This window comes from Perognathus longimembris, chromosome 13, assembly GCF_023159225.1.
Source record: "Perognathus longimembris pacificus isolate PPM17 chromosome 13, ASM2315922v1, whole genome shotgun sequence".
Taxonomy (NCBI): domain Eukaryota; kingdom Metazoa; phylum Chordata; class Mammalia; order Rodentia; family Heteromyidae; genus Perognathus; species Perognathus longimembris.
In genome coordinates, this window is record NC_063173.1 from 43,892,443 (window position 1) to 43,964,531 (window position 72,089).

The following is a 72,089-nucleotide window of genomic DNA, read 5'->3' on the forward strand; positions in this document are numbered from 1 at the left end:
CCATTTTCTGTATATGTGGTGCTGGGGAATTGAATCTAGGACCTAATGTATATGAGGCAAGCAACCTTGCCACTAGGCCATATCCCCAGCCCCCCTGATCAATTTTTTAAACAGTTAGAACACCAGTGGCACTGTTGACTGCTTTCTGGGCAGCCTCTTTAGCTTGGTGGGCTTGTAGTACAGCTACAGCTTCATCAACCTTAGAATGCAGAGACTCTGGAGACTCAAGCATATGAAGTCATTCTGAATTATCTATCTCCAACAACATGCCACTGATTTTACCAGCAAGAGTAGGGTACATGGCTTGGATAAAAGGAAACAGCCTTTCATCCAACATTTGCTTTTGCTCTTGAGGAGGGGCAGATGCCAACATGGAAGCAGTCAAAGGTTCCTGACCTTGTACATGAACAGCAGGCTGTTGCATGGTAACTTGTGGTTGTGCATTAAGATGTTGCTGAGGATTGCGGACTCCTGCAGCATATTTATACTGGGGAACGGTGCGGACAGCAGGAGTGGCTGCAGGACGTGGACCCATTGTTTGTGTTGATGTGTTAGCAACATGCTGTGTGGACATGACTCGTGGAACCTGTGAAGAAGCTGGTCTCATAGTACTAAATGGTGGTCTAGGAGCGGCCGGGCAGATAGCACCGGGCATATTTTGGAATGGATGAGGTCTGGCACCCTGAGCAATCCAGCAAGGACTTGGTCTTAGTTGAGCAATTTGGCTAGGAGGATAGTATGCATCACGGTTCTGAGTCTGTGGGATAGTTGCCATGAAGTAACCTGAAGGAGGTGCTGGCTGGTAGGGGTTGATTACAGGGTTGGGCACAGCTCATACACTTTCCATTCTCTGCATATACTGGTTAGTGAGGTGAGCTTGGCGCTCTTCTTTGCGCTGAGCTAAAGCTACATAGAGTGGCTTTGTGGCCACAATTCTACCATTCATTTCTGTAACTGCTTTAGTGGCTTCTTCTGGGGAGGAGAAACATACAAGCCCAAACCCTTTGCTTTGACCACCTTCCATCATAACCTTTGCTCTAGTGATTATACCAAATGGAGAAAACTCTTTCTGGAGACATTCATCATCAATACCATCATCAAGATTTTTCACATAAAGGTTAACACCCTGGTATCTGGTGATCCTATCTTGCTTTATCTGCTCAAATTTGCACTTCAGTTCTGTCTGTCATTCCACTTTTTTCTGAGCTCGACATAAATTTGTTTTCCATTGAGCTCCTTTCCGTTCGTCTCATCCACGGCTTTCTGTGCATCTTCATGCCTTTCAAAGCTTACAAATCCAAATCCTTTGGATTTCCCACTTTCATCAGTCATTACTTTCACAATTAAGGCAGGTCCAAACTTGCCAAAGAGTTCCTTAAGGCACTCATCATCCATGTCTTCTCCAAAATTCTTGATGTAAACATTGGTGAATTCTTTTGCCCTAGCTCCAAGTTCTGCTTCTCGTTCCTTATGAGACTAAATCATCCAACAAATACTTTGCGATCATTTAGAAGCATCCCATTCATTTTTTTCAATAGCTCTTTCAGCAGCTTCTTGTGTCTCAAAATGTACAAATCCATAGCCCTTGGAACCATTTTCATCACAAACCACCTTACATGAAATGATGTTGCCAAAAGCAGAAAATGTATCATACAGTGCTTTATTATCAATGGATTTGTCCAAATTTTTAATGAATATGTTACCCACTCCACTTTTACAAAGTGATGGATCATGCTGAGACCACATGATGCATACTGGATTGCCCTTTATAACATCAAAATTCATGGTGTCCAAAGCATGCTCCGCATCCGCCAGCTGCTGGAAGTTCACATACGCTAGCCCAAGGAGTGGTGGGTGATCATGTCCCTGCAGACCCGGATGGAGAGGATGGGCCCGGCTGAGCTGAACTTATCATAGAGCATCACCTCGGTCACGTCGGGGTGTAGATCCCCCACATAGAGCGAGGCCATGAGGTAGCTGGGGTTGCTGGGGTTCATCTCAGCATGGCTGCCCGCAGGGCCACAGGCCGCACGACCTTTCTGTGAGAGGAGAGCGAGTGCTGGGGCCCAGGGCTGGAGCCTGGGGGAGGGGAGTGGGGGTGAGCTCAGATGGACAAAAATCAACCAGAATCGATGACTTCTCAATGGCCACAGAGCCGGGTCCCTTTTGCTGCTGCTGCGGGGTGGCCGGCTGCTGGCTGGGAGAGAGGCTGGCAGTGCCAGGTGGGCAGACAGGCGGGAAGGCCTTGGTCTCTGGGTTTCTTCTTGGAGCTGCTGCGGGGCTGCGGGTGGGCGGCTAGGTCTCGGCTGCTTCACCGGGTTATTTTATAAAAGAGGAGGAAGGAAAAAAAATAAAAGTCTCCGTTGGGGGAGACGCGAATTTAAAAAAAAAAAATTTGGGTTTTTTAAAGGATTTTTTTAGATTTTTTAATAATAAGTGTGTGTTCCAAGCCCGGAGCACACACTCTACACTCTAAGCACTAACAGCCGGGGAGAAGGGAAAATGGGTCTTTTTATATAGACAAAAGAATCTATTGATTTACTGTTTTAGATTTATAGTATATTAAAGTCTTTGGACAAGCAAATGTCAAGATGAAAAAAGAAAACAGATTTTGAAACTTCTCTCTTTTAGATTTTGTTATTTCAGTCTTTGTCTCTTATCCTTCTTCCCTATGTGTGTTACTCATGGACATACATTCTTCTCTTTACTGAAAGAAAAATTATCTGAGATCATGCATCATGTTCCTCCCTTTTATTCAGTGTACCATGGGCAAATACTTAGCAACCGCACTCCAATTCTTCTGTTTATTTCCCCCCTTCCCCATATCTGGGATGATAGGCAGATGCAACCACACCAAGACAGTGTCTTGCAGACTTTTCTGCCTGGTTTGGGTTGGAACTAAGATCCTCCCAATCTCAGCCTGCCACATGGCTAAACCGATAGGGGCATGCCACTATACCCAGATGTTAGATAAGATAAGGTGCAGCCTTGAGAATTTTTGGCCTGTCCTGGCCTTGCCTCAAACCATGGTCCTTCTGATTTCAGTTATTCAAGTAGTTAGGATTACAGGCAAGATCTACCAGTACCTGGCATCATTTCTTTCTGTTGGTACTTGGGTATGAACCCCCAAGCTCCCACTTGCTAGGAAAGCAGTCTATTGCTTGACCCACACTCTGTTCTTAACTATTCATATCACTTAATCAAAATGTAAATCTTCTGTCACATAAGATTTATTGTTCCTATGTGGGGAAGTATACACATCCCCCTATGCTACTCATCTTGTGCTTGATCTATGATCTACTTTAGGAAATGTGATGTGATTGTATTTGACTCAGCCATAACTAAGTTCATGCTTTAAAAGCAACTGAAGATTTAAGAGGCAGTCATCTTGCTCTTTCTCTCTACCATAAAAACAAAAACAACATTATCTCACATTTCCTGACTAGGGATTGCTTCTTCAGCCTAAGTTTTAGAACGAGGACAGTGTATAAAGCAGAGAAGAGGCATAGCAACCCTCAAACACAAGAGAAATTCACTATTGCTTTGGCAAGCCAACGAGAAGTTGAAATCGCTACTGCTTCATAATGCTTTCACAATGCAATACCATCACTATAAAATATCTAATAATCATTAGCTATCATTTTCAAAATGTCTTGAAACTCTTACACTTGAAATTTGACAAATCATCTGTTATTTTTATCTCTTCTGTTGTTCTATGACTTTTAATCTATTTCATGTAATACTTTTTTAACCATGCTTTCCCATCTCTGCAGGGAAACATTTTATTACCATAAGTTTATATATCTTATCAGGATCATTGCATCATCTCATCTGTTTTCTATTTCTCTTCCTTCAGAAGAGCTCTTATGTTCTATTGAGAAACCCATGATATCATCTAATACACCTGCCTAATTATAGATTCTTTGTGTTCAAATAAATAACAAGTCATTTACATTCTTAATATATTTCCAGTTTAGCAAGACTTACTGCCTTCAAACTAACTGGCATTTTTCCAGATACCTGAGTTTTTACCCCCATACTTCACTAGTCTTGTAGCTAACCTTCAAATTCTCTATTCATCTCATAAAAATTTTCCTTGTTGAAAGTATCCTTCATGTTATTTCACCTTAACTATCTTTTATTATCTTTCTTCTTTTCATTATCCAGGTAGTTGTAGGAAGGAGTTGATCAATGTCACCCCTTTCTGAATTCACTTCCATCCCTCTCCTACCTGCCTTTTCCCTCACTCTTCTTAATTTTATAAGCTGTGCATTGGATTTTAAACTGAAATCTCCTCTCTTCTTTTCATTCTTTTTCTTATCATTCTCAACACCTCTCCTCTCATTTTAGCTAGTTCCATAAGCTATGAATTGAACATTCCTCTCTCCATTCCTTTACTCCTTCCTCTTTTCTTCCCCTACACACATCCTAAGTGCCAGCTTCTTGGTATTCATTGTTTGGGCTGTGATTTCCTTATTCTAAGAAATTACACATTTGAATTATCCCATGCACATACCATATTTCAGTTAACACATCTATGCTATACTTGCACAGGACCCCCATATTATTTACTTGTATACTTACAAATTATAACTTCCATATATGCTAGACAACATGTGTCCTTTGTCTCTCTGGCTCTCACTTTCTCTCATTTCTAACAAAATTCTTTCCAGGTCCTCCAATTTCTTTGTCACTGGTGTCTTAAGGTTTTTTAAACTTTGATTGTAATGCCCTATTATCAAACCAAAGAAACAACAACCCAATTAATAAATGGGCTTATGAACTAAAGAGAGTCATCTTAGCAGAAAAACTTGAAAGTGATCAATAGACATTTGCAGAAATGTTCACCATCTCTGGCCATAAAGGAAATAGAAATCAAAACAACACCAAGATTCCATATTGTCCCCTAAGAATGGCCATGACCAAGGAACAAAAATCAGTTAAATACTTTCTAGTAAAAATATTAAATATTATTCTATACATTATGATCATGAGGATCTAAGAATTTAAAAAATGTTTTTATGCTGATGTATATTAGACAAATAGTTACAAATGTGTATTTTTAAAGTAAATGTCCCTGATCTCACTTGGCTGGATCAGTTTAGGTGTCAAGATGTCAAAGTACAACTTTTTTTTTCTGTGTTGTTGGGCTTGACCTGGGTGATGTCCCTGAACTCTTCAGCTCAAAGCTAGCACTATACCACTTAAGCCACAGTATCACTTTTGGTTTCCTGGTGGTTTATCGGACATAAGATTCTCACGGATTTTTGTACCTGGGCTGGCTTTGAACCATGATCATCAGCCTCCTGTGTAGCAAGGATTATAGGCAGAAGCCATTGATGCCTGGCTTATAACATGAAATAGGGTTAGTGTGTCCTTTGTTAGAGGTAAGTACTGTCACTTACATATAACAGCTAAACTTCTTGGAATAATATAAAAAGCCTCAGAAATTATTTTAGAAAATTCTTAGGATCCAATTAATTTATCATCAAGGCAATTTTTATGTGTTATTTGAAGTCGATGACAATGGATCAAAGGATCCATTGCCTTGAACTAGTCCACAAAAGTACATATAGTTATAACAATTAATATTCATGTTTGAAAGAGGAACAAGAAAATCCAATGAGTCTGATTTGAGAAAAGGGAAGAGGCAGAATGATAGAAGAAGCAGAATGATATAAAAGGTCTTTGATGAAGATGAATTCCTTTGAACAACTGATGCTAATGAAAACTAAAATCATGCATGCACATACTCATATGGATTTCTCTTAGTTTATGAGGAACTTCCAAATTGCTTTCCAGAGTAGCTTAGCAAACTTACATTTCCCACCAAGAGTATAACAGAATTCCTTTTTGGTCATATCCATGCCAGCATTACTAATTGTTAGTTTTCTTTCTTTTAAAAAAAAATTAATTTTGTTGTCTAGATGATGGAAAAAGTGGTTACAGTTACAGACATAAGGTAGTGAGTACATTTCTTGTTGAACATTGTTACCCCCTTTCCTAATTTTTCTCCCACTTTTCCTCTCCCTAATTCCCCCTCACAAATTGTACAGTTTGTTTCCAATGTATTGTCTTGTGGCTATCACTGTTGGGTATTCACCCTTTGTCCTTTGTCTAATCATTTGGTCATTTCCTTTCCCTTCTCTAATTCAGGCAAATGAAATGCAATACCCAGGGGACCAAAATCAAATACAATGACAACAGAGGATAAACCATAGTGAGGGAAAAAAGAAAGAAAATAATTTTGCATAGTACATTAATAACAACAATAACAAGGTTAATATGTATTCTAACCTGGGTGAGGCAGAATCTCAGTGTTTTTTTTTTTCATTTACATTTCCTTTATGGCCAGTAATGTTGAGCTTTCATCATGTGTTTATTGCTCAATTTTACTAGTTCTCCTGAGAAGTCTCTCTTGGGGTGAAAGGGAGAGAGGTAGATGAATGAAGGGGCAAGAGGGAAGACTGCAGTCAGGAATTCACTGTATTCACAACGAATTTAAGAAACATAAGGGAAAGGGTAGGTTGAAGGAGGGTGAAAATGGTGACAGGATGATTCAGATCAACATTCATTGTATGCATAAACTGCTTCATTAGGTGGCAAAAAAAATCAATACACATCCTAAAACATTATAGACAGTAAGGGAAGGGGTAAGTTGGAATTGGTGGGTGAGAATGTTGAAAATATGACATTTATCAAAAGGTGCTGTTTTCCAAAGCCACTTTGTTGAATAGCAACTCCTTTGCATACTTACGTAAAGATAATAAAAATATTCTTAAAATCTTCATGAAATATAAACAATATGTATTTTTAAAAAAGAATTTTATAGTTCCATTATTATTAATAACCATAGGTTCAACTATTTTTTTTGTGTGGCCAGTCCTGGGGCTTGGACTCAGGGCTTGAGCACTGTCCCTGGCTTCTTTATTTGCTCAAGGCTAGCACTCTGCCACTTGAGCCACAGCGCCACATCTGGCCATTTTCTGTATATGTGCTGGGGAACTGAACCCAGGGCCTCATGTATATGAGGCAAGCACTCTTGCCACTAGGCCATATCCCCAGCCCCCCATAGGTTCAACTTTTAACTCACTGAACTTATAGGTAACCAATAGCATTTAGTTATTTGTTCACTACTATTACATTCCTGTGGCAATATTCTACATCCCATGAACTCACATATAATGGCGAAAACACACATTTCTAATTATTATTTTGAGTAATTGCCCTAGAGCTTATTTTGAGGGACTGGATCTGAGTTTCCATCTTGGGTGATGGAAGTTATTTAGATACTGATAGCTACTAATATAGAAGAGAGTTTCCCAACATATATTTTACCAAACATTAATCTCCAGAGATGGATTCTACAATAAAAATAAGTCAGGGAATAACTATGTATAGTACAGATTCCTCCTGGAGAAACACAGAATATATTACTACATAAAATCTCTGACAGACTCTGTAGCTAAGAAAGCTACTTAATATTTTCTAATCTACCATGTCTAATATGCCTGATTTTTACAGTAGTGGGTAACATAATTTAAATATAAACAAAAATAAAAATAAAAAATGATGTGAACGGGTAGCCGCTTATTGGTTCCTGTAGCCAAATTTGGGGAGAAAATGAGCTATGGAAGAATTGTGTGTGTTAATAATCTGACATTAATAACACTGAATTTGTTACCCTCATGTAAGAAACTATAGTTTCCATAAAACCATATAGTTTCCATATTGTTCTAAACTTACAAACTTAGTTTTTAAAAAGAGTAAGTTCCGAAAGAATAGGTTTATCTTAGCATGGTGCTACATAACTGTAATCAAATCATTAATCAAATCATTAATCAAATCAGGATATACAGTGAATTTTAGACCATTTTGGGCTACATAGTGAAGATAGTTTCAAAAAAACTACTGAAAAAGGTTGTACTGGTAGCTTTAGAATGACCCTGTTTGTGGTCATTTGGGTAAATGCCTAGAAATGGGATTGCTGGGTCATAGGGGAGCTCTATGCTCAGTCTTTTGAGCAACCTCCATACTGTTTTCCAGAGTGATTGAACAAGTTTACACTCCCACCAACAGTGTAGTAGCATTCCCTTTTTGGCCATATTCCCACCAGCAACTGTTGTTATTAGATTTCTTGATAATGACACAATGAAATTCTATGCTTCTATTAGATAGAATGTCATTGCCCCATTCCAAAGGAAATAGAAAGACTGAGAAAACATCATATTAAGTGAAGCAAGCTAGGCCCAAAGAAACATTAAATTCTGTTTTCCCTCAATTGGTAATAATTAGTGTATGTCCATGATAGTCCTAGAAAAGGATTATAATATCTCCATAGCTATGTACATATAACCATATAAGATAATGCTAATTGAAATGTACTCCATGATATGGAAAAAATGGGTTTTTCTTTGTTGTTATTTTCAATGTACTGTGTGAAGTTATTTCTTTTTTATTTCATTTTTTTCTCCCTGCGGTTTATCCCCTGTTGCCAGTATATTTGATTTTGGTACCCTATATCTTTTATACATATTTATTTGACTTGGGAAAGAACTAAATGGTGAGACAAAGACAAAGAGTAACCCAGTGCAACAATGATATACACAAGAAAATATTTTGGAAATGAACTTTACAACTTGGGTTGGGGGTGGGGAAAGTGGGAGAAAAACAAGGCACAGGATGTGGGAACCTGTATATGCAGAGTCATAAGGTCGGCCTTAGAGAATTGGAATGCCATTCTCTGTCCCTCAGAATGCTGAGGGTGGCCCTGACAAGACCTATTGTGCTTAGCATTACAATGGCCACAATTTCTGCTCTCTTGATTATCTCTATCTTCACTGGACCTTGGAACTTGGTGTGGCCTAATCATATTGGCTGTTTACTGTTCATTTTTATGTCGTTTTCGGGAAGTCACTAATCCTAGGATTATTCCTCCCACTGTGGTGTCCTTATCTCTTAAAGTTGACTACCTTGTTTTCCACAGTACTCTCATGTTTGAAAATGAATAAAAGCCCTGTTTTGGGGACCCTCTGGATCTGTTTCTGGAGTGAGGCATCAGGTCCCCTGGTACCCCAGAACCAATTCCACTGTAAGGTCTCCATCATTGCTTTGCTCCTGGCCTTGCACCGGGCTGCAGTGGGACAAGGCACTTGTGACGGTTTGCAACAACAGGGTAACAATGTTTGACAAAAAATACACTCATTACCTTATGTATATAACTATAACCCCTCTGTACATCACCTTGACAATAAAAATTAAATTTAAAAAAATAACTGTGGAGATGAGTTTCAGTATGTACTATTTTGGAACTATCTGTTTAAGCAGAAAATTTCTGGACTGTAATTTTAGTCTGAATTGCTTGCCAGGATAGTCATAGTGTCTGTGGATGTATATTTAGCCTGCTAAGATTTCTGTTTTATTAGTTGGTTTAAAGTAGTCTACAATACGAAAAAAATTACAAATTTTCAGTAGTTTGTCTACAGTAAGATACTGAATTAACTCTTGTTTTATTCTACATCATATTTAAGCTAGGACTCAAACTCATAAAATAGCTTCTATTTGGAGTACAATTTGACAGATAGGGAAAGAAGTATGTATAACCACTATATCAGCTCACTATATGCCAAACACACTATTTCTACTCAAATGTCATGATTCTAAATAGTCTGATGGCAAAACTTTATATTTTTGGACTAATTCTTTCACCAGAGAAAGTAGACATATTTCTAACCAGTAGCACAATTTCTCACTTCACCTTTCTGCTGACTAGTGTCCACCTTCCTTCCTCTTCCACTAATTGGGTTGACAAAGGTGCTTCTAGATAGTATGTTTTGACTACCCATGAAGAAAGAAGAGTACCCTGCAGTGTTTCTTTTTCAGAGCTCTCTCAAAAATGTACACTAAAATTTCTGTGTCCAGGAAAACCATATTAAAAAATGGAACGAAAACAACACAGTAGAAAGAATAATCCTTATGAAAGGAGCTACAGTATATATAAATAGTGTCTTGTCAGAAGTGTAGTTTATTACACCTGGAATTCTACCTGATCAAGAAGTAGACCCTACATATGACAGCTCCTCAAATTTTAGTTTCTACTATGAATATTCATCTGACTGATAAAGCTACAGTAAAATGAGTTTGGCAACTGCTGGAAATCTTGGTGATTTGCAATTTGCAATAGTATATTGAACACTGAGAATTGCACTGCAGTATAGAGGCCTGCTTAGTTTATATAATCCCAAATTTCACCAATTATTCACTCAAATGCTTCCTTTTTTATTGTGCAATGCCGTCAGAGTGAAATTAGTTCTGGGATCTTTTGTAGCTCAGTACAGCCATAATATTCACTGGTGAAATACCTCCTGAGACATCTTACAAATCTTTAAATTTGGAAGTAAAACTGTGCCCACTACGCTTTCTCGTCTATCACATTCCCATAGAAAGACATATATTTCCTTTGTCACTGTCCAGTGCCCTTTCAGATTCATCCAGAGTTCAATTTTTCAGAAAATGGCTTGTTTTTTCCCCTGCCAAAAAACCCTTACTTTATATTATTTTATGAGTTATTACATTTGGCACAAGAAAAAAGGAAAAGTTGAATTGTTTTATCATTGTATTTTCTGTTGTGCCAAAACGTATGTAACACAAAATTTGACATTTTAACCATGTTCAAGTGCACAATGTAGTTGCATTAACTACATTCACTGCCACCACCATTTATTTCCTAAGTGTCTTCTACACTCCAAACAGAAACTCGGTACTCATTAAGTAATAACTTCCCATTCTTGCCATCATCTAATCCTTGGTTTAATATAATATATATGTACATATATATACATATACATATGTGTGTGTGTGAGAGCTCACCTCTTCTAGGTATTTCATATAAATTAGAATCAAACTATATTTGTTCTTCTGTGACTGGCTTATTGTACTTAGTATGATTTTTAAAGGCAATCTTTGTATGTAATAGAGCTCAATATCTATTTGGATCTCTATTTTTTTATTCTTTTGGTTGTAATGCGTAAGAGTGAAATTTCTGGGTCTTATGATCACTCCATGTATAGCCTCGTGAAGCACTGCCAAATTGTTTTTCCCTGTGGGTGCATCATTTACCATTCCTACTAGCAAAGTAAAAAGTGTCCAATTTTTCCACATCCCAGTGTTTCTCATTTTTTTAACAGCTACTGATTTAACCATGAATGTAACATTTAAATTCACACTTGGGAAATACAAAGAATTATACACATCATTATTCTCATATCTTTGAAGGAGCTAATGTTATTTTCATTAGCAATAATGATACTGACAGTACACATGAGGATCTTCTCTAATCATAAGCATGAAAAAAGGTAGCTTAGATTGTTGAAAGAGACTGACTGTGACAAAGTAATTCCTTGATGGCTTTTCCTGGATCAGATCCCACGAATGCATCAAGAAACTGATCTTAATTTGTTATTTTGAGATAGATTTCCTGCCAAGGAAAGAGATAGTCATCCACCGTAAATCATTAAATGAGTTTCCTAGTATGAATGAGTCCCTTGTGAGTGGGGCAGGGCAATGTGGCTATGTTTTGTATGACTTATTTCCCCAATATATCTAAGAGCCATAGATCTGAGATGAAAAAAGGAAATATATTCATATTTATTGAGCCCCTGCTACAGAAAGTTTCTTATCTTATATTCAGTGGCAGTATAAAGAACCAGATACACATCAAGTGTAGGGTTCCACCTGATTTGTGTTTAACTCTTGATGTCAATCCAGAATGAAGAAAATATGGAGAGTTTTCAACGTTTTCTGCCAACAAGCTCTACCCATATTACTTTTTTTTTTTCAGGATCCACAGAATTAGCAGAAATGAAAGGCAATACCCACTGCTAAAGTTGATGACATATAAGGTGATATGCTTCAATCCCCAGCTTGCTTTGGATTTCCATATAAATTGGTTGGCAACCTGATCCTATTTGCCTAACACAGTTTATAGGCACAGTATCTGTTCCCCCCATATGGATAATAGACTTCATTTATTGTCATAACTGTTTGACTTTGGGCAACAAATAACATACTCATCCTTGTTATGAACACTTACAAACTCAGAGTAGCTAGTAGTTGTTATTGTTAGAAATTCACCATGAGGGAAACTATACTTTGGATTATTTAATTGCCTAGAAGTCAGCCAAGACCCCATCCTTTTGGGGTATTTTACGTCCATATGATAGAATTCTATTTGAGATTTTACATCTGCTGCTTATGTCGAAATTGCAAAGAGTATTTCCTATTATTTTATGCTCAATTCCACATACTTCACTATAAGTGAATAATTTGATCTGGGGAAATACAGGGGATCAAAGTCTCACCGTTTCTATGATGATATTTTAGGCTATTAGTGAAACTTTCATATGTAGGGATTTTGTCTTTCTTAAATCAAGACAAAGGTGTTCCTTGGCCATTAGAAAATATTTTAGAAAAGCTTCAACTCACATAATCTTTTCTGTCAAACAAACAATAAACAAACTCTTTAGAGATCCCCTTGGTTTGCACTAAAATATGAACAAATTCTTGAATAGAACTATACATTTAAGTATGATCCAAAATCATATGGTTACCAACAGTGTTTTAGGAATTAGTACTCTGAACTTTGATTTTTTTAAAAAAGCATGTTTGAAAAACTTATGAACCATTCCATAATTTATAACAAAGACCAAAAGTATAGGATAACTTTAATTTGCCATTTAGAACTCAAATCTGGACCTCCAGATTTATCTTCCAAGATTGAACCATATAAATACCAGAACATTCACTCCTACCCTATCTTCTTGAGTTGTTCAAACTCTCTTGCCACTGAAACCAGACTAATCCCATTCAAAAGTCTGGCTCACCTATCAATAATCTCAAATAATTTTCCTTCTTTTTTTAATGTGCATATAATAGTTTCTTAGAATCTCCCTTTATATTAATGTTGGAAGCTTTATGCACTTACAGGATTTTCTCTAAAAGACTGAATTTCCTGGAAGGAACATTTCATAATTAAAAAATATTTTGTAACCCACTAATACTGCAATGGGTCTTTGCATAAATGTGATATCAAATGAAAGTTCTTTAAATTAAAAATATCACTAGAAGAGAAAGGAAGAAACAGAGAATGGAAGGGAAATGATAAAGTATAAGCACAAGCGTGAAAGGATTTTAGAACATATGACTGTACCTTGATCCTTTGACAATAATAAAGCCATACTATTAAAGTTTGTGTTAAGTAGACTCAACTTGGAAAAGTGGAAGACTGACCAATATTAATGACTTTTTTAAGATTAATATTTTCAGGTAGCTTGTCAACTTCTTAAATCCCCCCCAAATCATAATTGCTTAGAATAAAGCAATAAGTACAATTTGAATCAATAAGTTTAATATTAGCTCAACCATTTACAAGGCTTTCTGTGTTGTCCAGCTATTTAATTTCCTTGAATCACAATAATCTATCTACAAAATGAGGATTATAACAAGAGCGTATCAGAAGATTTTTACTAAGTATTAAATGAAATTGTGACTGTAACATTGTATTCACTTAACAAATTACCATAGTATTTCTGAGACACATTTCATAATTAATTTACAATATTTTTTTTATTTTTTATTGTATTGTATTTCTTATCTGAGACCAGGACTTGAACATCATAGCTGAGGTTTGTGTCTATTGGCTGGCACTCTTCTACCTGAACTAGGGCTCCAACCCAAAAATTTGATTTCTTATAACCAGGAATTTGCAGTCATTGGTATTAATTGCAACTTACTTAATGGCTCATAATTATGACATACATTGCTTAGATTCATTTGAAATCTTTTACAAATTCCTGGGGAATTCTCATGTACTTTTCTTTCCCTTTAACTATGTACATATGTCTGCGAACTGACCTTGAATGAGTGAAGTGATTTCTCATTGGTCAATGTATACAGTCATTGGCAGGATCTGCCCCCTCATCTCAAGTAACAATTGATTTTATGGTACACTGGGTTACCAACTGCCCACAAGAAAGTAAGCTCAAGATGAGATTTCTGCCTAAAATTGATCTCATTTGGCCTTTTCTCTTTCTCTGTCCAGATTTCCCAAAAACTTTTCCAGAATGAATCATCGACAAAAGATTCCATGACTTGCAGTTTGTAAGAATATGGCATCTTACACATGAGAGTTGAATGGACATAAAAACTTCCCATGCACCTGGATTGGGAGGATTAATATAATCAAAATGGCAATATTGCCAAAAGCTATCTACAAATTCAATGCAATACCCATTAATATCCCAACACCATTCCAACAATCCAGAAGCAATCCAGAAATTCATATGGAACAATAAAAGAACTAGAATAGCAAAAACACTCCTAAGCAGAAAGAACAGTGCTGGAGGAATTACAATACCCAACTTCAAGCTGTACTATAAAGCTATAGTAATAAAAACAGCTTGGTATTGGCACTGGAACAGGCCTGAAGACCAATGGAACAGAATTGAAGACCCAGAAATGAACCCACAGAACTACGCCTACTTAATCTGTGATAAAGGAGCTAAAACAATAGTATGGAAGAAAGATAGCCTCTTTAACAAGTGGTGCTGGCAAAACTGGTTCAACACATGCAACAAACTAAAACTAGATCCTTATATATCACCCTGCACCAAAATCAATTCCAAATGGATTAAAGACCTCAAAATCAAAACAGACACCCTGAAAACACTAAAAGAAGGAGTACGAGAAACACTTGGGCTCCTTGGCACAGGACGGAACTTCCTTAACAAAGACCCAGAAATGCTACAAATCAAAGAAAGGTTGGACAAATGGGACTCCATCAAACTGCAGAGCTTCAGTATGGCAAAGGACGTGGCTTGCAAGATAAACAGAAAGCCCACAGACTGGGAGAAGATCTTTACCGGACATTCAACAGACAAAGGCCTCATATCTAAAATATATGCAGAACTAAAAAAATTAACTTCTTCCAAAACAAAACCACAACCAAGAGCCCCTCAGTAAGTGGGCTAAAGACTTACAAAGAGACTTCTCTGATGAGGAAATGAGAATGGCCAAGACACATATGAAAAAATGCTCTACATCACTGGCCATAAAAGAAATGCAACTCAAAACAACATTGAGATTCCATCTCACCCCAGTAAGAATGTCATATATCAAGAAAACTAACAATAACAATTGTTGGAGGGGATGTGGCCAAAAGGGAACCCTACTTCATTGTTGGTCGGAATGTAAACTGGTTCAGCCACTCTGGCAAGCAATATGGAGATTCCTCAGAAGGCTAAATATAGAACTCCCCTATGACCCAGCAGCCCCACTTTGGGGTATCTATCCAAAAGACCACAACCAAAATTACAGTAATGCCACTAGCACAACAATGTTCATTGCAGCACAATTTGTCATAGCGAGAATCTGGAACACACCCAGATGCCCCTCAGTAGACGAATGGATCAGGAAAATGTGGTACATATACACAATGGAATTTTATGCCTCTATCAGAAAGAATGGCATTGTCCCATTTGTAAGGAAATGGAAGGACTTGGAAAAAATTATACTAAGTGAAGTGAGCCAGACCCAAAGAAACATGGACTCTATGGTCTCCCTTATTGGGAATAATTAGTACAGGTTTAGGCAAGTCATAGCAGAGCATCACAAGGCTCAATAGCTATACCCTTATGAACACATAAGATGATGCTAAGTGAAATGAACTCCATGTTATGGAAACAATTGTTATATCAGAGTTGTAACTACTTTCAATGTCCCATGTGTATATGTAGCTTGTATTATTGATGATGTTCTTGTATCACCTTCCTGTGGTTGTACCTACACTATCTCTGTAATCTTATCTGAGTATATTGGAAACTGTGTATACTGGTATTGGATGCAGGATATTGAAAGGGAATACCAAATTTGAGAGACACAGGGTAAAAAAAGACAAACAACTACAAAAGCAATACTTGCAAAACTGTTTGGTGTAAGTGAAGTGAACACATCCGGGGGGGGGGGGACGGGGGGGAAGGGGAAGGGAGAGGAGGGAGGGGGGCATGAGGGACAAGGTAACAAACAGTACAAGAAATGTATCCAATGCCTAACATATGAAACTGTAACCTCTCTGTACATCAGTTTGATAATAAAATTTTGAAAAAAAATATTGCTAGTAAGTGACACTATGGCTCAGTGGTAGAGCGCCAGCCTTATGTACAAAGAGGCTCAGGGACAGCACTCAGGCCCTGAGTTCATGCCCCACAACTGAAAAAAAGAAAGAAAAGAGTTTCTATAAGGCATTCATCATCACTGAGGGGAAGAGTCAGAAGCAATTTTACCATACCTCTTAACCCCTAGATTGATAAAGTTCTATTTTACTGAACTCTTATCATGATTGCTGCCCATCACTTGTTTGAAACATTGTGTAGTATACATGTTTTTTTTTTTTTTTTTTTTTTTTTTTTTTGCAGTCAGAAGTATGGTTTTAATAGGTTCTATCATGTGGGTCATGCTGGCATCAGCCAGGATTGTAATCTCACTTGGGAGCTCAGGGTCTTCTTCCAAAATGAAAGGTTGTTCACAGATCTTTGCAATTATTGGAAGAAATTTTTCATTTCATGTTTGGCTAGGAGCCAGGAACAGCCCTTTGCTCCTAGATGTTGATCACAGTTACTGGCTACAGGAAACCCCACCCTCTTCTGTTTATACAATCATTTTCCTTTTTACTGTTTGTAGGAACCTCTTTCACTTTGAATCCATCTGACCTCACAGAGGGATTCATCTGGTAAGTCAGATCCACCTAGGATTATCTCCCTTTTTATTTAACTCAAATTCAACTGATTAGGGACATGAAATGCTACTGAAATGCATAGTATTTCTAATAATGCACCATTCTGAAGGACGTGATCACCTATTACATACACAAATCTTACCCACACTCTAGGGTGTGGAGGTGTGCAGGTGATACTAGCAGGAACAGGATTCTTAGAAACCATGCTTGAGGTGTTCTCATTCCATATATGTTTCCCTCTATGCTTACTACTTCCATACATTTTTGCTGGACAGTGTTGTGCTATATTCTACAATTACTGTGGATTTTAAGAAGTAGTTATAATGGTTGAGGTGGCCATGATTATAATGGTTAGCATTTGCTTTAAAAAAAAAAAGCTTCATTATCTTACTTTACCATCAAAATACAAAACAGAAAAGATTTTCTCCACAGAAGCAAAAAGCAATGAGGACCTGGATTCATGTTTACTTCATGGAGATATTTATTTCATTATTTGATATATCATACTCTTTTCCTTTCCTGATATGGAAGGGGGATTCAAGGAAAATAGTAGAGAGCTACCTATTAAATACTAGCTGTATAACAAATCGAAAGTTCTTGTATTGTCTTAATCTCTTATAAAATGTTTTAAATGAGATAGGCACTGGGACTCTAGATTTTCAGTAACCTAATACCCAGAGAATCATGGTGCAAGGCTAACCTAAAATAAAAAAGTCCAGGAAACTCCATCTCCAGAATAACCCACAAAAAAAGCTGAGCTGAAGGCACAGTTAAGATGGTAGAGCACCCATCAAGTAAGAAATATGAGGGAGAGAGAACCCAGAGTTCAAACTCAGGTACTAGAAAAATAGTGAAAGAAAGAAATTGGATTAAGTTAAAGAAGATGAGAAGAAGGATGAGGAGGAAAGAAAGTGAAAAGAAATACCATTTTAAACTGAGTGTTTTTGCAAAAAAAAAAAAGCTATTTTTAAACACATTTTGATTCATTTCCTCAAAGAATATTTAATGTCATGGGGAGATACAATGATAAATGTACAAGTGAATGCTAACTTAAAATTATCTAAGTGCAGTATGCTCCCAAAGTGACTTGAAAGGAAAAGGCCATTGGAGATGGTATGGGAAGAGGTGGAGGAGAATGACTGAAGAGGTGACATTGATGACAGTGCTTTGTACTTTTAACCTGACTGTTAGAAACCAGTGAAACCCCTTTGTGTAACTACTTAATTGAAAATTTAAAAACATAACGGACAAAGAATGAGGAAAGGGCGACATTGTCCAAAAGAAATATACTCATTACCTGACTTAGGTGACCATAACTCCTCTCTACATCAGCTTTATAATAACCATAGCAATTGTTTAAAGCAAAGGATAGAAGATAGTTGTTTCTTCAAGAAAAGCTATTTTAAAAAATATGTAGAACACATTTTCCTGACAAGCAGCAGATGCTTTGGAAAGTAATTAGCCCATGCATATAGACAAGGACATTTGTCAGCTACAAGAAACATTTTATTCAAGAAAACATTCTCAAGCAGGTGTAAAAAAATATAAAAAGCATTGCCAAAATAGATATTTTTCCCAGAATAGAGTTGAGACTTACCATGTGACGAGGGATCAGAGAATTATCATAGCTAATGAATGATAAGCTATCAAAAGGCCAGAGTCATGGAAGCTTGAAAGATTTTATGCAATGTCTGGATAAGTATGTCTTATTTTCATGTCTGGGCACTTCAGCTTTTTAGCCATACATACATAGCCATAACAGATGCACCATTAAGATTTCACAAATACTTCTCCACAAAATATTTAAAATGCTCACTAACCTATTGATTGCATTCTGTATATTGCATTTTTTGTATTCAAACAGTCCAAATAGCACTTAACTTTGACAGGCTTCCTTTCTTTGATTTTAGATAAGAAATGTACTCACTGCCTCACGTATGAAACTGTAACCCCTCTGTATATTACTTTAATAATAAAGAAATGAAAAAAAAAGTGATATGCATTTAATGCATAGTGTGGACCAGGCATTGTTTTAAGCCTTTGCATATATGACCTATTTAATCTGTGATGGGACTGTACTGTCATTGTTACCATCCTTATAAATGAGGAAACTAGGTCTCAATGAAATTAATTAACTTGCCCAATACAGAGGACAGAGCTCTTCTGGAATCCAACTTAGTATAAAACTGATACTAAACTTTAAAGCACTGAACTGATACTAAACTTTAAAGCACTAAACTTTAAAGCAATATCTGAAGTAACATGCCCTTGACATTTTTTTGCATGAGTATTGGTTGTCAGAAATCACCAGCTATGATCTGTTTGGTGGAGTTTTTCCAAGGAGTTTATTGATTTGTATTCACAGATGTGTTTCTGTGCTCTGCTCCTTGTGGGCTGGTTGGGAAATGGGAATCAAGAGCAACTGTGAGAATTTCTGGCTGGAAGGAAGCCTTCTGGTGAAAGCTTCATTTGTAGAAATGGAAGAATGCATATGCCTGTCTCACCCATGCTCGCTAAGGCAATCACACATGCTAGTGTGTCAACAGCAAAATCCCATTGCAAATGACTATTTCCACTTTCAAATCAGCTCGTATTATCTCTGCTCACTGACTGTGAGCAGGTTTAATCTATTCCTCTCCATTCAAAGCATTTTATTCTAACTATCAAATAACATTTCCCATTTCCCATATTCAGGGAAAGGCTGAATCATTTAAAGACAGTTTTGCATGACTTACTTAAAGCTGAAAATTTCTATGTGTGGAATTTAAACTATCCAGAAGCTTCAAGAATTCCCTTAGATTTTATTAGTTTGCAGTTTTTTGAAAGATGCAATAACACCCTAGCTTTAAGGGATGATGGTGATACAAAAATACTCCATTAATATCAAAACACATCTTCTGAGTCAAGTCAGCACTGAATCTTAATGGTAATTCTCTCAAATCCATGTAAAATTATGGATTTTATTTTCCTTTCTTATTTTCAGAGAATTTTAACTCTTTAGCTCTAAAGACTTGAGGCATTTCCCCCCATAATTTCTGGGCCATATTCATAAGACAGCAAACAGATGTTACTAGAAAGAATTTCCTAGAGCATGCAGATGTAAGCTTTGTTACATAAAATAATCAAATGTGATATCAAAATAGTAAATGAAGGTCATTTGTAAAATGTTTTTACAGAGCTTTCATAGTCTTATTTGGGTAAATGAAACATATTTGAGGAACAAAGCAGTGGATGTTGTCATTAAGGGTAAACAAATTGACAGTCAATCACAGTTGCCCATATAGAGGGGTCATGCTATCTTACACCTGGATGCTTACACAAAGGCACATGGACATCAAACCAGAGCAATCTCCAGTGTTACCTCTTTTAATGAGGTAAATATAGGATGGTTACTTTTCAAATACACTCGCTAAAATTTTCTAATCTAAAAGTAAGGATTTTGAAATGCATTTTCTACTTGAAAAGACTGAATGAAATAGAAACAGGCCAGTAACTTCTTAAAATTAACACTTTCTTCCTCAACATGCTCCAATTTAATTTGCACAACTAAGCTTTGAACATAAAACTGGACAGAAGCCCTGTGCGTGCAGAGAGATGTTTGAAGAGCTATCTGATGAATTCAATCATGAGCCAAATCAATTCTGTTACTTCTACTTGTGGTCATAATCAAACCAATGAGGTCAGACACCAACTATAAAATACTGTCCTGATGACATTTTAATCCAATTTGGTTTCATCTGTTCAGTTGACTTTCTGTTTTGTCATGTGGAACTCATACATTCTTTGGATATTGGTCAGGTTTTGTGACACTGTCACAGAACACTTGATTGTAGAAGTTAAAAGGAAAAAAGTTTGTTTTAGGTCATGATTTCAAAGGTTTCAATCCACAATGCATTGATTTTGAGCCCTGGGTGAGGCAAAATATCATAGCAACAGGAGAATGGGGCAGGCACTACTCAGCTTGTGGCTGATAAGAAGCAGAGTGGGAGGAACCAGGCATAACATTCCTAAGCATATGCACAGTGACTTCATTCCTATACACAAACCACATCACCTAAAATTTCCAGTAAAATCAGTTGAAGATACATTTTTCAACTAGTGGGCCAATGGAGAGGAGTTTCAAATCCCAGCCATAACATTTTGGTTTGTAAGAAATACCTGACAATATTATTTGACCAACAACTTGGCTTACAAAGTCATAGGACTAATTTGATTAAAAGTAAATAAAAGGCAAAATTCCAATCCTTGCAACAGTTTTGGCATCCTTGTTGTGGTAGAGACAATGGATATTCTGCTTCTCAAACCCGGTGTTCAAAATATTAATATACATATAAAAATTCAGTAAAAATATGTTGAATCCCATGAAATTTTTCACTTTTTAACATATAGCCAATAGATTATCACACACTTTCATATTTGAATTTAAAAATTAGTACTATTGTAATTCATCAATTATGACTGCTCCCTTACTACACTCTCTTATGGAAACAAAAATAAATAAGGGAAAAGATGTGTGTGGTGGGGCCATTCTTTTACAAAACTGTAGACAATATATTTTCTTTGTTTTCTAGTTTTGAAATTTAAGCAATATGGAAAAGTTATTTTTAAATCATGCCAATTTAGGTTCCATATGAATGTTGCCTTTGGATTTCTGTATCTTTTTCAGTATTTATTGATATTTAATCTTATTCTTTTATTCCATGAATTATTAAGTTTGGTCTCTTGATAATGTCATACATTTTCTTTTCTCCTTCCTTCCTTCCTTCCTTCCTTCCTTCCTTCCTTCCTTCCTTCCTTCTTTCTTTCTTTCTTTCTTTCTTTCTTTCTTTCTTTCTTTCTTTCTTTTATTTTTGTTTTGAGTCTTTACAACATTTACTATCACAGATTGCTTGTAGTTTGTGGTCATGATTTTTGTTTTTCTTTATAGAATAATCTAATCTTTCCTCCATATTAATTTTTATCCTCGTTGTTCTTCTTTTGTTTGGTTTGCCCTCCAAAGATATTTTCTTTCCATGTTTTTTTTTTTTTCATTTAGTTTGATTTATTGAGCATTTCATTTCCAACATTTCTGCTTGGTGTTTCAAAAGTCACCATTTTCTTGATAAATTCTTCATCTGTGTTGCTGAATTTTTTGCCCAGGACTTAAATTGATGTCTACTTCATTATCTATTTGCTTGGATCTACTTAAGCTAATTAATCTTTTTAGTGGTAAACTGTTTAGAAGTTAACTTTTAAATTATGTTATTTAACCATTTTAGTATATTTGCATTAAATTAATGAGGTGTTATAAGCTTTTGGTGGCATCATATTGCCTTTATTTTAAATATTGCATTTGCATATTTCAACCTATACATCTATTGAGTTGGATATCTCTTTTACTAGTACTTGAAGTAAAGGTAGCAGACAAAACTAACAAAATCAACAAATCAAAAGAAACAACAAGATTTAAAGGTAATAGAAAAAAAAACAAACAAAAAAAAACACTTCAGGGATCAGCCTCCCACTTAAGCCCTTAAGAAGGCTACAAAGGAAAAGTATTAGATTACTTAAAAAAAAAAAGTTTAAAAACATGCACAAAGACAAAACAAGAAAAAAGAAAAGAAAGAAACAATAATGACTGCAAAAGATTCCATAAACCTAAAAGAAAAATGAGAAAGAGAAAACAATTTTTAGTAAAACCCATATTTCTTCATTTTATTTTCAAAGCTGACCAATTTGGGCCAGAGCGGAGCTGTGTGAGGTTAGTGGCCTTATCCCAGGATACATAGCACAGACTGCCCACCCAGCACCTACTTCGAAGTCTTTGACCTTCTCTTCCCTGGACAAGCAATTCCTTTCCTTCGGGAAAGTTTACTCCAGGTATACTCTTCATGGTATTGCCTCCAGCCCCACTTCCCACTTGATTCCTAGGGAATTCCAGGCCCCAACAATTCACAGATAACTCTAGGATGGACCCAAGTGATCCCACAGTAATGGAATGGTGCTTCAGTGTCTCCCTGATGCTTCCACAATCAAGGTGACTGGAGTGCTATCTTAGCAATTCTGGTTTTCACTTTGTGGCATTCATTCCACTTCCCAACTGGTTCTCCACTTGAATCCTACCCAGACCAGGGGACTGAAATCCTTAGAACCACGGTGGAAGGAACCCTAGACGGCATCGCCACTTGGGTTCATTGCTTCCACGCCAGGCCAGCTGACCCCTTTGCCCTGGACGACGACTACTGTGGTGGAACATGGGAGGTCTCCAAGCACCCAACTCAGCCGCTTCGCCTTCGCCTCAAGAAAAGAAAGTTAGACTGAATATTGTTATAATTTTCTTTTTGCCTTCTTTCCTTACTACCCTGGCTAGTGTTGATGTTATTTTGGCAGCTCACTCCCTTATTTTAGATAGTTTTGGGCTTGCTCAGGAATACAGGTATAGCCACCCAACCCTTAGAGCACAGCTGAGAAGTTTATGTATTATTTTGTTGCTTACATTTGGATACTAATCACTATACAGCTAATGGTAAGTCTGTATAGCTGAAAGTTAATTTTCAGTTTGCAGTAATCCTACAGTCCCTTGGTAAAGTAGACTAAGGTTATAGGTTCCTGGCTAGGTAAGGTCAACGCCCCTGAGTCAGCCTGAAGAAGTTACAGAAGATGGATGATCTTCACCCACCAGCCCCCCTTTAAAACCGAGGGACTAGAGTTGTTTTTGGGAAGATGAGGCAGGATAAACTAGAGGCATGCAAAACAGAGGTACAGAGACTGTACTTGTGAGAAATGGTGACAGGCCCTTTGGTTACTACATTGGGCCCTACTGGCCCATGCCTTACCTCTATATCATCCCCTAGACATGCAAGCCATTGAAATGGACAGAATGGAGCCATGATTGGCTCCCAAGGTACCAAAAAGAAAAAGGGGGAAATGAAGTGCCAGACTTTGAAGTCAGGCCCCATTTTACCACGTGAACCCCGTTTTAGAATTGAACCCTGAGCCAATCAGATTTGTACCTGTGTCCTAATCTTGCTTGCTTGAACACCTGATTGTTGTAACCTTGTTCTTTGCCTTTATAAGCCCTGTGTAATCACAGTTCGGGGCTTCCTCCTAACCTCCGCTGTGTTGGTGGGTAGGACGAGGCCCGGGTTGCAGCGTGCTTAAATAAAGCCTTGCCTTGCTTTTGCATTTTGGAGTGTCTGAGTCTCGTGGCCTTCTTGGTGGTGGTCTTGCGACTTGGCATAACATTTAGGAGACTTTTGAGGTTAGTGATGAGGCTGCACCCACAGTAACCACCTATGTTATAGCTCTAGCTTTTGACTTGCCACTCTAATTGCCAAATGGCTTTCAGTTCAACTAATGCCAGGTTGCCTGGAGACTCATGGTAATGTCACCTAGGCAGTGGCTCAACTCTGTTTTTTCTTAACATAACTCTCAGTGAGAAGCTCTTTTCTTACCTTTGTTCTTCTGAGTCACAGAGAAGTTGAGGAGTACTTGCTCACAAGCTGCCATCTTGAGTGTGCAGCTGATCAATCTTTGTGTTAAATATTCTCAAGCACAGTAAGGTCAAATGTATCCATACTGACAAAAAAAAGTGTTTAGACTCTTTTACTGTGTTTATGTTCTAGGTTTAATAAAAGTTAGGTCTGTCTAAAATTTGATACCAAATTTTATGTTTCTGTAACAATGGAAGGTGGTATTAATATCGTTCAAAAAGGCATTACCATTTGGCAATGTCTATGAACTGTGCACCTTTATAAGATATGGTGATTACATAGAGAAGGCATATTGAAGTGGTAAATGATCTGATCTCAAGAGCTCAATTGCTTACATTATTCAGGTTCCAGTTATAGTCAATAGACATTTGTTTAATCTATAGGCATTTTTTTTTACCAACTTTGTGTCATATTTTTATTGGAAATTGTGATAAAATGTATCTTGTGTTTTGAGAGTATTCAGTAAAGCAAAATATGTGAAATATTTTTGTAATTTGTATTTGAAAAATAATTATACTAAATGATTGAGGTTGGGTGTTTGTACTGTTTGTTAAGAGTATAGCACCAAAAAAATGCTGTGTCTTTTCCCAATGCCTACTATTCACCCAGTGCAGAGACAAGTAAGTGACCATTCTTTTCAGAAAAATACATTTTATTTCCTGCTTTTTAATTTTTCCATCCAATCTTGTAAATTAATAGTGATTCAATAATAATAACTATCCTAGAATATAATGCATAGGTAATTATTTTATAGTATTTGTAGAAACTTACATAAGGTGCTATTTTTCTTACCTTTATAGTTTTAAAGTTTTCTTCCTATTCCATGAGATCATGTGTCTGATTCTGATAGGTAGTCTAAGAGAAGATGACTCAGCTAGCACTTTCATGTTAAATTGGTGCCAACAATCTTCTGTATTTTCTTCCCATTTAAAGGCCAGTATAAAGCCTGATTGGAGATGTAAGACCTAGTAGCCTGGATGGGATGAAGGAATTTGCCCTCAGGAATTGTCAGAAAAAGTTTGTAAGAAATAAACATTATGTGCTGAGCCACTAGAATGTTAGGGTTCTTTGTTGTCAGAGAATGTCTGATTTATCTCCACAAATGTGTACTCTGTGAAAGGTTTATAAATTGTACCCATTTTCTTATAAATCTATCCTTACTAGGTAGCATATGATTTTGACCTAATTCTTTTAATATTAGAAAATTGTTGCAATTTGTTAACACAACAATTTTCCTACTGAGAAGAAAACAACTATCCACTGTGATCCCAAGGTGAGATAATTTCTACACTGAGTAATAAATATTGCAAGTATAATTTTTATGTTCACTACAGATATTTGAGCTATCTTCAAAGCATAATGATGCAAATAAATACAAAAGTAAAATAATTTCCCAGTATGATTCTACCACCTTGTCTAATACTCTGTCAAAAAATCTAGAGAGTTTCATATTTTACCCTACTTACACATGATAAAATCAGCTGCCCTGCTTTCAGGTTCTCAGAGTCACAAATTTCATGGCAATATACCTGAATAAGAGGGGATGTGAGCCCCAGCTTACTGAACGCAAATTTTTGATAACAAAGAAACTGCTTGATCTTTGTCCAAGTTGGAGATAGCATTTTTTATTACATAATACAGAAAACAAACCATATCTTTCTCAGCAGGGAGATATTATCTGTATTTTCCAACTCAACTGGTGGTTCAATCATCCCAGCAAAGATAGTACAGAACAAAAGGAATTGTGACTTTAGTTGTGTGACATGAAGAAATATAAGGAATATATGAATTTGCCAAAATACTTTTGCCAAAACACAGAGTTTGTACCTACACTGTTATGGTTTCTAGGAAAAATATTCCTTAACTATGACATTCCTTTAGCTACTCTGATTAATTCTTCCAATGTAGGCAAGAAGGAATTTAGTTTAATTCATCTTATATAGAATTGGGCAAGCCTTCTATAAAGATTCCACAAAGCAAGTTGAGTTTAACCTTTACTCTTACCTTAACAGTACTCCTTAGCATTCTATATTCAACAAGCTGAATGAGTTGAAATGATCAGATATTACTTAGAAACCTTTGTAATTTCTACCTTAACTTCTATATTGACATTTGTAATTGGCCAAGGCATTATTTCTGGAAAAGAAGGGCATCTTCATGATTGTCTTAACATGGCTTGCAAGGAGGAATCCGAGGGTAATTTGATCATGTGTAACTCCCCTGGAATGTAAGTGTGACAAAAGTTACAAGTGTTTCTGACCAAGGTGGCATCATTGGTTGGCTTTTTTAAGTCAGAAATAAATCCTGACAAGTGTTCATAATTAAGTGATCCCTTCGACCCAGCAAACCACTTATAGGGCACAAAATATAATGCAAAGTTTCCGTCAGGAAGCAAGCTAAATAACCAAGAAGAGCCTTACCTTGAAGAGTACATTTCAGTCATCAGAGTACTTCTCAGTCATCAGAGTACTTCACAACCTCTCAGTCCTATGTCCTTGAATACTTGAAAGACTTTATGACCAACCTAAGTTGCGTTAACTGTGACTTAAGAAGGCAAACAAGTTAGTATTTGATTTTCACACAGATTTCTGCTTTGAGAGTACACATGTCCCTGGAAAGAAAGTGTGATTTGTGTTAGTTACATTGCCCAATAAAGTCATGTTCTGAGCTGATAGGGTAGCAGCAGAAAGTACTTCAATGCACTCTTTCAACTAACAGGTGGCCACAGGACATCTAGCTTACTTCATATTATTGAGTCTGTTTTTTTTCTGAAGAGTTGAGGAAAATCAAGTTAGCCTGCTCTGACTTCTCATTATATCAAGCAACATAACTAAGGGAAAGAGATGCCTTTTTAAAAAAACAATTACTTAAAAATGTGGCTCTCAATGGATAAACAGCCCAAGGAAAATGTGATATATATACATATATATACACACATATACATACAATGTATATACACATATACATACAATGGAACTGTATTTATCCATTAGAAGATTAAAATTGTGCCATTTGTAAAGAAATGGAAAGATCTGGAAAAATGTTAAGTGTTATGTATGTCAAGCCTGTAGAGACAAAACATGCATGACTTTTTCATATGTGAGAACTAGATTTAGCCTATAAGCTTGTAAACAAATACATTAGGTGGTATGCAAGTGTATACAAGTTGTTTATTGGATGGTAGATTCAAGAGAGAACTCCATGTATTTCTTTAGAAAAACACACAAATAATATAATTTTTTAGAAAGACATAGTGAAAGTTCAGCAAAATTGAACACCAAGAGTGGGTACTAGAAAGGGAAAGAATGAGGTCAAGAGGAAATGAAAAGGAAATGAGGGGGAGAATTCATTCAATAATCTAATGTAAATTCTATAAAATTAAGAAAAATGAGGGAAGGGATGAGTGGGGGAAGGATGGGTGAGAATTTTGAAAGGGGTGACATTGATCAAGGCAGATTGTATTCATAAAATGTTGTGTTAAATGCACCTCTTTTATACAACTATTTAAAAGTAAAAATAAAAGTTACAACAAAGATGAATTTATTTGCAAATGATCAGATGATTGTAATTTAAAAAAACTATGTTTCAATGCAGATCCTAAGCATATCAAGGGAAGTTGAATCAAGGAGAAAATTTTAAAGGACAAATGGAGAAGTCCATAGAACCTACTTTTTTTTTTTTTTTAGTTTGTAGGTTGTGGGCCTTAAACTCAGGGTCTGATTGATCACTATCCTGAGCTCTTTTTCTCAAGACTAGTGTTCTACCCCTTTGATAAGGAAGTCATCTCTGCTTTATACTTATTAGGAAAGTAACTTGAAAATGGCAACATTCTCTTTGTTCCTTATTTCCACTTCTTTGGTGTCTTCTGTTTACAAAACTGGCCCTCTGCTCAGCTAACAGAAGTTCTTTTCTGTGTTGTATATTTTATTATTAATGCCTGATTCATGCATTAATAATACATTTAGATCTTTAAAACTCAATATGTTGGATTGTTGTTCCTTGACATACCTATGCCTTCTCATTCTCCAGCATTTCCCCCCCCCCCCCGCCGCCCCCAGATATGTCTTGGTGTTTCTTCTGACTTGTGTAGGCAGACCCTGTCATCATCTGTTTCTCCTTGCCAAGGCTACTTATTTTTTTTTAATATATAACCCATTGAAAGGGAGACCAATTTCAGATGAAAAAATGGTTCTCAGAACCCTGTCGCTTGCAACCAGACTACCTTAATATCCTTTATACTGCTTCCATCTGATGAACTTTCTTCTGGATCAAACTTTCCTGGTGGATTCTGAGAATTCAAAGCATTTAGATTTATTTATTTTTACTGTATTATGCCACTTTTCCAAATATATTTAACATTAAACTTCATACCTCTCAAAATCTGATGCTGTAATAACAAAACAACTGACTCATTTTAGAACTTTTGATGTTTGGAGTATTGAGTCACACTGCAGGACATAGTAGAGGGCTACCTTTATTCATTTTCCTTCCACAACTCTTGAAGCCCTGCATCTACTTTGCTGCCTTGAAATAAATGTACCTCCATTGCTTTTCCAGATCAAAGGTTGTATCTTAAACCATGCATTTCATAACTAAGTATATGTTCTTTTGATAGTCATATCGGGGCAATGCCTATTTCAAAGTACCACAAACAATAAGTTTGCTCTCTTGAAATGAAAATTCATTACTGCAAACTGGATCGATGTGTTATAAGTTAGATCTAGCAAGAGGATGCGAGGTGTGGAAAAACTGCTGCCTCTTTTGGCAAATTCTATCACCTCTATGAAGAAACAAGCTCTCCAAGATTGCTGTCTCATAGATGTCCTCCATGGTCCATTAATTTTGTTGTCGCTTCTTAGAAAAATAACTCCAAAAAAAGCATGATTTTCTTTCCCTGGCTGGTTAAAGTAGCAGCTAAATTTGGGATGTAGGGGGGTATTTGCTGTGTATAAGCATATCTTTATTTTCATTTCATAGAATTGGAAATAGAAAGTGGCAACAACTTAAAATTTTCAAAACAATATTTGAACTCTGTTCTGACTGCTCTACCCCTAGCTGTTCCACACTCCGCAGGCTACTTATCAACCCACATCCTCAGAAGTGGTCCCTGTTGAGTTGTGATTCCAAGAGAACACTCTGTTCCCCTCCTATTTCCCTTCATGCTCACCTTGTCCCTGGTACCATGAGAGACCTTGAAGAAGGTTAGGCATTTGCAGGGGTTCTTGTTCCCTAATGAGAAACTGGCTGCGAAATCTATCACAACAGCGGAAAGATTCAAGTAAATGTTTTTCAAATAAAAATCCCTCAGTGAATCAAAGGGGAGAAAAAGGTATAATTTTCCTTTGGTAAATGCAACATGCACAAGTTATTTGAAACAGCTGGTTCAAGTGGAAATGAATGACTTCCCCAGGGTCACAATCTGACAGTAAGTGCTTGCTGCTTACATGTGTGGAAGAGGTAACAGGAACAGATATTGTAATGGAGCAAAACAATTTCTCTGCCTCATCAGTTCATGAATATTTGAATGGAGAGGGTGTGATTTGGAGTGCTCATCCTTAGTTTTGCTTTTTTATTTTCCCTACAGGATTCCTTCCATCATATGCCTGCTGAAATCTAGACATTGTTCTTAGGTTCTGTGACCACAGAGCTCCATTTGACATATCCCATTGCTTCAAGGAACAATTTTCTTCCTATTAACCTCGAAATCCTGGGGCAACTGTATTAGACAAGGGCAGGTGTCCTTGTTTATACAGAGAGAAGCAAAGAAGTCATCATATCAGCCCCTGTTCTCTCGTTATGCTCTGTTACTTGCATAGACACTTGGTAGCCTCAACAGAGAACTCACTAAGCTAGATCTCCAGTAGTTTTCCAAGCACTTTGAACTCACTTGCTTGCTCTGTTATCCAGCTTAATAAATAATTCGAAGCACCTAGATGAGAAGTAACATGCTCCATTCCAGTGCATTTTTCAAGAAAGGCTTTGTATTCTTCTACATTACAGTCTACTCTTACTAAATGAGGACACTTATGTTTCTCAGTCAAGAAATATTTACTCGAAAGGATACATTCAGAAGAATTACATTGGTACCAACACTGGAGTAAGGGCTCTACAGGTGCCAAGTATATTTGCTGCTGCTCCCCTAGTGCTTACTTTCCAATACTTTTTTCAAAGGCAGTGAATTGCATGTGGTGACAGAAACAGCAACTATTTATTCACACAAAACTTTCAGGCAGTCAGGGTCACATATTTCAAGATCACATGTGTTTAAGTGGTGATAAGTTGTATTTAGGTAAAGAAAAGAAAGCTGTGTACTTTCACAAATCAAATGGGTGTGGGAAATCATCAATGTCCAAAAAATAAAGGAGGAAAGAATGATAATGAAGGAGGAGATGGTACATGGTATAAAAGTCAATATCAAGCCAGCCACCTGTGGCTCATGCCTGTAACCCTAGAGCTAAGATCTGAGGATCACAGTTTAAAGCCAGCCTGAGCAGAAAAGTCTGAGACTCTCATCTCCAATTAACCACACTACAAAATAGGCCAGAAATGGAACCTTGGATCAATTGATAAGGTGCTAGCCTTGAGCACAAAAGCTCTGGGACAGCTACCAGGCCTTGAGTTCAAGCTCCAGGATCAGAACCAAAGGAGGGGTGGGAGGTTTGCAGAAACCAGAAGAAGACTAAATCAACATGATTTACTCCTATGTGGGAACTCAGAGATTAGAATGAAACACACTAGAAGAATAACAAGAAAGGACAATTACTTGTCTAATTATGATTGTATTTGAGGGTGGGAGGAATTCCTAGTTAAGAGCTGATAAAGTCTTCATAACAGGATCTGTTACTAGTAAAAGCCTTCAGCCTGGAACAGCCTAATTAGTTAGTTCTGCAAGAGTGCTGAGAAATATGTGGTTTCCAAGAAAGTATTGTCCTATAAAGAGACAAACAAGAATATTAGAGGAAAATTTCCAAATCTATTTTCCCTCAATCCAGTATTTGCCAAACATGGTAATAACTAATGAATATGCATTTTATTGTTTGTTGGTTGGTTGGTTTGGGTCCTTGTTTTGTTTCTTTTCAAAGTTAAAGTTTTTGAAAGTAGTTTGAAAGAAATGAGTCCCTTATAAGGAAGGCCAGCTGATGTCTAAGAAAGCTAGGCTGGGATGCCAAATCCCTAGTCCTCATGGGAAAACATGTCAGGCTATACAGCGCCAAGTGAGGTTGAGCTAAAAGAGCTCAAGATTAGCATGGGAATGGATGCCGAGTCCATTGTCTTCCTTAATTTCTGTAACAGATTCTTGTTACCAGTCACTGGTGACTGGTGATGAGGAAGGAGGTGGAAGTTCAGAGTACCATAAAAGCATCAATCACAGCTCACTTTTGTCTTCTGAGGATGAGGAAAGGAACCTTAGCAGAAACCTTAGCTCCTTAGAAAGGAACCTTAGTTGTATTAGTGTTCTGAGCATACATTATGACTTTACATTTTCTAGATTACTCAAATGCCTTTTAATTATTTCCTCAAAACTGGTTTGACTCCCACAGAGTGAAAGACAAGCTACTGCTTCTAAACTAGAAGGTATGTAAAGGTAACTTGTAATTTCCTTTACTTCAAAGCAGCTACCAGAATGATAATCATCCCAGAAGTATTGACATCAGTAGGAGATTTAGTTATAAACAAGATATACTTGCATCTGTCCTCATGAGGCAGAGCAAACTTTATCAATAGAGATCCTCAAACAATTACTTCTTTGATGAATTATTTCATTTCAACTGTAGAGAATATAGTAATTAAAATAAATAAATACATAAGAAACCTGAGGTATTGGAGACAATGTGAAAGGGAAACCAATGATTTATTTGGTACATCTTGACATTGTAAATGTATACATGAAAAATTAGAATGTTAGTAAAAGCCACATTCCAAGGAAAAAAGAAACAGAACAAAATTACTTCCTTGATGCTGGCTTTCCATGAAGGCAAATCATTAAAGGAAAGAACTGTGTAAACTACTGCTTATGTTTAAGTTCTTCTCTCTTTTTAGGTAGAATTGAGTGTTTCTATAAAGCAGTTACCAGAATCTTCTGTAACTCAATCTACAAGTTGATTTAACCGTTGTTGCCCAGTGCAATGATTCTTAGACTGATTGCCCATCATTCAGCACAGCCAACATAGCAGGATGCTAAAGCTGGGAATAAAAGCAGTGTATATGAAATACATATTATGTAGAAAATATGAAACATGAAGTATTTCATATTAACTCCATCCTGTTAATTATTTAGAGAAGATAGTAACATCAAAAATTGAAGTGAATCAAAAAGTATTAGCTAAATATTTTGTATAAAATCATTCAATTTATTTTTTTCTATAAGCATAGTAGTTTTTTTTCCATTATGGAATAGAAAATAAAGGGGGAGGGGACTTTTTTCTTATATCTTGAGATTTTCCTCCATTTCTGTAGAGATATAATTGTCTTCTAAGCCGAGATCGCTTCCAAGGAAATTTCTCTGTTTTTGCTTTTTCCTTTTTCTAGTTAAATCAACATTTCATTTTCTGACTGCTATGTTGCATTTGATTCAGTACTTCATGATGCCACTATAACATCAGTTTTACAACACAAGTCCCGACACATATTACATTCTTAATAAAGATTCATTTGGCAGATCAATGACTGAGTCGGTATGTATTGTCCTGACATTTGAGAAAATTTTTGCAAGACTCATAATGGTAAATGTAGAAATACTATGCAGATGTTTGCTTCAAATCTTGATTATAAAATTGCACTGTGATGTGTAAAATATCTCACTTGCTTTAGATTTTCCCTATATCATACCTTTTTTCTTTATATTGTTGGCAATTAAAATTAATTATAATCCTCATATTTTTATGTCTCCTCAGCCTCGTGAGAGACTTCATCCTGCTTGTTTTCTGGTAAACTTAGAGAAATTTCTACAATATTTGAATTTAGAAAGTATGCATAACACATTCATAGAATGCTGTCTTTGCTTCTGTGAGAAGTTGACTCTGAAGTAAGGAGTCAAACACAAATACTTCCTCTAAAAATGTGAGCAAGGCATAAGTAGAAAAGTAAATTATAAAATGCAGGAAATGCAGTTAGTAGAGGATATAATATCAGTCATGTCTGTGGCTCATTCATATATTATCTCATTTTTCTTCTACTAGTACAAAAGGGTGCAAGCTTAGCTCCTCTTAAGTCCTTTTGATACAGATGAGAGATGGAATGTGAGATGGGATGTGTATATGGCCTGGGTTGGTTGGATTTCTAAACATCCCTTCTTCAAATGGACAACAAGGTCTCCAGAAGTTCTACTCCTCACTGGCTCCCACTGACAAATGTGAGTAATGTAAAAAGGGTTGTTTTCTCTCCCTAATTTGTACCACACAGCAAAGAATTCTCATTGAGCCAGGTGGAAGGGAGCATTCAATTAGCCATTGTGCTCTTCTTGTCATCAGTGATGGCTTTGTCTAGCTGAAGGAAGGAGGTAAGTCCATTCTTTTTGTTTAACCACTATAGAATGTCTTGCTGGCTGAGGAAAGAGCATGCCCCTTGTTTATGTTGGGTGGAAGAGGGAAAGTTAGGTCATTTCTAGATACCATGCAATGGAGAGAAATCATCATCAGGGTCTAGTTTCCCTGGTTGTCTGAGGGTTATAGGAAATGGTGTGGGGGGGGAGGGGTTAACCATAAACAACTCAACCCTCCTGGAACCTTGGAGGGTGAAGGCTAGTTTTCCTTGCCTTGAGTTAGGAAAATATTGCCAAAACTACTTAAGACATCCCTCTCAAGTTTTAACTAAGAGTAGCTGACTTTTCATGAGTTTCCTCTGTTTTGTTGGAAGCACCAAACTTTCTCCAACACTCTACCTGTGGACAATGAAAAACCATAAGGAAACTCAGGGCACTTACTAATATTCCATTCCTGGAGTTCCAAGCTCTCAAGCCACCCTGGCTTCTTTTTTATCTTTCCCCTTCTCATGCTTATTAATTCTGGCATGTCCATGGTTATAGTGGTAGCAGGGAAAGATTTGTGAAAGGATTTTCTTCTTAATTTTGGACAGAACTAGGAATCTCTTCAAATCTTTTCTTCTTCTTCTTCTTCTTCTTTTTTTTTTTTTTTTTTTTTGTCAGTTGTGGGGCTTAAACTCAGGGCCTGGGCACCATCCCTGAGCTTTATTGTTCAGGGCTAATACTCTACCACTTTGAGCCATAGCACCACTTCCTATTTTCTGATGGTTAGTTGGAGATAAAAGTCTCACAGACTATCCTGCCTACACTGGCTTTGGACCTGGAGCTTCATATCTCAGCCTTCTGAGTGGCTAGGATTACGGGCATGAGCCACAGGTTCCCTGTTCAAATTATTCTTAAAGCACCCCCATGCTTGTCAAACAAAGGCTCCAATGAATTTATCACTTGTCTCTCTATTTGTATTATTCATTTTTTCAAAACTCTGTGGTTAGAGAATTAGGTGAGTGGGAAAGGAAATTTCTATTTCATTTTAAGTGGTTCTACTAGTGGAAATTATTATGTACGTTTCCCTTGCAATCTTCCTAGCTGGGATTATTTTTATGAGAGAAGATAAAAAGATATTATAGCATATTATATGTGGTAAGTTTTTAAACCCTTTCTTAATATTTTTTTCTATCTGGATTCAATGTACCCACAAAGTGCAGTGTACTCCAGTTTCCAGCCTCATTTATTTTGAAATTAACATCACAGTCAAAAACAGAAAATCATTCTCTATTCCCAATTGTAGTGACCTGAAAAGTTTACCTTAACTATGACTCCATGGACATACTTGTATTTAATCAAACTGCTTTACTGACTATAGCTACTGATTCTGCTGGGACCAGGGGCAGGATGGACTCTTAGCAGAGTGCAATGGGACCTAATAGATCAGGGTGAGAGCCTTTCCCTAGCTGCATCTCATGGAACCATATTACAGTGACCTATGTACAGCACCGTGGCTTCTATAAAGTGTACACAGATATTCAAGGATGAAGAAAGAATTAAAAACAGCAAAGCCAGGTACTGGTGGCTCAGGCCTGTTATCCTACCTAGTAAGGTGGCTGAGATCTGAGGATCACAATTCAAAGCTAACCAGGGCAGGAAAATCTGTGAGAATATTATCTCCAGTTAAAACACCAAAAAAGCCAGAAGTGGAGCTGTGGATCAAAGTGGTAGAGGCCTGAGTTCAAGCCCATGACCACTACCACCAATAGCAACAAGAAAAAAATGAAGAAAATATGTCTAGATTATTTCTGTCCTGGTAAATGAAGAAATATGTCTATATTATTTCTGTCCTGGTTTTACAAAAGTAATCTTGAGTACATTCGTACTCATTCCCTTACTTAGGTAACTGTAACCTCTTCCCTACCACCAATTCATCACCATTAAAATAAAAACAAACAAAACACTAATCTTATAAATGAAACATTCATGCAGGTCTTTCTAATTAACATGTAACTTATCAGTGAATGTTTTATCTACCTGAGTTCAAATTGTTGTATTTCTACTTACTGTATATATAAGCTTGAGGCAAATTATTTGAGTCTAAAACCCAGTACTCACCTCTCTGTACGTCAGTTTGATAATAAAAAATTTGAGAAAAAAAAAAAAAAACCCAGTACTCTTGTCTTTAAAGCAGTCATAAAGATAATGGCTACTTCATGTTTTGATTTGAAAGCTAGAGGGTTCATAAATGTGGAGTGCAAAAAATTGTGCTTGGCAAGACAAGGAGTTTCATACATGCTGGTGTAATCACTTGTTAACATCTGCTAGCTATTTAAACAATTAAGAAGCTAGTTAACATTTGTTGAGTTGTGGAGTGTCAAGACAAGAAAAAGATATAATGTCTAAACACACAAAAATGTTACTACATGCAAGAACTAAAGGAAAGAGGAACCAATGATGTGACATACTCCTATAATTCCAGAACTAGAGAAAGAAAGTGATCTTATGGCCAACTTATACTACATAGTGATATTCTTTCCAAAATCTAAGACTCAGTGCTAACCACTTGTTAAGTATGCCTAAGACCAAGAATTTGATTTTAGCATTGTGAGAGTAAATAAACCAACCAACAAATAAATATAAAGAGAAATGGAAAATTTGAACAGTGCTATAACATGACCATTATGTGACATTTTATGATATTCAATATTGTCACCATTTTGTAATAAGTAATTAAAACACTGGAAGCAGAAACTCAGTCACACAGTTAAATCCATGTACCAAATTACAGATAACAGAAAATTTCCTAGTAGCAATCAATAACAAAAATAACTACATCCTGGACAGAATTAAATTCTAAATTCACCAGAAACTTGTCTTAGTTAATCCTTGTATATAGCCAATGACTTTTATGAGTAATATTTTAAGTTCCAGGGGAACAAAAGAAGCACTCTAAGAACACAGTCTCTCATCTTTAATATGAGGGAAGGGTAATTGCAAGGCTCCCTCATATTCTAAAAATCTGCATTCCTAGAGGTGCTTATTTTCTAGAATTCCATTTCTATATCATTCATAACAGTATCCCACACAACTTAGCTAATAGAAATAAACTATAGTCAATCATCTGAGCTTGCAACCTGCTCTAGATGAGATTGGTGCCATTGGAGAAATTATTTTCAAAACTATATTTTGAAGCCAGGCTGTGCTGGTTTGAAGAGCCAGAGTGAAGGACCAGAGTCCATATTGTATTAAGACCCCATTTGGTACCTGACTGACCTTACTGTAAGCCCTACACCCCACCCCTTACTTTCCAGTAAAGACCATAAAACACCCTGGGACAGAGAGTTCTCAGAAAAACCATAAACACCCATGAGAGTGACTGGATGGCTGAAACTGATTTTAGGGTTAGTCAGAGAAGAAAAACAAGTTTTGGAGTTACTCCAGAACTCCCCACCCAGGTGTGGTTTCCAGTATCTAATTAAAGCCCTGCAGCTGTGCATGTATCCCCCTTGCTACAACCCTATAGCTTAACCAATCAATTTTAAATGTGTGGGTCCCTTGATCTGACCACTGACCCTTTCCAGATTCCTTCCCACCACCAAATGCGCCAAACATACTTTAGAATTATTTTATAATTTTCCCGTGGTGTGTAAAGATTTGCTAAAAAGATGCTATGGTTTGTGCTAAGTCCCTCCCTACCCTGAAAAGTGTATAAATCAGCTATAAGCCCTAGGCTCAGGGCCTCTTAGCGTCATCAGATTACTGAGTGTGCGGAGGACCTGAGCTAACCCAAAATAAACGCCCTTTTTGCTGCTTGCATTGATTGGTCTTAGTCTCTGGTGGTCTCTTGGGGGATCCGAACTCCAGCATTTCAGGTCCATGACTGCAATCCTAGCTACTCAGGTGGCTGAGGTCTAAGGATAGTGGGCAGGAAAGTTTGTGAGACTCTTAACTCCAATAAAGTTTTCAGAAAAACCAGAAGTAGCACTGTGGCTCAAGTGGTAGAGTGATAGCCTGGAGCAAAAGAAACTCAGGGCAGTGTCCATGCTCTGACTTCAAGACCCAAGACTGACAACAAAAACAAAAACACTGTCATAAAATGAAGATAGCCAGACATTGTTAGAACAGTATAAACTGAAGGCTAGGGCAATATAAAGTTTTAGAGATTCCATTAGACTCTATGTTCATTAAGTGGTTGAAAAAGTTACTATACCTAATATGTGATGAATATTATTTTATTTAATCTGTATTGAAGTCCTGTGGATTTGAGATACTTAATCCTCATCTTTATGGGAAAGAAAAAAGCCTGAGAGATTAAGTAATTACTTCTTTAAGGTCACACAGGGTCATACTGCAGGAATGCTAGTGGAATTACAATGCCAGGCTCCACGTGGCAATGTCTATTGTCTTCCTGCTGTTTTATACAGCTTCACAAAGTTTTCTGTTTACACAAGGCACTTTATTCTCTGCATTCATGTAAATGAGAGTATGGGTCATTACCAATGCAATATTTATGAGAGTTATTTATAATCAACACTGACTTTAACCTTTCAGAACACTGAAAATTCCATTTCCATTCGTTGATGATCCTATTAAATACTGTAGCCCCCAATGTAATTTTCCTAGGAGATATTTTCAGGAGGGAGGAAGGATAAAAGAACTGACATTTATAAGTAATTATTTTGGACTACACTCTTGACTTGAAGAGTTTTATTTAAATATCTCAACTTTTGAAAGAGAATAATTTCCCTTGCTATCATTGGCTTAGGAACAGAGCCACAGATTCTGAATCTCAAATCCTCTTTTCACAGTATCCTATACTGTATCTGAGAGCTATCCTCCAAATCAGGCTTTAGCTTCTCCATTTCTTTGAGTTTGCAGTCTGTATGTTTCTTAAATTATTTTACAGTATCTCCAAAATTTCAGACATACATATGCATATATATACATATACATGTATATATATATATACTGACATCACTGATTAGAGTCATTGTTGTTCACAGCAATCAATCAAATCTTCATGAGTCATATCCCTTAATGACTGACACTGCTAACGAGCATAGAATTATACAATCTAAGTAATACCTAATTATTGTAAATCCTTAGCATGGGTTTGCTTATTCAGGGACTTTTCTTTTTAATTGCTAGATACTAAGAATCATTTGTTGGATGCTTTTATCTGATCACTCTTGTTGAATTAACTGAACAGCAAGTAATTCCCGTTTATTATCCCACATACGTTTTCCTTATATTTTCTTATCCTCAATCATTTAAAAATTTCAAGTAAACAGGTACCCATCCCTTGACACACATATCTAAAATTCCTCTAGTTTTTAAACTCACACTTAATTTGCTATGTGCCATAGGCAAAATGGATAATTTGGGGCACACATTTGTCTCAGGACACAGTCTTGCCCTAAACACCAGTTTAAAATGCTATAGTGAGGTGAACACCTATTGAGAATGATGGATTGTGTAAGCAATTTCGTTGCAGTTGTCTATAGAAACAGCTCAGCTACTTACACATAAATGAGTGTGCAGCTAAGGTGAAGTATTCCCCAAATTTCCATGCTGAGGTGTTTGTTCTGTCCTTTGTTCTTCTGTAGTCCTTTCTTCTCACTTCTGAGGGAGTTCTTACTAGCATCTACTTAATGACTTTCATACAAATCTTCTGCAGCATTTACCTATTAATCCTCAAAGGTCCAGGACAAGATCTTATTCCTCATCTGTCTTTATAACTGGTAACAATATGATCACATATTTTAAGAGCTCAATAGATATTTCACAGGTTAATGAACTAATGAAAGAATAGAATTCTACATTAAGAAGTCTCTTCTAATATACCAGGATTACAGGATCTATGTGATGTGCCAACTAGATTTCCCTTCAACTTTTAGTCTCAGCTCTTCTGTGAAAGTTGTCATCTTCCAGCTTTCACTTATCAGTAACTTCGGTGACTGTATCATCTGCAAAGAGCTGCTTGGCTCCAGTTCCAACCCATTTCCATGTTATACCATATGCAGTGACTGACTGATATGGCACTGTAAGGGCTCCATTGTGTTGCCCAGAACTTTAGCCAAGCAATCATGACCTAATAGTGACAATCAATGGTTCAATAAAGGAGTTGCCTATGTTCCAGGAACAGTGAATTCCCAGCAAGCAGAGGCCAAATGAGTGTTTATCAATGTATCCAGTTAATCAGGTGTTGCTAATAGCTTATTATTTACAATTATGCAATGAACATAAGTTCATGCATCACAAGCTTTGGGGTTATTCTTCCTATTATAAATACTGAAATAGACAAAAGAAACAAATAACCAAGCCCTATCAGAATTTGCATTCTACTGAAAGGATCCAGGTAACAGAAAAGCTATTTTATATGCAAATTTAGTAACATGCAAAGCAGGAGGAGGATATTGTTTAAAAAAAATTTTTTAGAGAATGATCACAAAAAGATGAGTTTAAATTTTGTTAATATGAAAAGTTTCATTGAGACAGTTCTACTTCTGGCTTTTTTGCTGGTTGACTGGCAAGAAGTGTCTCACAGGCTTTCCTGCCTAGGCTGGCTTCAACCCATGATCTTCAGATCTCAGCTTCCAAAGTAGTTAGGATGACAGTTGTGAGCCACCATGGGCACCCAGCTTACTTTTACTTTCAAGCTTGTGTGTGTGTTTCTTCTGTATTTTCAGTGTTTCCACACTGATTGCATAATCCAATGGAATGTCAATGCATATTATTAAGGATCATCTATCTCTGATACTAGTTCCTTCCTGGGTTTCTGAGCAACTTTAGCAGTGGGTATTGGAAGTCTATAGAAAGGGAAGGAGACAGGAGGCCTCAAGCCATAGCTCCTGTGACAGACCAGGCTGGACATATTCACTGGACTTTGACTGAGGGAGAATGGCCTGCCACGTGCCTGAATGGTGTATGGTCTGCCTTGTCCCAGGAGCTCTTATTCTCTGCATCCCTGAGCATGGTAGCTTGGGTCTCTACACAGTGGCGGTGACTCTCTTACTGCTGAGATCATTAAGCGCAGGCTGGCTTCACCCAGATCAAATTACACCATGTCTGTGGATGAATTGACCATGCAAATTAATTCTGTCTTGTGTTCCAGGGGAAATTAAAAAAAGATCATCTGGGTTGAGAGGAGGCAAATGGAATCATCACTTCGGTTTACAGGGAGACACACACCTGATTTCAGGATAGCTTTCAGTCCTTGGACGTGGGGGCCCTCCTTGTCCCAGCCCGAGGCTGTGGATCATGGGCCAATCAGGTCATCTGACCTCATCTCTTTTGAGGTTAGGTTGTCTCCAGAGGCTCCTGGGCTGTATTGTGTGCCATGAGTGAGCATCCTAGAGGGAGCAGAGTTCCCACTCTACCAAACTAGCAAACCACCAGGCTTAGGTACTACAGAGAAGGGGAGGACCACCTATCTTTAGGGTTCCCTCCCCTCCTCCTTTTGGAGAATCCATTTCACTGCTGTTTTCTGGTGAGTCATTGGAGACAAGAGTCTCATGGTCTTTCCTTCCCAGGGAGGCTTTGACCCTCAGTCCTTCGATCTCAAACTCCTGAGTAGCTAGGATCACAGAAACGAGCCAGCAGTGATGCTGTCTCTGAGGTTACTTTCTTTGGTCTCGTTTTGTATTGTTCAAAGCTAGTGCTCTATCACTTCAGCCACAGCTCCAATTTCAATTTTTTAGTGACTCCTTGGAGAGAAGAGTCTCACAGACATTCCTGCCTAGGGTACCTTCAAAGTCCAGCTATGGAGTTTAAAGAGTATATGGGAATATGGCCTATTGGCAAGAGTGCTCACCTCATACACATGAAGCCCTGGGTTCAATTCCTCAGCACTATATACAGAAAATGGCCAGAAGTGAAGTGGCACTGTGGCTCAAGTGGCAGAGTGCTATCCTTGAGGGACAGTGCTCAGGTCCTGAGTTCAAGGCCCAGAATTGGCAAAAAAAAAATCAGTGAACCTGGTAGACAGGTTCTTGGGTCATACAAGCTGCACTTGAGGAAAAAGAATCAATGCAGTAAGTATAGAGATGATAAAGACTCTGGGCCCAAAGTTTTGCTGTCATGGGACAAGGAGGCTTTGAGTATACCCAGATCATGGGGAGACATCATGGCTGTCCACCGGAGGAATGCAGAAACATCGCATCCTGAAGTTTGTGTTGAGTGTGTCGGAATGAGGTTCAGGTCACGTGATCTGACTCCGCGGTCTTACCATCACAAGTTAATGACCTGACTTAAAAATAATACACATATCAATACTTGTGATTGCCTCCCATGATTCTCCATGAGGCTCTGTATACCATATTTCCCTTCTTCCTTACACAGTCTTTTTCTGAGTCATTTTTCCCCCTAAATAAATTACTCTCTGTAGAGAAGGCATACAAAAAAAAAAAAAGAAAGAAAGAAAAGTTTCATTGAGTGTGGTATTAGAAAATGTACTTAAGGAAATTAAATGTGTAAGACATGCAGATTTTTGTGAGAAATCTTGTTCCAGACAAAAAAAAAATTCAGGTGCAAAACTCTTAAGATGGGAGTTCTGGTCATTTATACAGCAAAAGTAAAAGAAATAAAATTATAAAGGCATCAGGGTTTTATAGATTACTTAAAGTATTTGATTTTTACATTTTAATAGAAAAATCACTCAAAGGATGCATGGCAGAAGGATGTCCTGATCTGACTGACATCATGAAAAGAAGACTTGAGAGAGTGTTGCACTAATGTGGACAAAGAAAGAACAGAGAGGACACTAGAAAGAAGACCTTCATCACCAGCATCAGTAGACATCCATGGCTCTGAGCAGATTGAGGGCAGTGCAACTAGGTGGGATTTTACCCAATTCTGAGTTTATTATGAAGTGAATATGATATATTAGATAATGTGGGACAAGGGGAGCCATTCACCAGTAGCATAGGTCGTAGCTTCAGGTTCACTTCAAATTCATCAGCTACAGTAATTTTCACTAAATATCTTATGTATTCAGCTTGAAGAAGAGTTCAGAATAGGAATCAAGTTTGAATTCAAGGCAAGGGTGCATCAGAGACTTTGTGACGCCCATGAGCAATTCCTGAAACCCACAAATAACTGTGTATTTTCATTATGGAGGAAGCAGAGTGAAATATATTGATGGCTACTCAGGGACACCAGTAGCTAAATTCTGGCTCATTATTTATTGATAAATAATCTCAACCATGTAGGTCAAGTGATAGGTCCAATGTATTAAAACTTTGGTCATAATCTCACTTGATTATCTGGATAATATGTCTCTAAATTTAATGAGTTAGAGTGGTGAGGTAAGAATTGGACAAGATTTCAAGTATACTTCATGAAATATCCATATAAAAAGGTCACTGGTGGGCCCTTAGGACTTGGTTTGCATAAATGCTTTGGACCCAACAACTGGAATTTTCATTTTATGACAATAAAATGATCTTGGAAAGCACAGAAGAAATACTAGGGATTTAGTTTGGGAATATAAAATTTGAGAGCTGTTTTACATATCCCAGTTGAAACTGTGGCATGAATCTGAATTTCAGAACAAATATTCGTGATAGCTATGTAATTCAGCAGCTATGAATAGATACATTACTCTAGATGATAATGAAATCCATATAATGAGTACAGCGAAGTCTGTGAATTGTAAATTTCAGTTTTTTGGGAGATAAAAAACAATGTCAGAGGACATATACCAAAGACAAGTAACATAACAGAGAACCTAGAATTTGTAATGTGCTGCAGACCAGGCAAGGAAGAGTTAATACTTAGGAAAATAGCAAGTTAATACATTCAGTTTTGCATTCAGGAGGAAGACTAGACTGTGTGGACTAAAATAATCACTGTGAGATTCCTTCACAAAGTCTATCCTGACGTTTTTAAAAGTATTGTCATGTAGAAAGGTACAAACATTTTAACAGTAGTTGAACAGATTTTCCTCACCAGGGAGGATTTTTTTGTTATCATTAAGATAGGAGCTTTAGATTTATAAACAGGAACAAATGATCCAATAGACATGGGAAATTCAATAAAGAAGGAAAAAGGAAGAACAATTTCTAGGATGTTGTTCATAACAGCTACCATAGGCTGGTTCTGATACACACATAGAGGAGAGGACCCTAGAGAAGAAGGCAAAGGTTTTTCCATTTCACAGAAGAAAAGGAAACCTATGTGGGCAAGGAAGCATGGAGCTGGGTTAAAAAAAAAATGGAAGTTCCTTCCTCTATGTTTTATTCTTAGGGAAATAGAGCATAATGCAAACAGGTCAGAGCAACGAGGGCAAAGGAGGCATGGTAGATACCAGGCAACTAAGTCCAGAGGTTCAAGTCACTGGATAGAGAAAAGCAGCTGGGATGGCTGGAGAGAAGGAAATGCCCCTTTGAGAAAAGCAGTAAAGAATTAAATTAAGGCAAGGCACTCCGCACCTGTTCTCTAGCTATCTTCACTTTGAGCTTTAGTCAAGCTGTGATAAGACACTTAACATTAAGATTGAAATTTTTGTCATGTGACTATATGAAATGATCAATGATCAGATAATTGAAGTTGCATCCCAGGGAGTCATTAAAACAAAGATTCTTGAAATTCAAGCTGCTTCAGACTTAACATGAGGCCCTGGAAGGCAGGGCAAGTGATCAGAAAAAGGTAGAGTTGATCAAAGCACTGAAAGATTTGGCAGGGTGGAAAATGTGCTATTAAGAATGAGTTGGGGGCTGGGAATATGGCCTAATGGCAAGAGTGCTTGCCTCATATACATGAAGCCCTGGGTTCGATTCCCCAGTACTACAAATATACAAAATGGCCAGAAGTGGCGCTGTGGCTCAAGTGGCAGAGTGCTAGCCTTGAGCAAAAAGAAGCGAGGGACAATGCTCAGGCCCTGAGTCCAAGGCCCAGGACTGGCAAAAAAAAAAAAGAATGAGTTGGCAAAAGGTGAGGTTTGAAATTTAGGATGTGGAGGGATTGTAATAACACATAATTATATTCCTAGTGTATGGGTGTGACAGTGAGTTGTCAGTAAAGAGCAGAGAAGTTGATTACTAGATCACCCAGCAGATCAAGGATTAAAAGGCCAAAATAATGAGAATAGCAGCTATATAAGCATTACTACTGCCAATAAATCTGAAAGGAACAATGTTAAGCATGAAATAGTGAGCCAAGTACTTGCGGTACACACCTCTAATGCTAACTCTTCTGGAAGCTGAGATCTCAAGGACAGGCAAGTCCAAGAAACACTCTCTCCAAAATAACCAGCAAAAATTCAGGTTGAAAATTGTGGCTCAAGACATAGAGTGCCAGCCAAGTTAAGCAAATGTAAGGCCCTGAGTTCAAATCCTGGTACCAGAACAAAAACAAGGAAGAATAAAACAATAAATCAAATGCTAAAGTGATCACAGAGTAAAGGAATGCCGTAAAAAGTCATAGGTGAGAACAATTGAGGAAATCAAGCTAGCTGCGTAGTAGCAAATGTACTGGTGGGAGGGAAGGGTTGGGAGATTTGCTTAGAAGCAATAATTAGGATCATGGATGATATATATATATATATACATATATATATATGTATATATATATATATATCAGCTGTGGCCTGCAGACAAAGCAGTGTTTCAGGAGAATGTATACTACACTACACACTACAGATTTAATTCTTAGAGACTATCTTCCTTCACAAGCAATATTAAACTCTGACATAAAAGTCTGATTTATCTAATTTGGCTGTGTAGATTACTCCTGATAAACTATAGGCAGCTCCTGAGGATCCACATTACTCTCAGGGTATTCTCCATTGTTACGTTGTACTCTCTGAAACGTATTTTCTAACTCTTTATCACTAACAAAGAGTCTCTTCCTAAAATATTGTTAACTTTTAGAACCAGCTTGTCTACCTTCCCTTCTCTTAGTCTTTCTCCTTTTTCTACTTCATCTATTACTTAGAATCAGAAGTTCTGTCTTTTCTCAGGGCAGCTGAGTCAATGGTCAGGCCATGGTTTAAACCAAAATAAATAAATAAATAAATAAGCCTCAGCAATTATAACACCATTAACTGTAACTACATTCCTGTCTCACATATAGAGATACTTCCCAATGTGAAATGATAACAGTAAGAAACGGCAGCAATTTACCAGGTATTGGCAGTTTATTGTGTAAGTGAACCTGCTTGAATTAGAACATCTTGATTTGGGTTCACATTCTAATGCACTAATCTCCCTAATATCCCTTATGTGTGTTGATGACATAAATCCAATCTGGCTCAGAACTAAGTACTCACCACTCTCTTTCTTCTCTTCCTCTCCTGCTGGGTGTATTTATGTGATGCCATGTTGTGTTGCTACCCTTGCTACAAATTTATCTGAGCTTTGACTTTTACTGCTGATTTAGCAAACATTTTATATTCTGCAATGAACTGTAAACATTTTTCCTTCTGACAGATCCATTATGACAAGTGTTATAAACTCTTCACTGCAGACCGTATCTCTTCTATTGAGCTGCTCTTTATATCAATTTTACTATGTACAGAAAATGACACTGGTAATATTGCACCTGTCTGAGCTTGGCTGGGACAATCAGCAAGTTCAGCAACATGGAGCATCTCTACTTACTTAGTTTTACTATATCTGTTTCTGCTTGATACAGCATGTTAGAGGAGATGGAAATTTTTAAGGAAAGTAAAATAAATTGAGTATAGACCATGAACCCCAATTTCTTGCCACTGAAAAATTTTCCTGCATATAAACACACAAAACATTTTTAAAGTCGCTCTTAAAGTTCTCTGTTTTATATTAGGTGTACAATGTCATGATATATTTATATAACACTCAGTTTATATTTAAGAATACACACTAACCTCCCCACTGTCCACAAAAAAAAAAAGAAAAAAAAATCTTCCTACCAAGTCATTTCTAGTTCTTCTTTCTTGCTTTGCTTTGGAATGGGGAGGCATCTTTCATTTACTGGCAGCTTTCAATGCTTTCTAAATATCAAAACTGCATGGAAAACTGTGATGAAGTGAAAAATACAAGAAACATATCTTGTGCACTAATTATAACCCCAAATGTACATGCTGAGACAATAATCCTCAAAACATCAGAATGTGACTCATTTTGGAGATGTGATCTCTAGATACATAGCTAAATTGAATGAAGTTATTGGAATATTCTAATCCTGTATGACTGGTGTCTTTATGAGAAGAGATTAGGATGTGGAGACACAGAAAGAGAAGACAATGGGAAAATACAGGATAAGGACATCTTTGAGCCAAGGACAGAGTCCTCTCAAGATATCAAATATGCCCAAGCCATTAGCTTGGATTTATAATTTCTACAATTCTTAGAAAATACACTTTTTAATGTTTAAGCCATACAATCTGTAGCCCTTCATGATGGTTTCTTAAGAAGAAGGCATTCTGGCTCACACTCGTCCTTGCTTTCAGGATACTTTTAGAGCTTCACTTAACTTTTGTTAGTCAAAAGTAGAACAAATAACTGTGGATTGCCTTTCCTGTTTGGGACACTGACAAATGCATAAGTGGAAGACATCATTCTAACTCTGCTACATACATGTTTCATTGAAATAAATTCACTGAAGCTTGGTGGTTGGTGTTTGATTTTCACTTTGATTTACTTAAAAAACAAACAAACATATTGCTCTTCTAGTCCATGAGGTCATAGAGTAGATCTTTTTTGCCTTTGTGTCTGGCAAAATGCCTGGCACCTATTAAGGACTCAATGAATATTTTTAAATTGAATTGGGATTCCAAATTTATAGCTGATGAAGATGAATGAATATCCCATTAGTTGACAGGAGTTTTCAGCTCAGCCTTTGTGCACAAAACATAAACACCAGCCATTGAAATGGCTCATAAAGCTGCACTAATGGGAAAAGCCAATCTCAGGTCCTAGAGCACTAATTTTCCTTCTCTTTCCTATATCTTTTGTCCCTATTTCTCATCCATAATGTGAGCTTGCTTCATAATTTTTATCATTGTCACACTCTAAGAATTTTTAGAAAATACAAAATAATGAATAAAATGATTTCCATTTTTGCATTTAAAAACAAATAAAAATAACCATTGTTACATTGTTTTGGTTTTCTATATAGTTATGTAACTATATAATACCTTGTAGAAGGTTCTATAACATATTTCTGTAATGTATTTCATAAAATACTGAAAAGTCTTGCAGCATATTATTAAAGGTAAGCAAAATTTAATGATCTTGATAGAGCTTACAGGATCTAGTGGATTTATTTATATTACTTTAACTCACTTAAATCTACTGTTTTCCGGATGTTGTGTAAAATACTAGAGCCAGGTTTGTTTTTCAGGTTGAATTATGACCTTTGTATATTCTCTAAAGCATGAAATCATCCAGTATATTTATTCATTATATTAACCAGTATGAATGCATTCACCTAACAAGGATTATTGTACAAAATTTATTTGCTAATGTCTAATTCTCCAACCCATCCCTAAATATGAAACTCTTTAACACAAACCTCATACTGTTCTAGGCAAAGGGACACTATCACCAAATAAGATGGCTGATCTTTTTAGATGTTATTGGGCAATATGTCTGTCTTCAGGTGTTGGGTTCAGCTTTGGCCTTGAGGGGGAAGGGCAACGGAGAGTGCACCCAAGACGCCGCCCTTCCCCCAGCCCTGGGGGAATGCAGAAGCAGGCCACAATTCTCTGGGTCCCGAACCAGAAGAACTGGCTTTGCGAACAGCCCCCCAACTTTCTTGCCAGCCCGTGTGCTCCCCAGTCTCGCGGGCTTTTCCCTGGGGTGGCGCTATCCAAGTGACATTAGGTCATGAGGGGGTCCTATGACAAGCTCACCAGCCTATCGCCAGCTCTTTGGTCGATGACCCCTTCTCTCGTCGCCCTCTACTATATCAGCTGCTAGCCTCTCCCTTATTAAATCAGATTTGCTCTTGAAGCGTCTCCGAGATCCGCGTACACCTGGCTTTCTTCACTGGTAAGGAGGGTGGTAAAGCAATCTCGTAAGGCCGCGTGCACCTGAGGTCTTTCCTGAGCCCCCCCACTCCACTCTGGCCTTACCTGTGGGTTGGGTGACCAGGAGAGAGGGTGAGAAAGGGAGCAATTAGAGTGAAGTAGAGCCTGAACCCCCGCGCCAGGGGAGGCAACCCGAGCCCAGCATTCAGGGAACTTATTTTCTACTGTTGGAGAGAGACAATGAACAAGAGAGTATTCCTGTCTTCATGGAACTTATTTTCTACTGTGGGAGAGAGACAATGAATAAGAGAGAGAATGTAATATGTACAAGTACATTTATGGAGGGAAAAAACGGAATAGGTTTGGTGAAGAATAACATTGCAGGTTTGGATGTGATTTTATGCAAGGTAGCCCTGGTTGACTTGAACACAAGTTACTGGGCTGTGGCTTTAAAGGTATAGAAGCATGAATGCTGTGGGCATCTGGGGAAAGGATTTGGGGCAGGAGAAACACAAATAGAAACTATGAGCAAGCAGGAGTTCATGTTCCTTGTGAGCTGGGATAACAATGAGGAGGTCCTAGTACTTAGTGAGGGGCATGGCCAGGACAGGAGAATCAATTGGGATCAAATAGATATCAGAGGATAACTGAGCTTCAGAGCAGATTGTAAAATATGGATACTGGGTCTAACCAGCACTATCTTAGCACTTTGGTGATTGATGGGGACTTTCCAAACACTCTTGGAGGTGAAATCCACTTCCACACCCCCATCCCCAGGTGAGAGACAGGGACTGAGTTCCTAAAAACAGAGGCAGGGACTTGGACAATAGATTCCTGAACCTGGCAGACCTCTGGGACCCCTCCCCTAACATGCTCCTCTTTAGGTCTTTTGGCCTCTGTGATCATTATGCCTTACATCAGGTTTGCTGACTCTCCTCAGGACACCATGGCACCCTTCTTCAGTTCTCCATTAGAGTTGATTTGGTTTGTTGAGTTTGCTTTCTGGGCTTTATTTATTACTCTCCTGACTCAGTATCCTAATAGTGGTAATTGCATTTGAGGCTGCAAGTCTTCAGTTCAAGAGTCTACTCACAGTCACTGGCTTTCTAATAAGATCTCCTGATTCAGCCTCTCAAAATGTAGCTTTTCTCTATCTTGTGATCAAATTTCCCTACAGCTATTGAAGTAGATTAAATGGTGCTGGCAACCTCTGGAAGTTGTTTTAGGCTGTTATTTTCTCAGCAAAATAAAAAGTAAAGTAATTATTTGTAAATAAGAACAGGGAAGCTTATGGAGATATAGGAGAAGAAAACAAGGAAGAAATTAGTCTTTGAAGGATCTTGCTCTTGGAGACGTGGTTCCAAATGAGATATCACCTTCAGTGGAATAGTGCTTGCTCCTGGCATTATCAATTTATTCTTCCTATTTGCTGGGAGCCGAGCTAGCAGCTAACCTCATCCTGACCTCTGGCTGTGCTGTTATCACAAGGAATGCGGTAAGATTTGGCTTAATTGACAGCCAGCACTTACCAAGATGTTTTACTGTGTCCATAGGTGCCTGGTTTATGTTTACCATTCAGCCTTGTCTTGTTTCATTGCCTCCTGTTATTTACTGACCTAAAAGCTTTCTTATTTTCTTAAACTTTGGTAACCCTACGCCATTCCCTGGTTCCCAAACTGCATAAAAGCTGGATGTTAAGAATAAATGGGGCTGCAGTCTTGAGGTGCAGACCTCCCGAACCCCATCTTTTGTCTCTTGTCTTCTTTTTTCTCTCATTTATCCTTCTTTTTCTTTAGTCCTCGCCCCCTCAATCAGGATTCCTTTTCGCTGCCGGCTGGCTCCGGCAAGTGGCGCCCGAACAGGGACCTGAAAACCTGGGACGAAGGCAGAGGAACCCCGCTAGGTAAGAGGACGTCCGATAACTTGGGTAAAAGAGAGGGAGAGAGTACGGAAAAATATCGTCGGGAGTAAAATATAATGGGACAACGTAATAGTCGCACGCTGTACGTGCAAGCCCTTAAAGGGACGCTTCAGGCCCGGGGAGTGAAAGTGGGGCAAAGTCAATTGGAACGTTTCTTTCACTTCATCGAGAAAATATGCCCTTGGTTCCCAGAGGAAGGAACCATTAGTTTAGAAGCTTGGCAAAAAGTAGGAAAAATGATTCAGGGACATTATGACACCAAAGGCCCTGAAAAAACCACAGTGGATGCTTTTACTCTTTGGAACTTGGTCAGAGATTGCGTAGATCCTAGACATGAACAGATTAAATTCAATCAGTCGATTGGAGAAACTGAACAGGGACCTGATGAGTGTTGCCCAGCCCCAGGAGCGTATGCTGCTGCCCGGGAAGAGCTGAGAAAATTAATAAGATTTGAACCCGATGGGCTAGATATTAAGGAGGACTCAGATGGCTCAGACACTGAGGAGAAATTATGCAATGAGCCTACTACAGATAGATTGACCCATGTTGAGAATATGTTTAAATCAGTTATAGCTCTATTGTCACAGCTTCATCCAGAACAACAAACTCCTTTAAAGGTAGATACTGGTGAGCCCCCACCGACAGCCCTGGCAGAATTACAGCTCTCCTAGGTGCAGGCTGCTCGCAGGGGGGAGGGACGTGAGGCTAGGGAAATGCTAACACCACCGAGGTAACTTCTATGAGTGCTCCAGCAGATGAAGTTCTCTCTGTCTCTTTTTCTGCCTCCCTCTAAACTCTGCCTGCTTGCCTGTGACATAGGATGGGTATCGATATTTGTTTAACATCTGCTTTGAAAGACTCAAAGAAAGGTTTTCTTTTTTTTTTTTTTTGGCCAGTCCTGGGCCTTGGACTCAGGGCCTGAGCACTGTCCCTGGCTTCTTCCCGCTCAAGGCTAGCACTCTGCCACTTGAGCCACAGCGCCACTTCTGGCCATTTTTTGCATATGTGGTGCTGGGGAATCGAACCTAGGGCCTCGTGTATCCGAGGCAGGCACTCTTGCCACTAGGCTATATCCCCAGCCCCAAAGAAAGGTTTTCTATTTTTGTTATTGATGTTAAGTTTGGAGACTCAGTTAAATTCTGCTTGTTTGGCTAAATCGTGAGTTTTCTCTAGCATTGAGCACATAGTTGACAGTAGGATTGGTTGGAATGGAAGCTTGCCCATCCCCCAGGTGACAGGGATGCCAAATTTCTGGAGGCAGGGCAGGGACTTGGAGTCTCCAGCCCCCACTCTAAACTCTGTGACTATGGCCTTGCATTTCAAAGGTGCCTTGCAATTCAAATGCTGGAAGATGAAGGTGTCTTACTGTGAGCTCACTGTCTGTGTTCATGTTCTGTCTCCCATAAGCTCCCCTTGGGAGCTAAACTGGTTTCTCAAAATGTGGCTTCTCAGAAGATCTGAAAATTTTGGTTTGCTGAAAAGTTGTTTTTTTTTTTTGTTTTTTTTTTTTTTACCATCTAACCACGTGGTTTTAGAATATAAGCAAAATAATATCATTTGCCACTGGAATTCCAGAAAACTTACATGGCCACTTAAAGAACAACTCTAAGCACGCCCCAAAACGTGTGCACATTGTTTGTATGTGTATGTATGTCTGTCTATGTCTATGTGTTGGTAAAACTTAAAAACAAAACAAAAAACAGGTTTTAAACCCAAACTGATCATGTTTGGAAGCAAACAAATGTAACTAAGAAAAACTCCAAAAGGTTCTAATATACAGCATGTGATATAAGTACAATGATGTAAAACCAGTGTGTTATTCTTTTTTTTTTTTTTTTTTTGGCCAGTCCTGGGCCTTGGACTCAGGGCCTGAACACTGTTCCTGGCTTCTTCCTGCTCAAGGCTAGCACTCTGCCACCTGAGCCACAGCATCCCTGCTGGCCGTTTTCCATATATGTGGTGCTGGGGAATCGAACCGAGAGCTTCATGTGTAGGAGGCAAGCGCTCTTGCCACTAGGCCATATTCCCAGCCCCCAGTGTGTTATTCTTTATGTCTATCTATGCTAAGAGTCAAGTGTACACCTAATCCTGACAATTCTTTGGTATAGACTAAGATTTTGCTTCTCCAATTTTTTTCTCTTTCTTCTTTTTTCACTGTGCTCTCATAAATTCTTTAAGATCAAAGGACCAGAGTCATTTTGGAATGAGTGCACAAATGTGGCTACTAACCTAAATTTTCCTGATCCAAAATTAACATTTTGCCTTATAGGATACAGGTTGATATGTGTGCTAGCTGAGTGGACAGCTGCAGTCTGTGGCTACAGAAAGCTGCCTCCACAGTCAGCTCCCAAACTGCCTGGTTTGCTGAGGCATCTAGGAGTCCTGTGAGGATTTTGACAGGCCCAGGCTGTCAAAGGCTACTACCCTGGCTCTGCCTGCCCCAAGATTAGAGTTGGGTCTATAGCAGGCCTATCATGACAGAGTTGCAACCGAGACTTATTCCAAGGTTAAAAGCATCAGAGTTGTGCTTGGCGACCACAGGGTTGCATTGGGGTAGCATTGGTGTCTTCTCCCTCCATGACTCACAAACTGTCCTGGCTGCTATGGAGAGCAGACTTGGTTGACCTTCAATTTGTGTGGATTTTGTGACTAGAAAGATGGTTAAAGGCCAAAGCCTTCTAAAAATCTGTTTAAAAATTCCCTTAACCAGTCTGTGTAGAAATTTACAGGCAACAAGCAGGGAACTCTGAGATGCTACAATAGCCTTATCCAGATGCAAGCCATCTCTCCTGCTGGCCTGCTAATTTGGGATGGAAGACAGCCACTCGAGATCCACTGAAGCTGAGACTTTTATTGTTATTCATTTGTTTTCTCTTTCACATGCCAGTAAGGTAAGGTTAAATAATATGATTTGATTTAATGGCACATGTATCCCATTCAGTCTGCTGTTCTTTAAGTGTTACAGCAAAACTCTGGCAACTATTTGTTGGTCAATTCTTAACAACTTACAGGTAAACTCTACTCCTTTTGTTCACCTGTTGCTTTAATTGGAAATAAAAGGGGCTTTTATGGCTAAGACTTCTTGGCCAGTTCAAAGCCAGCCCAGGCAGAGAAAAATAAAAATCCCTCTTGCTCATATTTGAGGTCTTTATTATTTTACTAGTCAGAAATTACAGATTAAAACTTCTCATTTGTGTACTTTGCATGATTTTCAAAAACTTCTGGGAGATATTAATTGGCTTCACCCTTATCTTAAATTATCCACAGCTGAATTTAAACCCTTATTTGATCTGTTAAAGGGGGACCCTGACCCTACATTTCCCAGAGACATGACAACTGAAGCAGATGAAGCTTTAAACATAGTAAATTCTGCTATCTCTTCCCAACATGTAAACTATATTGATTTCTCAGACCCTTGGGAAGCATACATTTTAACTACACCTCATTCTCCAACAGCGGTCCTCTGGCAGAAGGGACCTCTTTTATGGCTTTCCTTGCCTGCTACTCCCTCAAAAGTGTTAACTCCCTATTATGAATTGGTGGCCACTTTAGTCCATATGTGCCGTGTGGAATCTTGTAAGTATCTCGGACGAGATCCACATGTAATTTATATCCCTTATAATTTACAACAGCAAGAATGGCTTTGTATTCATTGTGATTCCTGGGCCATTGCTTGGGCCAATTTTATGGGTACAATTTCACATCATTATCCCTCCAACAAATTACTTCACTTTGCCTCTTCTTACACTTTTATATTTCCTCGGGTTGTATCTCTGTCACCTCTCTCTATGGCTGCCTTGGTGTTTACAGATGGATCTTCTAATGGAATAGCTGCTCTTACTATTGATGGTGAAACTAAATCTTGGGACACTGGTCTTTCTTCAGCCCAGGAAGTTGAACTTCAAGCAGTTTTACAGGCCCTTACACTTTTTCCTACTAAAGCTTTCAATTTATATTCTGATAGTCATTATGTTGTTCGAGCCCTTCAGGTTATTGAAACTGTCCCTTTTATTGGAACAGTTAATTCCACTATCCAAACTTTTTTTTGCCAGATACAACTTCTTCTTCGCTCTCGCACCTGTCCATGCTTTTTGGGATTTATATGTGCTCATACTAAGCTTCCTGGACCATTAAGTGAGGGCAATGCTATTACAGATGAGGCTACTCAGGTTTTCTCACTCAGATTGACTTAGCAAAACAATCACATGCAGCCCACCATCAAAACAGTCATGACTTACATCAGAATTTTCATATCACACGTGAGGCAGCTCATCAAATTGTAAAAACTTGTCCTAATTGTACTACTTTCCTATCTGTGCCCTCCAAGGGCATTAACCCTCGAGGTTTAGTAGCCAATCATGTTTGGCAGATGGATATTACCCACATTCCCTCTTTTGGACGGCTTCGCTTTGTCCATGTTACCATAGATACCTACTCTAATTTTATTATGGCTACTCCTCTTTCTGGGGAGGCTAGCAAACATTGTATTTCCCATACCCTACGCTGCTTTGCCACTATGGGACTTCCTAAACAAATTAAAACTGATAATGGTCCGGGATATGTTGGATGAGCTTTTCAAACTTTTTGTAAATCTTACCAGATTGTTCACACTACAGGAAATCCCTGTAATCCTCAAGGTCAAGGAATTGTTGAGTGGGCCAACGGTTTGTTAAAACATCAAATTTCTAAATTAAAAGAGGGGGAATTATACCCCCTCTCTCCTGTTAATATTCTTTCTCACGCTTTATTTGTACTAAACTTTTAAAATCTGGACTATAATGGCCTTTTTGCAGCACAGTGGTTCTGGAAAAAGAGAGAGCAAAGAGCTTTTGCCTAAGTTAAGTGGAAAGATCCTTTAACAGGTGCTTGGCAAGGGCCCGATCCAATATTGACATGGGGTCAAGGACATGTCTGTGTTTCTTCACAGGATGAAAATGATGCCCGCTGGCTACCTGAGCATTGTGTTCAGATTGTGGAAGCTCACCAGGATGGTACAAGCGCTGACTCACTGGGCTTACGTGCCAGATCCACCGATTGTGCACCCTGCGACATGGGAAGGAGCTGAGGTGATCGTCCATGTCAACAGATCAGCATATGTCATATTCCAGGCTGCACTGTAATGCAATTCATGAACCATCGAATTTGGATTCCTGAGAACAATCAAATGTATCATATACAAATGACTTCGTTACCTACTGGGTTTCCTGTACGTGCTAATTCTGCATCGTCCTTCATGATACCTCGCTGCATCAATTCTTCTCAAATTGTAGAATCCATGGGAGAACTGCACCCCATAAAGTGTAGTCATGAACATCCTTTTATAACCAATATTCCAGGAACTAATTCTCAATTGATGGACTGATCGGGAGCTAATCTCACCAACAAGTACAACCCAGGTCTGTGGTGGATGAATGGGCACACTCAATGTCATGTCTGGATGTTAGTGGCTGCCCTAAATAATATTTCTTGGCCCTCTTCTTCCTGTTTAAAAAATATTATGAGTTGTGTAACACCTCCTTATGCAATTATGTATGGACCTTTTAATATTTCTATAGGAGCCATGTATTTCAATGTTACTTGTACTAACTGTTCTTTTACAAATTGCTTGTATAGTGGTCTTACTGATTCTATAATTGTTATTAAGCAGCCTCCATTTGTTATGCTTCCTGTGAACATATCTGAGGCCTGGTATGAAGAAACAGGTATTCAAGTGTTAAATCATCTAAAAGAGCTCATGCGCCCTAGACGATTTATAGGGCTATTGATAGCAGGCATTGTAGCCTTTATTTCTTTGGCTGCCTCAGCTGCAGCAGCTACTGTGACTTTAACACAAAGTGTGCAGACAGCCCACTATGTTAATCAGCTTGCTCATAATACTACGCAAGCCCTACACTTTCAAGCCAGGATTGATGATAAAGTAGAACAAAAATTAGAAGCATTGTATGAATCTGTGTTGTCTCTGGGAGAACAAATTCGTGCTTTACAAACCTTACAACAGGTGCACTGCCATGCTAGGTTTGACTTTATTTGTTTGACCCTCCATGAATATAATGGGTCAAGCTATCCTTGGGAACAAGTTGTAGCACACCTTACTGGTATTTGGCACCATAATAATTTGTCTTTAGATCTTTTTCAGCTCCACATGCAAATAGCCGGACTAGAACAAGCTCCGCCTCTGGACTTTGAAGTGGCAAATACTGCAAAGGAACTGTTTGAACAATTTGAACACTATGTACCTTCTTTGACTAATGTTAAGGGGTTATTAATGACATTGCTTGGCCCTGGGATACTTTTTCTGATGGTTTGCCTATGCTTTCCTTGCATTGTACTTATATTGCAAAATTCTTTTATGAGTTTAGCCAGCCAGCTGCACAAGATTAGGCTCCAAGTAAATGAATTTCCCCTGAGAGGAACTGCAGCCAGAGACAGGTAAGAGGGGGTGTCGGGACTGACCAACCTAAGACAAGGGCCTTCAGCTTTGCTCTGAAGAAGTTCCCGATGACGGGTAAGGCAAGCAAGGCGGCCCACCCAACCTAAGACAGGCGGGTTCGCTTCTTTAAGTAAAGACAGGGGAGATGTTGGGAGCCAAGCTAGCAGCCAACCTCATCCTGACCTCTGGCTGTGCTGTTATCACAAGGAATGAGGTAAGATTTGGCTTAATTGACAGCCAGCACTTACCAAGATGTTTTACTGTGTCCATAGGTGCCTGGTTTATGTTTACCATTCAGCCTTGTCTTGTTTCATTGCCTCCTGTTATTTACCGACCTAAAAGCTTTCTTATTTTCTTAAACTTTGGTAACCCTATGCCATTCCCTGGTTCCCAAACTGCATAAAAGCTGGATGTTAAGAATAAATGGGGCTGCAGCCTTGAGTTACATTCTTGAGGTGCAGACCTCCCGAACCCCATCTTTTGTCTCTTGTCTTCTTTTTTCTCTCATCTATCCTTCTTTTTCTTTAGTCCTCACCCCCTCAATCAGGATTCCTTTTCACTGCCGGCTGGCTCTGGCACCTGTTTAATGCTGTAGTATTTTCATCATCATTTTCATGCTATTATAGTGGTTCTCTTATGTGATTTTTCTCCCTGGGTAACATGTAATCTAGTAACAGGTAAGGGTAATAGTGGACCTGTTACAGGAAACAAAACATTTTGAATACCCAGTAAATAATAAATTTCTTTGGAATCAACATATTTAATGAGTATGTTTTAATGACTTTATTCCTTTTCTGAGAGGGATAGTTACAGGCTTCAGAAATAAAATGAAGCATGTGCACTGCGGTTTTACACTTCGGCTTCATTGGGATATCTTGGATACTTTCCTTTTTTTTTTTTTTTCTAGCCTATTTTTTTCCTTTATTGTCAAAGTGAAGTATAGAGGGGTTACAGTTTTATATGTAAGGCAGTGAGTACATTTCTTATCCAACTTGTTACATACTCCCTCATTTTCCCCCTCAGCCCTCCTCCCTCTTTCCCTCCCCCCCCCATGAGTTGTACAGTTGTTTACACCAAATGTTTTTTGTAAATATTGCTTTTGGAATGGTTTGCCTTTTTATCCTTTGTCTCTTGATTTTGGTATTCCCTTTCCCTTCCCTAGTTCTAACACGTACTAAGGTCAGATACAGTGATAGCAGGGGTAAAAACAGGGGAAGGTAATATGAAAGAAAAAAAAAAGATATGGTTTCGCATGGCATGTTGAAAATAATTACAATGATATACCATTTGTTTCCATAATGTGGGGTTCATTTCACTCAGCATCATCTTATGTGTTCATATGGGCATAGCTATTGGGCTATTGTGGTCTTCTGCTATGACTAACCTAAAATATTTTTCCATTTTAAAATCAGGATTCTGATTTATATATTTTCATTCTTTCATTTATTTATTTATTGCCAATCCTGGCCCTTGACCTCAGGGCCTGAGCACTGTCCCTCACTTCTTTTTTGTTCAAGGCTATAACACTCTGCCACTTGAGCCACAGCACCACTTCTGGCCATTTTCTATATATGTGGTGCTGGAGAATCGAACCCAGGACTTCATGTATATGAGGCAAGCACTCTTGCCACTAGGCCATATTCTCAGCCCCAAGTTATATATTTTCATAAGCAGTGTTTTATGCTTCAAAATTTATCAAGATGCAGACATCAAGCAAAGGCATGAACAAATGAATGGAAGAGAGATTTATGAACATTAAGTTATTCCTTAGAAATTAGTTGTATAATCCAGAGAAATAAGATCTATGATACATAAATGCCAGATAGTTGTTAGGGACTGCCTTCTTAGAGTCCCTAATTTTTTCACTTAGATTCAGAATGGAATAGTGACATCATTTGTTAGGGCTTACTGCTTTGAATTTAGCAACAATTGTTGTTATGACATGCTGAATATGAATTACGGTATTGATCAGAGTCTGATAAATTAAGGTCAGTGCTTGTTCCAATTCAGTGACTCAGTTACTGAATCACTGCTTAACTATATCCTGGGATTACATGGATTAGGAGGTATGAGTGCTTCTTGACCTTGTAGCCTGGGGAAGAGAAGCAAATGGTAGCTATAGTAGGATATGCTTGATTTCCAGGGAAAGTTTACAAATACTAGGAACACACAATGAGCTAGCTAAGACAAAATTTATAGAGACAAATAATACTTACCTGAGAGGTAACTTCTAAACATTCCACTAAAGGAATTGGGAGAAATACAATAAGGCTATAATTAGAATCCAGAGGAAGAACAGTGTGAATTTATAGGCAAAATAAGCAAGGTTTGATATCTAGCAGTATTAAAATTAAATTAGCAAAAATGGATCTTATTTTAGGAGCACTGAAAAGCCTTTGAAGTGCTTTAATATGGAGAGTGACAAAATTAATTATGCATCTTAAATGGCTATCCCACATAAATTGTATGCATAGTGATTTGTCATGAATGCTTTCTGATGGTAGGCAGAAAAGTAAGCAGGTATTGTGATGAACAGATAATGAGGTAGTAGTAAGGAAGTTTCAAATAAGTGAATGGAGGAGAGAGGTACTCAGGAAATGCAGTCAGTAAGAAATTAATCTGGGCAATAAAAGACACAGATATATACCAAATAGTTTCTTATTTGACCAAATAGATAAATTAAAATATCATCAGTTGAAATAAAAGAAATAGGAATGAAATTTAAAGAAGACATATAATTAATTTTCATTGTTCAGTTATTTTTAAGAAACTTTTAAATGAAAAAGGCCCGTGGGCCATTAGATACATAAGTTTAAAGCTCAGAGAAAAAGATACAGGGGATATGGTATCATAATCTTAAACAGTTATTAAATTATAACAGGAAACAAAGAATACAGAAGGAAATGAAAATTTGATTTTGTTGCCAATATCTGCCCAAATGCCCTATTCCTACTGATGTTTCTTAGTCTAAAATATTTTTATTCTGCTTAGTTATTCAGTTCCAAAGCCCATGGGTCCTTACTGGATCCTCAGTGTTCTGTTTACTCATCCTCAAATATGTTTCCCTAATCATGTCCTTTCTTTTTATCAAGGATTCTCAGCATGTTCTATTTCATACACAGTCCTCAAAACTAATAGCATAAGCCATAGAAGTCAAATATTTTTAATGGACTCTTCTTTGAGATGATTCATGAGACTAATAGTAACTTTCAGGGAAGAAATGTAGCCCTCAATGTGTCTGCTAACTACCCCTGATGTCACTGTGACTGATTTTGGTATTTTATGTGGGTTTATCAGAACTAAGGAAGGGAAAGGGAACATCAAAATGTACAGACAAAGGGCCAAAGGGGAAACAATGCAACAGCAATACATACAATACAATATGCTGTAAATCAACAATACAACTCAGGAGTTGGGGAGGAAATTGGGGAAGGAGGAAGGTAAGAGAAAAATGGAGGAGGTAACAAGTTTGATAAGAAATGCACTCACTGCCTTACGTATGAAAGTATAACCCCTCTGTACATCACTTTAACAATTATTTAACTAATTTTAAAATGTTCATATCAAGGTCAAAAAGAACATCTGTAACAGTTAGGAAATCCTGAAAATTGTAATTCTTAATATTTTCTTAATTATCATTTAATAGTGTTCACTATTACCATTAACTTGAAACAGTCCCTTTACTTCACTTTTACCAAAACATACTCCTTATACCCTTTAGCCTTTTTATAGTTTCCTCCTCCTTTACCTGAAATTTAAATTGGTGCTAGGAGATTTTTTTAAAAAGTCACTTTTCTCATGTCTTTGACTTATTGGATCAAGTTGACTGATTTATTTCTATTCCATTGCCAAGTAAGAAGTCCTGCTGATGTGTCCTACTAAAATATTACTAGATGGGGCTGGGAATATGGCCTAGTGGTAGAGAGCTTGCCTCAAATATATGAACTCCTGGGTTCAATTCCTCAGCACCACATATATAGAAAAAGGCAGAAGTGGCTCTGTGGCTCAAGTGGTAGAGTGCTAGCCTTGAGCAGAATGAAGCCAAGAACAGTGCTCAGGCCCTGAGTTGAAACCCCAGGACTGGCAAAAAAAAAAAAAAAAAATATATATATATATATATATATATATATATATAATATAAAAATAAATAAAATATTGCTCGACTTTGCTTATTTATCTCCACCTTTTTTTTATATCATCCTACCTTGCTACCATGACATCTTGTCTTATCATTCTGTATCCATAAAGTATTTATTATGTTTTGTATTCTTCCAACCGTAATTGTGGTACCAAATATTATATACTTACATGAATAGCCACATAATCAAGGAAAGTAATGGTAGAGCAAAGGTATCACATTTCTGTAATTTTCTGATAGGCAGTATGTACCTTGCTCAGAAACACTTCAAGGATTTTTTTTTCCTTTATTGGCTAGAATTTGGTTTTAGTCCATCTCTGTCTCATTACTGGATAAAGGCAAAAAGATTGCCACAGCTGATTAATCAGCAGAATTCCTCTTGTGACAATGGGCATACAGTTGCTTTAAAACATATTCTGTCAGCATTGAATATGAAGAAGATGATTGGGTGGTTATGTAAGCACTGGCACTTCTTGTATTGAATAATAAAGAAGACGAAATCTGGTTAAGGAGCTTTGGTGTTAGGTATGGCACATAAACAGTATATATTGCTCATACATTCATTCCTCAGGGGTTAAATTTTGTTGAGTAACTACAAAATTCAAATTCCACAGTGGGGAGCAAACCAGTAGGAATGAATGTTGATGCAATAAAAATATTAGAAAATAGTTTCAGACTCATGATGTATTTAAGACATCAAGCATAGGAGCCCTTAATAATTCACATAGTCAATTAAAGTGACTATATCTTTGCTGCCTGATGTTAAGAACCTTTCACTTAAATAAGTTAAGTATTGCTTAATTGTTTTAAATTTAAAATTGTGGACTGTCCAATTCCTGAGTCAAATCTATTTTCTACTGTCCCAGAGAGATGGTTTTTCTAACAAGATGCATCACAATAAGAGATTTAAAACATATTTAGGAGCAATTACGCCTCAGAAAAACTCTTTCATAGTCACACACTGAATTTAAAAAAAAACCTTGGAAAGTAATCTTATTACAATATTAATATTATTTCATAAATTCTGAAAAATGTCAGAGTTATAGCAAGCATTCTTTTTGTAATTAATATGTCAGTCATATTAATGTGTATAAACAATGTTTTGACAAGCCAGATCACAATTATCATTGTTTTCTTATTATTATTACTTATTATATCCAAGGTATCCCCTTGCCTGTAGGAAATATCACATTACAGCTTCTCTACATCTTTCTTTAATAGATTTCTAGATAAGAGCAGGCTGTTTTCACTCCTTCAAGATGGCTAAAAGGGGTTGACTTCCCCTGCAGAACTAGTGTCTGTGAAGTGTGAAGTTTTTAATCTGATCTCCTTTCAACTTCAAGCATTTAATTTACAGTTTAGGAATTAGTGGGGGTCTGCCATGAAGATCAACAAGGGTAAAAGCTGTTAAGGTTTTCCAGTACATATTGAAGAAAGCTGAGAGGGAAAAAGGTAGCCAATTGCACTGGAAGAAAGTATCGATGAAGGCCTGAAGAGCTAACTCTGCTTGACATTAGTGTGAATTTTTCCTTCATCGCTTATTGCTTATTTCTTACTTTTGTCATTTTCCACCACATCAATGCATATTTCTCATGGAAATTCCTAAGGTGGAAACTGGTGCAATAATACAATTTTCTACAGATCAGGAAAAAAAGTTCAAAGCAAAAGAAAGAAAATGAACAAAAATGGGAAGATATTTAAAAAAATATCCCAACCTAGATGAAAAACCACTTATGATATTTAACTTAAGAATTACAATTGTACATTTTTATAACTATTACTACCTTCACTTTCTCATGCAGTAAGATGATAAAACTACCCAGCTCTGGGTATACCACACTGGGGTAGACCATCCTGTACAACACAATATCTGCATACTATTTACCTAAATCCTGCTCACTATTATAACTAAACCAGCATTTATTTTATACTTGCTTAGGGGATTTTCTGATTATACCAAAATTATACAACACATTTCTAAATTGTTTTTTTTTAATATTCTATATATACAATGATAAAAGCCAGTATGTTATCTTATTAGTGGCATTCTCATTCTTTATGTATTATAAGCTACTATTAGTGTCATATATAGGATAATATATAATGTGCACATATATACATATTAAAAATGAGATGATTCAAAACATTGTTGTGATACTGAGAATATAAATTTAGCGCATTTTATTTTTTTTAATAATTTAATTTATGTTGGCATGCAGACAGAAATATATACATATATATAGTTGAATTATAATTTCAGGAAGAGCAGATGTTTTGCATAAGGTCTAAAATATATGGGACTTAGCCTCAAGTCTGTAACTCATTTGCTCTGATGCTCATTTGTGAGTGGCATAAAATTACATGCAATTCTACTTTGGAAAATCCACTATAATGTGTTGAATGAAGGTACTATAACAACATTTTCCCTCTCTAATTTATAGAGATGATGTTGGGACAGCTGAATCTTCCTGTATAACTCATAATTTTATTAGACTTATGATTTTTCTTTTCATATTTCCAAAAAGGCTTACAAAATGTTAGGTGTTATGTTATGCTTAAATAAATATATAAATTTAATTATAGTGACTACATAGCTGGCTGGCTGGTCACTATACTGATATTCAGGGAGATAGATGCATCAATGGAAAGAATGATATTTGCATGTGCTATTTGAAATATTCATTTTTTTCCAGTATAAGGTGCAAATTGATTTTCAATTGTGTGTTTTATCTATTTGGGGATCCTATGACTGGAATCCTGCCGGGCTAGATTTACCTCCCCTGGTGCAGGGATGCTAAGCTTACTCCCTTATCAGTGCTCCCCTTTCCACCCTCTCCCCTGGGCACCTGACCAGCAGGTGGTCAAAGTGGAGCAAGGGACACGGGCTAGCCTAAGGTGCATGTGGCTGAACGAGATCCCCTTTTCCTCCCTCCTTACCCACCAAGGAAGCCAGGTGCAGACGGATCTCGGAGACGCTTTGGAGAGCAATCCAATTTAATCGGGAGGGACTCACAGTAATATAGTAGTGATGACGAGGATTGAGCATGAGCCGGCGATAGGCTGGCGAGCTTGTCCATCCAAGAGCAGCTTCCAAGGACCTCCCTCATGGGCTAACGTCACTTCCCATAGTACTGCCCTGTGGGCAAAGCCCACGCGAAAAGGGAGCACACGTGCTCCCTGGCGCAAGGTGTGGGATGGTCCCAAAGCTACCCCTTCTGGTTCTGGACCCAGAAGGAGATACGTGTGGCTCACTTCCACACTGCCCCAGGGCTGGGGGAAGGGTGGCGTCTCGGGAGTGCTCTCCTCACCCTTCCCCCCTTAAGGCCAAGATGAATCCCCAACAGAATCCCTTAGGAATTCTTTCTAATCTCGTTTCCTAAAGTGCTAACATTCACCCAGAGTTTCAAAAGTGATACCCACAGTTGAAGTGGTAGAGTGCTTGTCTAGTAAGCATGAGGCTCTGTGTGTTCCACATACAGGCAAAAGCTGGTAATTGTCAATACTGATAGAGTATTGCACTACTAATAGAAAAAAAATCCAAACTATTTTTAAAAGGAAAAGGTTTTTACTGTTCCCAAAGCATCCACTATAATGAAAATGTCTCACAGACATCATTTGGAGTCCTTGAATTCTCAAAACCTTCAAGCTCATTTTTCACCCAATCACTAGTTTATCCATTTTTCACTTTTCCTTTGTTTTTGACAAGTCAAATAAAAGAAGGTGAGAGAATAGCTTTAGTGTCAAAATCTGCCTGTCTCTCTCTAGAACATATCATGCCATGTGGGCAGGTCAGAAATGATCCTATTATGGCTTCCAAGAATTAAAATGGCCAAGCCTTGCAACAGTTATTTACTCAGGACAAGTATTTTCTAAGGGCAGATGATGTCTACTCAGCCTGCTCGTGTGCAAGATTCCATCTACCATTTTGTCACATCACTCAGTGGAGAGTAACAGGCTCCTGTGGTTACTTAGTTACAGATAATGTAGTCGTTCTTAACTTAATGTGAAGTAAGTACAACAACTTTGGTTCTGAGGTATCTATGTTGATACTTCTTATAACTATGTTCTACTTTCTTTCACTAATTTTCTTCCTTCAGCAAGGGGGCTTGAACTTCGGGCTGACTGGTATCCCAACTGATATTCTAGCATGTGAACCATACCTCTACCCTGAATTTTTGTTATTATGTCTAAGAGATGGGGTCTTGTGAACTTTTCTACCCAGTTTGTTTTTAAATTGCCATCTTACAAATTTCATTCTCCTAAGTAGCTTGGGATATAGGTCTGAGATACCAGCACCTGTCTTTCTTATACTACCTTTTAACATAGAATAGAATAGTATTTAAAAAAAAAAAAAGCAGAATAGGAGAAATTAGCCTGTTTTCCTCACTATTCCATATCCATTTACTTATCAGTAACCCTATTTTCTCTTGACCAGACAGAAAATCAAAATTATGCACAACTTTCTGTGTCACATGCCTCCTCACTAACAGAAAAGTATAACATGATTAACTAGAACTCAGACAAATTTAGTTAATCCTGTTTACTGGCATAAGATTGAATTGTATTTTAAGCATTAAGATTTTTTCATGTATAGGGCCAAGAGTCAGGGTCTTCAACCAAATATGTCACTAGCTGGATAAAGATAAATATACATCATATATATGTATATAAATATATATATATATATATATATATACATATATATATTAGACTGCATGTCACAAATATTATAGTGTCACCTACCAACATTGTAAGATATTACTTCTAAGCCATGCCTTAGCTAGTTCTCCCTTAATTTCTACCATTCCACAAGTCTATTTTGTTGGATGGCAAATGTACATGGCAAAATTAGTGACATTTAAAGATATTATCTCTGAGATTTTTTTAAGAGTTCATAGTTCATTAGATATAAATGACATATAAATTATTTCAAAAGGTTGACATTCACATTTCATACAAAAGAATTATGGACTAGGAGAAACAAATACCAATTCAGATGATTTTAAAATTGCATAAATCGATACATACAACCTGATATATAATAGTTCATTACCATAAAGCCAATGTTATATGGCTTTTCTATATCAAGTCACATTATCATTCAAACCAAATATTGGTTTCTGTTGCTTACAGATGTTTACAGGTATTAAGAGAGAAATTGAACTTGTGTAAAGGCTCCTATTACTAAACACATACATAATCTCTATTTTTGCTTCATTCAAAAACCTGTTGAAAAATTCCTGAAAAATAATAGAAAAGGAAGTCAAGTGTTTCCTTGTCTATCCCTTCACAACTGAAAGTGTTATGGATAAATATCCATTTGGGAACCAACAAATTCTGGGGTACCATTGAGATCTATTTAGGTAAGTCTTCCAAAGGTATCATTCTCATGAATTTTAGCTTCTTATTGATCATCCATTCAAATAGTTATATCATTATTCATAAATTACTGGTATAATTTCCTTTTCCCACTGAATTTAAAGGCTCACTTCTAATTGGGATAAGATTATGTTAATATTCACTTCTCCTGTATACCAATTTATCATGCAAAAATGGTATCTAAACTTTCCTTGATATTTTTATTCTTAAGCAGCTGGTCATTCATGGAGACAACTCTTGACAAGTTAGTAAATACTGATCAAAGTGTGGTAGCATTGAACTAGACATAGCCCTTTGATAATATAAAGAATCCTGTACCTTGATTACCATATTGATTCGAACATTCCAAGTTCACTTATTTCATATGATTATGAAAGCTTGCTTGGCATTCCCAAAATCATAGATCAAACAACAAAAATATTGATGTGTTTGACCTGCATTAATAGGAAATCATCAAAAGTAGATATGTAATGACATAATTCTTTAAAGGTTGAAAAAATGTGTTTTAATCCTAATATTCAGTATCAAAACAGAACTACCATCATAACCAAATAACCATTCAATTATATTCAGTTTATTGGGACAAAATATAATATATTTACCAGATCAGTGGTTGTATCAAGATGTTTGAATTGCTTAATTTAGGACAATATATTTGGAATGGCAGATCCAGTAAGACTCTGATAAATGTGGCAGCTATTGAGATGTTGCACTGTTAATCTCCCTTCAAGAAAGGACTTGATACCCAGCTGCAAAGATTGTGGTCAGCTGACAGGCTCCAGATGGTACCAGATAAACTTCCAACTTCCAATTTTACTCTTGGGCTGCAGTTATTTATACTCCTCTCAGGGTAGCCTGAACAAATGACTTGTGAAGGTGCTGATTGGAAAACACTTTCCCAAAGTGGGACTTCTCTGAAGAGAAATCTTGGCTCTTTGGTTCTGGTTCGAGATAACAAGAGATTTTATCAGGTCTGATCATGGCTATATAAGTATCGTTATCCAATCTTGCTTCCTCTTTATTTCTTTTCACAGATACTGAATTTTCTTACATATCAGGTTATACTTAGGACTCTGCTACTATATAAAGCTTAAAGACTAAAAGTTAAAGTGTTCTGTGTATAAAACAGGGTTTCCCCCCCCCCCTTGGAGTAATCTTGGCCAATTCCTTAAGACAGGTGTGTATTCCTCCCAATTTAAAAGTTTAGCCTGGTTGCCAGCATTCTGGAAGCCATAAGAGAGAGAAAAAAAAGAGAGAGTTAGGGATCTCATTTCTAAGATAACCATTTTGATTTAATTAGTAGAACTCAATGAATGTTTTGCTGTTTCTAATGCCATGAAGATCAGAATGTCCCTGGTTCCCTCTCTCCAAGAAACCATTTTCCAGCTTCCTTCTTTAGTGAGAAAGGGGCTTTGGATATCTATATGATTCTTGTGAAGGCTTTCAAGTAATGATATAGCATTCAGTAAAGCATGCAGCCTCATTTTGTGATAATTTCTACATTTTGTTCCTTAAGTATTTTGTGGTGATAATAATCTTACCTAGAGAATTACCTATATCACCTTAGGTTTTATTATTATCATCTGAGCTGCCATTTGAGGAAATTTTTGTCAACTGAGAAAATGTTGCTTTCTTTTTTCTTTTCTTTATGTTTTCTGATTATATATAAGTGATTTTTGCTGGGGTTTAGACTATACATATCAATATCTGAGGGGAGTAGAAATGAGCTCTGATTAATTTTTTTACTCAGTCTAGAAATAAAATTCTCCACCCAAGCACCAGATTAGCCAAGCTCAATGTGTACTTAGAAAACAGCTGCTGGTTCCCACAGAACTCAGAATAACCTTAGAACAAACATCTTACACCAAACCAACGCTATAATGAGCACCTCAAGCTCCTTAAAAAAAGAGAAACGAGCCAAACCCTAAACCAATAGAGGGAAACAAATAATAAAAAATTAATCAGAAATAAGTGAATATGAGAATAAAAATAAATATAGAAAGAACTAACAAAATAAAGAAGTGGTTCTTTGAAAAAAAATAACAAGTATTATCAAAACCCCACATATTATTTCAAAAATGGATGCACTTTTAAAAGTTCACAAAGATTTCATTAATCAACTCTTCAAATACTTGAAATACAGATTTGAAAATAATTTAATCAGAAATCAGATATCCTGGCTACCTGGCTCAACACTTAGAAAAATTTCCTGTACTTCCTTTGGGAGCTGTGGTGGGGGGAACTCTTTGTAGAGTGAATTTCACCTTTGGAAATATAAGGTTTTAGGCCAAATAAACTTTTGTAATGCTTTCTGTCCCATTCTATCTCATCTAATAGCTCATTCTTTCATTTCTACTTTCATACATTAGTATGTGAAAGACATCTGGAAGTCTTAGCAAGAGGAATAAGGCAAGAAAAAAACAAAACACAAAGGGCATTTAAATTGGTTAAGAAGTAAAGCTATCCCATTTGCAGATGGCATGGGCCTGTATTTAAAGAACCTTGTCAACTCAAAACTACTTGAGTACTTGTGTGTTGAGTAAATCAACACACAAAAATCAGTAGCTTCTTTGTATACCAAAAATAAGAAGACCAAGTCTTAAATCAGAAAAGCAACCCCATTTGTATGTAATAGCTTCAAACAATAAAATACCTAGTAATTAACCAAGGTGTGAAGGACCTCTATTGTGAAAACCATAAAATTCTAAAAAAAGGAATTGAAGTAGATTTAAGGAAACAGACAAACCTCCTATAGTCCCAGATGGGAAGAATTAATATTGTAAAAATGACAGTACAGTCCAGAGCAATATACAAATTCAATGCAATGCCCACCAATATTCTAATGACTTTTTTCAAAGAAATAGAGAGAAATCAATCTACAGTTTTATACGAAATAACAAAAGACTCAGAATAGCAAAAACTAGTTTTAGCAGGAAGAATAATGCTCGAAAAATGTCAATGCCAAACTTAAAGCTTTATTTCAAAGCCACGATAGGAGGAGTAGTAGTAATAATAATAATAATTATAATTATAATAAATAAACCAGCTTGGTATTGGCACAATAATAGGTCTGAAGACCAACAGAATAGAATAAAAGACCTAGAAAAAAGTCTGCAAACATATACTCATATAATAAGGGAGCTGAAAACACAGTTTGAAAAAAAGACAACCTAATCTAAAAATCATTATGGAAAAATCAGCAATATATCATATATCATTCATATATAATCCTGCACCAGAATCAATTTCAAATGGATCAAAGACCTCACGGGAAGCCTAGATACTGTGAAAATATTACAGGAGGGGCAAGGGAAAGACTAGGCTTTCTAAGCACAGGTCTAAACTTCCTAAGTAAAGATCCAGGAATATAACAAAGAAAGACTAAATAAATGGAATTGAATCTAACAGAAAAGCTTCTGCCGTGGCAAAGGACATAGCTAGCAAGGTAAATAGAAAGCCTACTACAGGAAAAAAAATCTTTACTAGCTATACATCAGGCAAGGGCCTCTTATCTAAAATATAATTCTAGATCAAAACATTAACCCTGCCAAATTAGTCCTCAAAAACTCAACAATCCAATCAATAAATGGGCTAAAGACTTGAAGAGAGACTTCTCAGAGGAAGAAAAAGGAATGTCCAATAGACACAAGAAAAACTATTGAACATCTATAGTCATAAAAGCGATGCAAATCAAAACAACATTGGGATTCTATCTCACCCCATTTAGAATGGCCATTACAAGAAAACTGATGATAACAAATGCTGGCAGAGATTCAGCCACAAAGATAATGCTACTACACTGTTCATTGGAATGTAAACTGATTCAACCATTCTGGAAAGCAGGATAGAGATTTCTCAAAAGACTATGTTTATATAAATGTGTAATATATTTGATAAATTTAATATAAATAAAAGATATTTTATAATATAATATAAAAATGAAAGAAATTACATAGATACTTATATACATAAGAGATATTAGTACATTGTTATGTCCAAAATGCTACAACGATAATAATACTGTTGCAGAAAAGAGGAACTGACAATATTTACTCATATGAAAGCTAAATAGTAAAATCATTTGCAAACAGTAAAGAGAATCTTACAAAAATTGAATAAAGTCTTAATATCATTCCCATTGGAGGTGAAAACTTATGTCCACACAAGACTCAACACATTAATGTTCATAGCATTGTTCTTCATAAGTGCTGTGATTTGGAGACAGACAAGGTAACATTTAGTAGGTGAATTAATCAATAAACATATGGACAGTCACACAGTAAATATTATTCTGCATGGAAAGGGATGAACTATCAAGCTCCCCCCACAAAAAAATAAAAAAAAATGAAGAAATTCTAAACGTATGTAACTAAGTGAAAAGAAGCTAACCTAGGACATGTTATATGATTTCAGCAATATGACATTCTAGGTATGACAAAATTTTAAAAAGAACTGTAAGAAAATTCAAAAGCAGGCTACTTCCAGGAAGATGGCAGAGGAGCAGCAGAGCCCTAGCTGAGCTCCCTCCGACATCACAGTTTTCCCATCCCAGAGAAATTTTTACTCCTAGAAAGACAGCCAAAGTAAGTTCTAATAGTACAGAGATTCTGGCCAGGAAGGACAAATCAACTTTGCTGGTCTGAAAACACGGCACCTGCACAGCGCCCCACACTCCCACACACCTAAACCACACCAGCGGTGACCGGGGAGAAATCCTCCAGATGGCTGAATACAGGCACGGATTGTAGGCTTAGCAGGGATGGGCTGAAATTGCAGAGAAAGCATGAGTACACCACGCATGACATTCTCACTTGTGTCCATAGAGCAGCTTTTGGGAGGTAGCCCTTCCCCCACCACCAGAGCAAAGCGCCATTTTTTACACTGGCATAGGGTCAGACCAGATTGGAACTAAAGCCGGCATGGGGAAAACGAGGACAAAGCGGCCATCTTTGAGAAGGGCAAGAGGGACCTACGAGTGAAAGCCAGTTTTGCCCAGGAGAACACCCCTGCCCTGGCAGGAGGCTGGTCCTGAGCCTCTGCTCAGCTAGAGGTGCCCCTCCCTGCCCACCAAAATTAATAAATTAAAACTGAAAGCAGCTAGCAGCTACCAGCGGTACAGAACAGCCAGATGGGAGAAAACAGTTCCCGAGACAGATAAACAGTCCTGTCAGAGAGGAAGCCCAATTCCCAGCCAAAAATGGAACTGAAGTTCATACCCAGCTCTGCCCAGGAGGCTTCCCGGCCCAGGAGGGAAGAACCTCCCCCAGGCAAGCAACTCTCAGCTGGGTAAACCAGGCCAGAGGTACCCCCCCACCCTGCTGAGTCCACACCCTATTCAAAGCCAGGCATTAAAGGCAGCAGCCACACAGCAGATGGGAGGAGCCATGGCTCCCAAGACTGTTCACGTCCAAATCTACAGTGGATGCCCAAGTCTTACCAGCAAGTTGTGGGAACCAGATAGACCAGGGTTTCACTAACAGGGGAAGAGGGTCAGAGCAGATCTGCCCCCTGCAAACTGAAAGCAAGACAAACCAGCCAAGC

At 37.5% G+C, this 72,089-nt stretch overlaps 1 pseudogene; it reads right to left on the minus strand.

Annotated features, from left to right (window-relative positions):
• The window catches only part of LOC125361533, a 2,147-nt pseudogene extending 150 nt beyond the window's left edge, over positions 1 to 1,997 (minus strand).
• Between the last annotated feature and the right edge of the window lie 70,092 nt (positions 1,998 to 72,089).